The following is a 72,089-nucleotide window of genomic DNA, read 5'->3' on the forward strand; positions in this document are numbered from 1 at the left end:
GAGGCCCTTGTGATCGGTCTAAATAATGCAAATGGGTACCGTCCAAGTAATGTCTCCATCTTAATTCCAAAGACCATGGCTTCCACCCCAGGTTGTGAGTCGTGCAATTCTTCTTGTTAATCCCACACGTAAGCCAACACCTTCTCGTGTTGCATTGGCGTGTAACTGGGACTCTGATTCGAACTATCATGGTATACCCCCGAATCACCCGCACCTAGGGACGATGCTTCAGCGCATTGCAGAGTTGGGATTTGAAAGCTGAAAATACGTCCTCCTGTCCTGTCTTTCACGAACACAACACCCGACTGTGGTAAAGAGATTTAAGCTGCATGACTTCCGAAAATCCTGCGATTATCTGCGATAGCATCAAGCGAGACCAAGAAATTGTTGTATCCTCGAACGGATCTTAGCGAGATCCACAAGTATTTCCACTTCGTTGATTACATGACCCCAAACAGGTTACCTCTCGAATTCAGAAGTTACATTTATTAAGACTTCGCGCGGTGCGGCTCCTCCCTCAGGAGCTCTCAAATAAGATACAAAGCTGTCCATGATGCTCTTTTCTCCTGGAAAGGATTCAAAACGTCACCCAATAGCGTGGTCGGTTCACATGGTCTATAAAGCCGCTGGTGTGATAATTACCCCAATGGTCATGGAATACAAAGTCGCAACGGCCGTATTGCATTCGATATGCCATTTCGGGAACACTCTCCTCTTGGTCTTCCGTCAATACATGGTTGAGGCAAACAGTTCTTGATGTCACCTTGCTGAGTTCTGGATAATCAGTACACATACGAAAAGGCTTTATCTTCCCGAATATAGCTGGGGCTCCCAAAGCGAACAAAATCTCCGTTCAACAAAATTCTTGTCTAACAGTTCCTGTAGATTGTCCTTGCAACCCTCCTGGTGCAAGACGATATGTAGCCCGAGTAATTAGGGTTGCCCCTGCCGTGAGATCAAACTTAGATTCTGCCTAACAGTGGTGGGAGTAAATCTGAAAGCTCCCCGGGTAGTACGCTGAGTGGAATCACGAACAATTGGTGGATACTCGATCCTTTTTCCTTAGCCCAAACATTAGTAACGGTTGCCAACATAGCGGGGTAGTCCCTCCGTAGACTCTCCTGGCTTTCATTGCTGAAATGATACTAACCTTTACACCACACTAATGTTTTAGTACAGACGACGATTCGCCACTAGGGAGAGATACGCGAAATTTTCTTCTCACGGGATAAATATGCGTGATATCTGAATAACTAATCCACACTGACTACGACATCGAAACTATCAGGAATGGTAGAAGGAAGGTCGATGTCGAACACTTGTCCCACAAGGGCGAGTTTGCATTCCAGCGAACATATGAGATTTCAGTTGGCTGGCCATCAGTCGGATCCGCAACAGGTTGGTTCCAAAAATCATCAGGGTTTAACAGAACAGGGACGATGCGTTTAATTACCAAGAATGTGCAGGCCACCATGTTGCTATAATCCTGGCGTCGCCCACGCCAATCCTAAATGCCCATCACGAGTACCACATCCAGCGTTGTTGCTTCTGCTACTAGGACTCCCAAAGCTGTCGTTATTCCCCGGGTTGTTGGCGCCTTGCCTTAACATCGGCCATTCTTTGTTGAAGCCACCATCACCATACTGAAAGTCGTGATTTGCGAGTACCTTGATGTCATCGTGATTGTTTCTTCTAATGTCGATGCTCGAAATAGAATCCTGAGGCCTTTCGCCGACAGGGTCCCCCTTTTCACATTCCGTGCCACGTCCTAAGGCGTTACTCATTGTGCTGGCAGTTACACATTCTACACCATGACCGACTGTCATCGTTTATGCCCCGATCGATTCGTGAGAGTTGGCTCTCATAAGTCGTTGCCTAGGGTTTAAGGATTCGATTAGAGTCAAGTCGCTGTTGCTCGATGCCGGTAACTAGGGTCGTTCAAATGCTGAAGTCGGTAAGGTACTACGTTTACCCTCTTGTCCATCGTTCTTGCAAGTTGACTGAGTAATGGACGGTATGTCGTGAGAGTGCTGCAGAAGTGATCGCACTTCGGGATCTAAGGCGTTAACATGCTAAGTTCCAACAAACAAAGATAAGTGAGAAAAGTATAGTCTAATCATTTGACGCTGAGCCATCCAACTCAGGGACGTTCGTACTAGCACCTAACATTCTACACAATTCGCTAGGCGTTCGGATGCGTGATCAGGTGATACTCATTAGTATCGAGATCCGTAAGGATTCAGAAAGGAGTGAAAAGATCATATTCAGGTAGGAGACAATCACTACTATGACTCCTATAGACTGCTGAGTTCTAACATAACATCAATTAACAGAGCGGAACCCCTTCTTCACTTGCTAAGCCTCACTGGGACTCGCATGCACCCCACATTATTATTATGTGTGCACCCACAATAATATTGTGATTTGCATGCTCATCTCAGTTCCTCCTAACTCATGTCGAATGTTTCCCCCAAACTCAAATAGCAAACAAGGAGCATTACATAACATAAGTCACGAATGTTTAGGGAAATACCACCCTATCAGTCATATAACATGTGCAAGGGATACGTAAGTTCATACTATCGTGTTTAACGTGCACCAGCATGCAATACCATATGTAAGTGTCCACTAGTTACGTAGTACAATGAGTATACGAGAGACGAACCTTGCAATCTGGAGCTGAGTGTCATGGTCATATTCTTTGTTGTCAAAACTGTTCGGTTATAGTCTGGTTTTATAAAAACGTTTTAAAACCAAGTTCTCTATAACCAGTGGCTCTGATACCAAACTGTCACACCCCCAAAATACCACATGCGGGAACCCCGCGGGATGTGTAACGCATCAGAGTTCGAGCCACCAATCACATTGAACCACGTATAGTATTTAAACAAAACATGTCATTAATTACCAATAGTAAATGTCAATCATAAGATTATTTCAAAGAGTTGTGTAGCGGAAGCATATAATAAATCGTTTAACAACTGTTTCATAATAAATGTTCAAAAGCAATGTATCAACTATATGTTAATCCAAGAACCTTGATCCATGACCACCCCAGCACTCCCAGATAGCAAGTCCATGTCACGAATTCTAACGACCTGCAAGCATGCAGACAAGTGTGTCAGACGACGCTGGTAAGTTCAAAGTTTTGTTAACGTATTTAGTTACCAGATGTATGTTTAAGACAGTTCAACGTTTTGTTTTGATGTTGTTATTACTCGATTACCGTATGTGGCGACTAGATGTGAATGCCCAACCCCAATGCCTCCATTTAGGCATTGGTCATGAGGTCAAGGTATCAAACAACCTTGAATAGATGTAAGGGGTCTTATATGTACACGATGAGAATGCCCAACCCCAATGCCTCCAACTAGGCATTGGTCATGATGTCAAGGTAATTAGTTCACGCCCGTCCTTTCGGCCCGGTGTGAGGGTGCCAAACCTAATAGCGCTATCAACTAAATACCTCGTTGCTTCTTCAGCAACACGGTAGATGTATGGGGTCTTACATGATTTATACTGTGTTCAATAACCAACATCCCAAATAAACAGTTTACCCAGTATTCCCTTTAGAAACGTTTACCAGATGTCCCAAACCACCGGGACGCATGCTTAGAAAAGTGCAGTGAACTCACCTTAGAGTGCTCGGTAGGATTAGTTACGTATGATCCAACTCAATCAACCAATCCTAATGCGATTATCATACGACAATCAGTCTTCGTACGCATAGAAATCACATACGACACAGATAAAGTACAAGTAGCACACATATTGTAAAAGTCATAACGGTTAACATGTCACACCTCATTCCCATAAACAAGGTCCATTCAAAAGACACAACCCACATTCATATGTGCGGCCCCAATCTAAATCTATGTATAAACCCTTCGCTAATGTAACACAAATGATCAAAATATGTAAAGCCCGTTTAGCCTGTAAAGCCCAATAAACATGTATACCCATACGATTAGCATGCAAGCCCAATTAAAGAGTGTAATACATCTGCAATTTCATGAAGTTATTTCCTTCAATTACTACCCCTTAAACTATACAGTTTATATATTACCCTATGTCATCACCCTTATCATATAAACAATTATATCAACATTTAACTAACACCAGTTATATTATCACGTGTTATCTATCACGGAATACATGACTTACTTGTTCGTATGACCCGCTTACAACTTCTAAACGTCAAAACCCTAAGCCGTAGTCGCATACTTTGTTAATCATCCATGAATCTTATTCACAATATACATCATGCTTTAACAAATATACAATAACATGACAATCTGCATCCTCATCAATCTACCACATATTTATCTCATTAAATCATGTTTTAACATACAATGCATAATTCAGGTTAACTAGCCTAACGGCTCCTTGACATCGAGTAATCAGTTTATATCACGGAGTTATTAACCTAGCGGCATTATGCAATCCACTCAAAAATTGTCACATGCAGCACATGGCCACTAGATATAATGAGCCGACCACATTAAATATCGGTTCATTCTAATTGGGCCGATTTAATGATTTGACAATGTGTAATCAATAATCTGATATGTATTACTGAAGTGCTCACATGGGCTGATGTCAGTTTTATCAAGATTGCATTCATATATACAAAACATAACATCAATACATTAAATCAAATCCTATTATTCATGCGTTTAAAACTATTGGTTATTATCTTGCTATTCACAATCAAACCATGCAACCAAACAACTAACCAAACTCGAACTATAAACATTATAACATGGTACTAACCGTGTTTGGGGTAAACCCGAGGTGCCAAGATCAACAGACTTCGAGTGACAAGACAAAACCCCAAGGGTGATGAGAAAACCAGCCGTGCGTATGAGGGTAAAGAGGATTTAGAGTTTGTTTTAGTTTGCGAAATTATGAGGATTCCAACCCTAGATAAGAATGTATACGCATAAGGGGGGTGTATCGGGCTCCCTAATGGGCTCTCAATGGGCTTCCAACCAAAGTATAAACAACAAGGGTGTTTGGGCTTGTGTACTCGGGCTTGTGCTTGTGCGCTCGGCCCTGAGATAACATGTGTAACGATAATACCCGACCCAAACGTGAACATGTGTATGCTGACCGTACTTGTGATGTAAGCGGCCCAAGCATATTCGGCCCAGATACAAGGAATACGAGTCTTATATTTAACAAGTTTCACATATCACGTATAAACACTCATAAACGTCCAATATAAATTAATACATTAACTAGTCACATAAAGTTCGTATAGATTACATCTGAGTACGACAAAAGGCTCTAAAATGCGAGTTGTCACAGGAAAGACATGCACGTTTTTCAAGACATACAAAGTTTTCGACAAACAAAGACTGTATATTTTTAGACAAAGTTTTGCAAGAACATACAAAGTTTTGAACAAACGCAAAACTCGTATTTCTAAATCATATCACGAATGGATTTCGAGGAACTCAAATGATTTACGAAAGGTTTATACTAAACATACCGGTTTTTACAAAACAAATGCGTATTTTCGAAATGTGAATGATTTTTCGTAACTTGGGAGTCAGTCAGGGTGGCTGGGTAGGTTCAGCCAGGGTGGCTGGGGAGGTTCAGCCAGGGTGGCTGGGAAGGCTCAGTCAGGGTGGCTGGGGAGGTTCAGCCAGGGTGGCTGGGGTGGAATATATGTTACAGTAATTACGAGTACTTTATACATGGTATGGTTAGCGTAAGGAGGTTTAATACTTAGATCATGTGAGTGGGTAGGCGGAAACTTGAGGCCATTAATCCTCATGGTAGGACCGAGGGACAGGAGCGGTAGATCTATCTGGGTGTAGCGAGCCCAGCCCCATGCCAAACAGAACGGACCTCGGGGTGACTTTGTGCCCGACGCATAAATCCGCTAGGTTTGAGTCTTCCTACTTGCACTTCACACATATCAATGGCCTTGCAAACCATTGGTGATCTCTTTTTCCTTATTTGCTACATACCAGGGATTTTATACTTACGGAAACTTCTTGTTCATACAAATTAACTACCATGTTTTATACAAATACAAGGCTTTACAAATACATGGTTTTATGAACATAACGTGTTACAAACACAACATTTCCATATAACTTGGCAAGAAAATGATTTTTAAATTCATTTTCTCAATACTATTTCAAAAACCGGTTATTCAAAGATTTATTTCAAATCTTTCACAATACCAAAGATTTATTTCAAACCTTTCAGAACTCAAAAGATTTATCTCAAATCTTTTACGAACAAACTATGAACTCGCTCAACTTTATGTTGACTTTTTCGCATGTTTCTTTCTCAGGTTGCATTTCTGAGACAAGGCACGATTGGAATAGGAGAACCATTGAAGAATCGAGTACTTAGTGGGCGTTCAATTTCTAGAAAGACTTAAATTATTTTGCTTCCGCTGTGCAATGAAGATACCAGTCCCGTCACGCCAATGCTCTGATAATTTCGGGGTGTGACAGTTAAGATCCATATTAACCTTCAACAACTCTTTGTTTATTGATCCTACATTTTCCCAAACCCCCGATGCCGCTCTCCTAGAGGGAACAAGATTATTCCTCCCTGTGTCACCATGTATAGCCGTAACTACCTTTGCCCATAGCTAGTCACTAGCTGTACGAGAATTATCATATGGCTGTTACTTATAATTTGAAGTGTGTTTACATAAGGTGGAGATAATTTATGTTAAAAGGGTATAATCGTAAAATTGTAACTTTCTTTTCTTTTACTCCAAACTCGGGAACACATAAAATGTTTAATTTCCTTTCCTTTCGTTTCGTTTCCTTTTCTTTTCATTAAACTCGGGAACACGAAATATAATCACATCTTTTCCTTTCCTTTCCCTCATAATTCCCCTTCCTTCACGCTTTCTTGATTTCACCCCTTCATTCTCATTGAATCCTCTACAATCCTTCGATTCATCCCAGTGAATCCTCTACAAGCTCCGCCTCAAACACTCCGAACACTTTGGGCATGTTTGGCTTAGCTTATTTTCAACTTTTGAAAAGTTCTTTTGGCCAAAATAAGTCGGGAATTCCTGACTTTTGGCAAATCCCTCTCACATAAGAAGAAAAGCCAAACACTTTCAAAAGGACTTTTGCCCTTCAAAAGTCCTTTTACCCTCAAAATAAGGAACCCCAAACACCCTCTTTATAAGTTTATGGTTGCCATTAGCGTCTTATTTGTAAGGCCCCAAAAATTTCCACAAATAACCTATCGATTCAGGGTGAGCGGAGTGGGAAATTTTGGTCATTCTGTTAGTTTTCCTATTTCGTTGAATATGGGAAACTCTAGACTAAAAGTCCAACTCAGAATAAAATATTTTGGAAATATATAATATGTGTGTTTTTTGTCCTTATTGCATTAGAAATGGTAGATTGGTAGCTAGTACGTTCGCAAAGAAATTTCACAAAACAAATCTATAAATATATTTGCGGATAAAATCGATATATATCTGCGATGATTACAAGTTGGTGATAGTTCTTTTAAGGGGTAATAGCCAAAATGGCCTTGACCCGGTCAACTTTTCCAATATAGCCAATCCACACGTCTTGTAGAGACGTCTCCACACACTCGTAACGTCTTAAGCATTCACCAATTAAATGGCTCCACGTTTCCGACAACCTAGTGACATCTCTTAAAACGTCTTAGCCGAGACGTCTGAAGGTGGCTTGAGACGTTACCCACGGGTTCAGCCGACCTCAAGCCTCTCAGCTGAGATGTTTCGAAGATGGCGCGAGACGTTAGCTTGGCTCCAAAAGCTTTTCACGTTCATTCATCGGAACCTGCAACTAGCTTTCACATTCATTTTCCGACACTTTCTGACACAACTGTAATTCCTTCATCTTCTCCGACGAGTCCTCCGGCCACCATCACCTTCGTCGTCCAACCCCTCCACCACCTCCGTTAACCTGCAACTCCTCTCCGACGACACCTCTTCTTCTACGGCGACTAACATCACCACCACATTGTTTCTTCATCAGGTTAGTGCCGGTTTTTGTGGTGGGTGGTGGTTATGGTGGGCGGAGAGTGACGATTGTTGGTAGGTGATGGTGGTGGTTGGTTGGTATGTGACCGTGCCGTGGTGGTTTACGGTGGTGGTGGAGGGTTGAGGTGCTCGGTGAAGGGTGGTGGTGCTTGGTGAGGGTGGTGGTGGTGGTGGTGCTCGGTGAAGGTGGTGGTGGTGCTCGGTGAAGAAGAAAGAGGAATAGTTGGGGAGAGAGCTTCATAAAGAGGTGGTTGCAAATTAAAGCATTGGGAATTTGCTTTTCTGGTTACTTTTTGTCGGATCACGTGCATCCAAATTAGTATACCTCTTGTGCACCCATGTGATGTGAGTGAGGCAATAGTTCCAAAACCCCCCTCCACTATGTAGGTTGTCCAAACATACCCCCATACATACAAATGTTACTAGTAACCATGAAACGTGTCGTGGTGACATGAGATCCCCATTTGGATCTAAAGGTAGTGAGTGAGTGATCTGACAAAAGCAGATGTGTTCAGTGCCAGGGCCCCACACTCACAGAGACCAAAGTTGTTCATGATGAAACGTCTTAAGACGTTACGGGTGTGTGGAGACGTCTCCACAAGACGTCTGGATTGGCTATATTGGAAAAGTTGACCGGGTCAAGGCCATTTTGGCTATTTTCCCTTCTTTTAGTATGGTAACAGTAGAATTGAATTCCTCATATAAAAAAAAACTAAAATAATGTTACACATGGGCGTGGTTTTTTAGCGTTTGTGCTACATCAAGCTGTACACACCACCCCGGGAACGGTGTTGTCCTTGACGTCTATGTTTGGGCTTGGGGTTTTCCACCGGTGTGGGTGACATTTGGGTTCTGAAGTAAATATTGGTGGATGGATTTTGAGTGTGTTTTAATTGGTTGATGTCTATATATGTGTATATATATATATATATATATATAAGGTTGAGTTCATTTCAGAACTCTAAATAACTACAGAACTTTCAGAACTCCTAATAAACAATCATTTTATATATATGTTTTTGTATTTAGGATCTTTTTATCATCTATTATATGTATTTCTTTTATTACATACATGTTAAAGTAGTTTACATATGTTTAATTGCCAAAATTATATATATGTGTCATAACTAATTACATATATGTAAAAAAAAGTAGTTTACATATGTGTAACTATAAAATTACATATAAAAAAATGATAAAATTACTCTTAACATGTATGTAATCGTAAAAACACACATAATAAATGATAAAATTATCCTAAACATAAAAATCTATAAATAAAAAGATTGTTTATTAGGAGTTCTGCAAGTTCTGTAAATATTTATGGTTCTGAAATGATCCTGGCCCTTATATATATATATATATATATATATATATAGGGAGCCGCTAAAATAAAAACCACCCCCAGTTGTAAAAACTATAAGAACCACTCTCCACCAATCAGACCATGCCACATATACACTATTATTTTGGTAATTTAGTATATATGTCAAATCTAATTCTTTCTCTCATAAAGAAAAAGTCAGATATATATTTAAGTTGTTTCTCTTTCTTTATATCACAATCTCTAGATCTCTCTCCTGGTATCTCTCTTTTCCTAAAAATACCCAAACCAAAATCCCCCTTCAAACACTCCCACCATCCACAGATCGAAGGTTCAAGTGCTCAAACACACACACATACAAAGCATCGGCATCCCCTTCCTTCTCTCCCTTCTTCGCCGCCCACAACCACCCTTCTCCGCCGCCCACAACCACCCTTTTACGATGAAGGTAGGTTCAGCCATTGATGAAGGTACTCATCTAACTCATAAAAATGTCTTGTGTGTTTCTGTTAATTATGGATCGATCACGCGAATCCTGAAGTGAAGTGGGAGCATCGTGTTATTAGCTTGGATGTCTGAGGTTGAAGTTTGAAATATGCTTGTGAGATGAAGATTACCTTGAAATTGTGTACGAAATCAGTTGATACTCTAAGTTTGGTTTATAGTTGTGCTTTTTTTCTTTCTAATTCTGTGATCGACAGAAGTCAGTTTGGGGACTAGGGTTTTAAATCATATTATAATGAGTGTTAATTATACACCAAAATGATAGGTGTTGTCTGTTAGTAGGTTTGGTGGAGTGGTGGTGGTTTTGGTGGGTGTGGTGGTGTGGCAGTGGGTTTGGTGGTGTGGTGGTGTGGCAGTGGGTTTGGTGGTGTGGCGGTGGGTTTGATCTCTGTTTTGATTTGGTATGTTGGGTATCTTGATTTGTGTTCTTTTGAATCTGTGGGTTTTGATATGTTCGATTGGGTGGCGATGATGAAAAAAAACGTAGATTTAGATGACGATGGCGTGGCAAGGACGGCGGAGGGTAGGTTTTTTCAACCTGCAACCCCACTTTTGCAGCCTTTTGATTATCAGATAATTAATTTGAGCCAAACCCCGCTTTTTTTCTTCGAGATACACTTTGTTTTGATATTGTTGGTTTTTTTTTTTTTTTTTTTTCCCCCTAGTAGATGATGATAACAATATATCTGAGACACTTCTAGAGTTTGCGATTTAAGGATGCGTTCGTTTTTGCGTAAAAAAGTTTTTGTAAAAAAAAAATTTAAACGGTAAACTTTTTAACGTTAAACATAAAAACGTAAAACGTAAAAAGTTTTATGTAAAACGTAAAACGTAAAAAGTTTTAGGTAAAACGTAAAACGTAAAACTTTTAACGTAAAACGTAAAAACGTAATAAGTTTTACGTAAAACGTAAAACGTAAAAATTTTAACGTAAAACTTAAAACGTAAAAAGTTTTACGTAAAACATAAAACGTAAAAAGTTTAACAGTAAAACTTAAAACGTAAAAAGTTTAAAAAGTTTAACGTAAAAAGTGTAAAAAACGGTGTGTTAAAAAACGTGCAAAAAACGGCGCATTAAAAAAACGACGCTTGAAAAAACGGCTCGTTAAAAAAACGAAGCTTGAAAAAGCCCGGCGTAAAAACGACACGTTAATAAACGACGCTTAAAAAAGCTCGGCGTGCAAAAAAATTTGTCTTGTTAAAAAAAATTTAAATTTAAAAATGATTTTAATAAAAAAAATTATTTTTAAAAAATAAAAAGTAATATAATAAAACAAAAAAGTAATAAAAAATAATAAAGACAAAAAGACAAAAAAAGTAATTTTACTAAACTAGCTTTTTGGATTAAAATATTGTTGGGATTGAACCCTATCAGAGGAACAGATAATGTAAAGCCAAAACCTGATCACAATCATGGATTCACAATAAGCAGAAGTTTACTCTAAACTCTCCCCTTGACAGTGGTTATCTAACAGCTGATGGATCTTAAGTGCTGCTCAACTACAACTGATAAACTAAACTCTGATGATTATCCAACGACTGCTGAAGACAAACACTGATGCTCTATCTACTGCTGTTTCCTAAGTACTGCTGAAGACTCAAGCACTGCTCTCTCAAAGACTGATCACCTTTGAAGAATGCACTGAAGATTCAACATCTGTGCTCAGGCTACAACAGTGGAACGTGAAGCAGTAGTTTTCCTTAGCTTTACATTTTATTACTTATCAGATGTTACATGTCAGTAGTTTGTATAGAATAGTGTTTATAGTTTGTTAGGTCGTTAGATGTCACTATCATGGTGACGTCAGCTGAAGTTCATCAGTAGTTTGGTTTGCCTATAAATATGACAGTATTCTGTACTGTTATATTTGATTGTTTTGAGTGAGTTCTTCTCCTCAATTCATCCTTTTATCTTGTGCAACCAACTCTGGTGTATCAGGCTGAGGGGGAGTTTAGATTGTAAGCTTCCATTGTAATCTTTTGCTTTTATGTAAATCTTTCGACTCAATGAAAAGAAATTGTTTATCAATCTATACTTTCCTTTGATTGTGTTTACAAAGTTTGCTACTGATTTCCGCTGCACTTATATCATTTCATATATTCTGATTAATTGTTTTATGCAAACAAACACTCTCATGACGGCCCCAGATCCTAACAATTGGTATCAGAGCTTGGACAGTCAAATTCGATCTAACAATCAATTTGACATAACAGTTCAGCTCAAAAGTTATTGATACTAAAGGATTGGTTGTATTCAGTTGAAAAACAGAGTAACGAGTGAATCATGTTCAAAATGGTTATTCAAAAACTCTGTAAATCAACCAAGATGTCATATGACACACAAATCTCACACAACAAGTGTTTTCATGCATATGTCACTCATAGTTTTCAGATCTGTAAAATATCTGATAAATTATGGGATCGTTTGATGCTTTCAAAATTGATCTCAACTGTTGTTTCGATATTTGTGATGTTTTCAATAAACACTAAAGTATGTACCTCAGTTCAGCAGAACTTGTGTTCATTTAAAACACTAGTATACTGCAGACACAGAAAAGAGGGAAATAAAACTTTAGTCAAAATCTCTCATGTGCTCAAAGGCATGTTGAGTACCTTCAAAAAGACCAAATCAACTTTGTCCAAAACACATTGAGAAAATCAGGTATCAAAACAGTCCTAATCATAGGTAATGTGAGATCTGTAATAAAACATGATCGAATATGGTCAGATCTCTCAAAACATTGCTTCAAGTGATTATGGACAAAGTATGTTCAAAATATAATCTCCTAGTGAGTATTTTTGAACATATGAATAAAAAGGGTAAAAAGGGAAAAAGAAAAAAGAACAAATCTCAAAGTGTAGCTATCTCAAAAACTTTTGAAATCAAAAGCAAAAGAGTATAAGCATAAAACACTCTTGAGGATCTAGTCAGGTCATCAGTGGTCATTTTGCAACTGTGTGCATTCATCAATACAGGAATTGTTCTGGTAACAATAGCATCTTCAGTAATGGTGCTTAAAAGGAATTTACAATCAATTGACAAGAAAATGACCCAAACAATGGTCAAAATAACTTGAGAATAATATGATCATGAATTTACTGGAAAATTGTCGGATCCTTTTGATTATTTTCAAAACTTCCTTTGATTTTTGTTAAGGTGTTTTCCTCTAAAATAAAAACCAGACGTTTTTAAAAAAAAAAATACATTATGATCTTTTACTCATTTTTTATAGTAAAAGTTCATCTCTGGTACTGGATCTAATTACCTTATTTTTGTGTGTAATTACTATCCCTAAAACTGATCAAAAGGAAATGACACACATATCAAGGTCATGTTAAGCTCAAGTTTGGTTTTCACAGATCAAAAATTAATTGCAAATTGACTTAGACTACTGAGATACTCATGTTCTAGTTCTAGTAATTAGACACAAAATGAGCAGCTCTAGTAGAAATGTTTTCATTATCTGGGATGCTAAACCATTGTCTAAAATAATAGACATTTGGCAAATCCTTGAACAAAATTCCATGTAGATAACTGCTGACAATTTAATCTTGATAATTTACATCTAAAATGTATTTTGTTAAGAATAGCATCTCAAATGCTCAACAGATGTTAGATAAGATACTGTGCCTTCACAAAGCAAAATCAAGTTCTACATCTGAACAAGCAGATGCTAACATTGTTTGTCAAAAGTTGAAATACTGCTGCACTATCAGTTGTTGAGCCAATTTTATCTTCTACCACTGTTGTTTCTAAAGTGCTGTTGTGCCTTAACATCTGCTCACTAAAGTCTGTCCACTGCTAAAGTGTCAACCTCTGTTCTCCAAAACACTGATGTTTAAAATCTTTGTTCCATCCACTGTTACATCCACTGTTTCATTTTATTATCGTTGTAACTACTGATACTTGATCCATCAGTAGTTGTCAAAACAACTGTCTTCCATTATTTACCATTCCATCAGATGTTTGACACGTGGTCAGTTTTTAGCCTTCAGATCAAAATAACCGCTGCCACATCAGCAATCACTTTTTCCCTAAATAAAACTCTGATTAAATCCAAACAGGGTTTTACTGTCGAATTGAATTCCAAAAGTTCTCTTCTCATAGCAGTTTCCCTCTCATAACTCCAAAAACTTCTTCGATCTTCTTCATCCAAAATGACGAAACCAAAATCGAAATCAAAATCAAAACCATCATCTTCCTCCACAACAGCAGATGCCACTCAAATGGCCGCTGAAACACCGGAGATTCGTTACAAAGCTCCACACAACTATGTAGGTATTCTCACAAAACCTACCGATAATCACACTTTCGACTCCATCCTTGACATCCTTTCTGCATCAAAGTACAAAACTTTGATAACAGCAGACGCTCCTATCTACCTTGATACCCAGAGAGAGTTCTGGAAAAATGCCACCCTTGAAAAACAAGGAGATATCATCGCCGCCATCAACTCCTCGATACAGGGTAAGAAGGTAAACATCTCACCAAAATCCATCTCTGAAACCTTTAAACTCGATGATTTAAATGGAAAAACCTCATTTACAAAAGACGAATTGGTAAAGGATTTCATGAACAGGGGCTATGCAGAACAACCAAATAGGGATACCCTACAAAAGGTTACTTCCCTTCTGCACCCAGATTTTTATTCCACACACTGCTCATGTGTGTTTCTAATAAAACGTCTTTTAATTAGATACCAACAAAAATCCAATGCCTGGGGTATGCAATTTTAAACGATAAAAACTATAACTACTCCCAGGAAATATTTGATGATTTGGTAAAGAACGTTGATAATAAAGCATTTCTGCTCTTTCCAAGATTTCTAAGCTATTATTTTGAACAAAAATTTGTTGAGAAAAATGCAGACTTGCCCAAACAAGGTGTCTCATTCAAAATAAACTGTTTGACAATTGAAACATTTTCAAGAATGATGGCACCAATAAAATTAAAAACAAAGGAGGCTGAGCAGGTTTTAGAAACTGCTACTGATCCTCAAGCAACCACTTCTGAGCCCACTGCTCCAGGTGATCAAAGTAGCACACCCACTGCTTTGAAACCAACACCTGCCACCAAAAAGACCAAAAGAAAAACTTCCAGAAAACCCACCAAACCCACACCAAAGGCAACTCTGGAAGATGAGATCCCAGAGTCAATGCCAGTGACAACACAAAAGTCACAAGAAACCACTGCTGCTACTTCCTCACAGCAGATGGAAGAAAGATCTCAACCACAGCCTAAAACTCCTCCTGCATCCTCACAAAAGGATCAGGTTGTAAGCACAGGGACACCGAATTATGAAGCTCTGTATCCACTCGGATCCATCTTCCACAATCCTGATCCCAAGGACATGTCTCTTTCAACACCCATACCCTCACCAATCATATTGCCACAATCAATAATACCCCTGTTGCATGCAGTTGATATGGCACAGACACAAACCAGTTCCTCTCTGTCACCTATTACTGAGAGCATACCTCCACAAGTGACTGGTTCTGATGCTCATGCCTCTGCTAACCCAGCAACAGCTGAGGAGGTTACACCCCCTGAGTTACAAGTAACTCTCGGTGGTAGTTCAAGTGGAGCAGTAACTACAACTGATGGATCAACAGATCTTCAGTTGGACAGTTGTTACATTACTAAGACTCCCTTGAAGGCAATTTCTTCCATGGTAACATCGGTAACCACCAGTAAGTTATCTTTAACTGCTGGTAACATCAAAGGATTATCGAGTGCTGAAGAAAGAAGTCCCCAGTACCAAGAAAAAGGGGCATCAATGGATGACTTTTGGGCCACAGCTCCTAAGTCACACATTGATACAACCACTGCTGGTGGGGATTCAGATGATCCTGTTAATTCAGGTGATGATTCAAAATACAATGAATTGACGGCCAGAGTTGAAAATCTGGAATCTTCTGTTGCCGAGATAAAAGATATGGTGCAGCAGCTGTTAGATGCTCAAAAAGCCCAATCAACTGTTCCTCCTGCTCAAGCACCTGCTCCACAAGCATTTGCTGCAAATGAGCTTTGGAATATCTTCCAGCCCATGCTTGAACAACAGCAACAAATGGCTGCTAAAAAGCATGCTAATCAAGTACAAATGCTGACCAACATGGTAGAATCTCGGTTCAAAGACACTCAAGCAGATATCAAAGCTATAAAGGCTAGCATACAACAGAATGCTCAAAGTGAAAAGGTCCATCTACCATCTTATTCATGGATACACCCCTGGCAGATAATGCCAAAAAGGGGGAGAAATTCAAGCTGAAAAAGAAAGGTATAAAAGATGGGTTGTACATTGAACCAGAGAAACCAAAAACTTCAAAACCTTCAACTCAAACAGCTGATACAACAGCAGTTACAAAAACTGCTGTCAGTAGCCAACAGCTGCCATCTCATCAACACACACTACCACCACTACTGTTCCACCACCACCACCTGTGTCCACAGCACAAATACCCCCATCAAAACCAAAAACCACCAAACCATCATCATCTAAAATCATACCACCATTGCCTCCTGCCATAAAGCAGAAGACAGCAGATGTTACAACATCTGCTGTAATGACAACAGTGATTGAAACACCAGTTGTTTCAACCACTGTTAGTCAATCACAATCACAAACCACTGCCATCAAATCTCAAACCACTGATCCACCCAAAACATCATCAGCCTCTCCTACATTAAAAAGGAGAAGGGTTCTCATTCCTGATGATGATTCACCACCACCATCACCACCATCCCCTGCTCAAAAGCAGAAGACATCTGCTGACATATCAGCAGTTGTAATGACAACAATGGATGAAACATCAGTTGTTTCAACCACTGTTGGTCAAAAATCCACCACTAATCTCATCACTCCAACACCACAACCTACAAAGCTTCTCAAAAGAAAAAGAGAAACAGCACAGGCTACTGATGAAAAGTATGATCCTGTTGCGGCTAAGTATCCATTGGAATTAGAAGCTGTGAAAAATGAGATGAAGCAGTTTTACACCATAGATGATCCTACAAAAAGGAAATTTCATTCTCTCATAGGTTTCATAATTCCAGAAAACATGAATGAATATCTTGAAACAAAAGCAAGACAAGCAAGGATAAGAGCCAAAGTTGAATGCAAGGATCAAGGCGATGAAGCCATTCTGGAAAGAAGGGAATTTCTGCCAAACAAGGTCAAACAAATAGCAGAATATGCAAGTGAATTGAACAAAGAGGTGTCAAGCTTATTTCCTGAAGCAGAACAACGAAATTAATTAAGAAAGGAATATCTTGCATACATAATGAAAGAAAAGTTCTATTCTGCTGAAGAAACAAAGTTCAAAGACTGGCCATTCATTGCATTGAAGCTTGAAGCTGACAGAATTGAAAAGATTACACTTGATCCACGGAAGAAAAAGACAGCTCCAAATTGGAATAAATACAACAAATTCATAGCTGATCTTATTTCCGAGCATAAAAGGAAGAAGCAGGAGTTGGTGGATGGAAAGGTGGGTACTGCGGAGGCCATAGCAAAATGGTCAAAGCAGCAAATTGATGAAGCTTATGAAAGGCTTGAGAAGCAGAGGTTGAAAGCCTCTAACCCTCCCAAAAAGTCTGACTACAAAAAGCTGCAGGAGCAAGTCAAAATTTTTGAAACACAGATCAGCACAGCAGAAGATTTTGTCACAAAATTGAGAAAAGAAAAAAAAGAAATGCTATCTGCTGGAGTAGAAAAGAACAAAGAAGTTGAACAGATAGAAGAAGCTATGAAGAAAATAGCTTCGGATAAAGAAAGATTGGCAAAACTACAAGCACTTGCCAAAAAGGTCAAAGTAGTAAGCCAAAAGTCATCAGCAGGTGTCACAAACAGTGAGCTGATTGACAAAGAAGTTGAAGCAGACATAGCTGCAGCCAATAAGATTATTGAACAAGCATTCATACGAGTGTCTGAAGCTCATGATACTGCTCTGCACTTCTTTTCCAGGCCAACCATTTCAAGTTCATCAGTAAATAAACCTCTCCCAAGAAACCCATTTGGTTTTAAAATACTAAAGTGGCTCTCTGATCAAAAGACCCATGTATTGACTCTGATCAGAACCAATGGAGAAATGAGACATATATCAAGGAATCAAGCACTAGGCCTAAGTGTTGAAGATCTACAAGATCTCCTTGAGCTCTCACTGTGCAGGGATGAGGATGATACAAGTTCCAAAGAATTTGAAAAAGAATTTAAAAGAAAAGCAAAGGAACTTCTGATGAAGAATAAAGATCCTGAATAAAGACAGGTTTTGGCATTATCTGTTCCAGGGGGAGATTGTTGGGATTGAACCCTATCAGAGGAACAGATAATGTAAAGCCAAAACCTGATCACAATCATGGATTCACAATAAGCAGAAGTTTACTCTAAACTCTCCCCTTGACAGTGGTTATCTAACAACTGATGGATCTTAAGTGCTGCTCAACTACAACAACTGATAAACCAAACTCTGATGATTATCTAACGACTGCTGAAGACAAACACTGATGCTCTATCTACTGCTGTTTCCTAAGTATTGCTGAAGACTCAAGCACTGCTCTCTCAAAGACTGATCACCTTTGAAGAATGCACTGAAGATTCAACATCTGTGCTCAGGCTACAACAGTGGAACGTGAAGCAGTAGTTTTCCTTAGCTTTACATTTTATTACTTATCAGATGCTACATGTCAGTAGTTTGTATAGAACAGTGTTTATAGTTTGTTAGGTCGTTAGATGTCACTATCATGGTGACGTCAGCTAAAGTTCATCAGTAGTTTGGTTTGCCTATAAATATGACAGTATTCTGTACTGTTATATTTGATTGTTTTGAGTGAGTTCTCCTCAATTCATCCTTTTATCTTGTGCAACCAACTCTGTTGTATCAGGCTGAGGGGGAGTTTAGATTGTAAGCTTCCATTGTAATCTTTTGCTTTTATGTAAATCTTTCGACTCAATGAAAAGCAATTGTTTATCAATCTATACTTTCCTTTGATTGTGTTTACAAAGTTTGCTACTCATTTCCGCTGCACTTATATCATTTCATATGTTCTGATTAATCGTTTTATGCAAACAAACACTATCATGACGGCCCCAGATCCTAACAAATATTAAAGACAAAATAAGACAAAATGTATTTAATATTCATTTTAGTTACTTTTAATCTCATCCATCCATCTTGTTGATCTAATGGTTAGGAACTGGTTCTCGCGGTTCTTACAACTGGAGGTGGTTTTCATTTTAGCGGTCACATATATATATATATATATATATATATATATATATATATATATATATATATATATATATATATATATATATATATATATATAAATGGGTAGAGGATCCTGTAAAAAGTGCTCAAAGTGTGAGAAGTGTATTATAGCACTATATATAATACTATATAACACCATATAAAAACCGTATAACAATATGTAACACCATATAATATCATATAACACTATGTAACACTATATATATATATATATCATTATATAACAAATATAACACTATAGTTTGTCTGATAGCATGTCTATGATAGATGTATAGTGTTATATTTGTTATATAATGTTATATAGTGTTATATAGTGTTATATGGTATTATATGGTGTTACATATTGTTATACGGTGTTTATATGGTGTTATATAGTATTATATATAGTGTTATAATACACTTCTCACACTTTAGGCCCTTTTTACAGTATCCTTATATATATAGGGGATGGATCATGAGAAAACTAATTTAAATGAGAAAACCAAAAAACTAACTAAAAAAGCCCAAAAAACATACCAATTTTTTTTAATTTCTATAAAAAAATCGCAGGTTTTTATACCTGGAAAAAAATTTCAATAAAAAAAATAATTTTTTTTGTTGTATTGCACATGTGCACTATTACGGATATAGTGCACATGTGTAGTACATATGTAGTACACATATAATTACATATATTGCACATGTGCAATACAACAAAAAAAAAAATTTTTGAAATTTTTTTATGTATAAAAAGTAGCGATTTTTTGTTAAAAAATTGTAAAAAAAAAAATTGGTATGTTTTTTTAGCTTTTTTTTAGTTTTTTTAGTTAGTTTTCTAGTTTTATCACTTATATGTAGTTTTCTCATGATCCTCTCCATATATATATCTATATATATTGGGGAGGGTTATCTTGAGAACATGTTTTTTTGTGAGAACTGTAAGAACCATTTTAATCCATTGATCAATTTCAATCAAGGGCTAAAATTAAAGTGGGGAATAAATTTAAAGTGGGTAATTAAAACAAATTAACATAACTAAAAGGGGCATCATTGTAAAAACCCATGTATCATGCTTTGAAAACCTGATCACACAAAACTACGCACCCAGAAACCTTGTCCCTTTCCCCCACTAAATCAAATCTCCAATTCCAATACTAAATCAGAAGAATCGAAGGCTATGATAAAGAAAACGGAAGAATGAACACTAAACGAAGCTTGTTGAGGAAGAAGCAAGAAGAAACAACAATGGTACACAATGATTTACATGTTCATAATTTTCTACCCTCGAATAACAATTAAATTTTTGTTCGTGCGGCCTAAGGCGATTAGAATCATCAGGGATATCTATTAATGAAATCGACACCAGAAGGTTTCGAGTGCACTTAACGAGGCTAGTCTGTAAATACAAGAACAAGGTATTGGCCGATTTAACCATATGTACTGAAGTCCAGAACTAGATAAGAAAAGTAGCATAATTAATTGTTATGTTGTATGAATTATAATATTTTATAGAAGAATTGTAATTATTTCAACATGTTCGTCTATGAAAACTTGATAGAATGCATTATCAACTTCTAATGGAGAAGATAAAGTATGAAAAAACATTAAAGAAAGCTTTTTCTCTGTTTCTAGGAAATATGCTGATATTTTTTTGGTGGAGCTGTACAATACTATATATATAAATCTTGATTATGAAATTGTGATGAGCAAACACGAGGACCATAAAAAAGTCTCATGTTGATGATAAAGTGGATGAATCATATCCCAACTTTAGCATTAATCTTTGTAAAAATTTCAAAATGCCATGATATCATGGTTTATACATTTGTAAACCAAGGGCAGGCCAACAACCATCCAAATTGGGAGGGGGGGTGGGTTGTTGAAAATTAGACATCGCCCCCGTGATATCATGATTAGACTAGAGTAGTGAACGATAAAAAGGTAAAAATGAGGTAAATGGACTCTTATTTCCGACAGTCGGCGTAATTTTTTTCATGAGTGCGAGCAGAGTATAAATGGAATTTTAGGTGAAGAAGATGACAGTAAATACTAGTAGATGATGTAGGTATATTTGTACATTACTTATCTAAATAAAAGAAAGTCTATAGAGCAAATCAATGTCAAATGTCTTTTTTTTCTTGTCAATTTATTAATGTACTAATAGTAGTCTACACATATGTAAATCAAAACATTAAAAAAATAAGCATAGATATCAAGGTAATTTACACATGTGTAAATTGTAATAGTTAAAAAAATAAGCATAGTTATCAATGTTTACGCATGTGTAAATCTTGATATTAAAAATATATTAAGCACATATATAGATGTTTACACATGTATAAATCAAAATATTAAAAAAATAAGCATAGATATCAAGGTTTACACATGTGTAAATCATAATAGTTAAAAAATAAGCATAGTTATCAATGTTTACACATGTGTAAATCTTGATATTAAAAATATATTAAGCACATATATAGATGTTTATACATATGTAAATCAAAACATTAAAAAAATAAGCATAGATATCAAGGTTTACACATGTGTAAACCCTAATATTTAAGAATAATAAGCATAGATATAGAGGTTTACATATGTGTAAATCATATTAGTTATATATATCAAGGTTTACATATGTGTAAATCATAATAGTAACAAAGATTCTTATTAAAGAGCAATTAGTAGCATATGATATAGTGGATAATTTAGGTGTATGTAAGTCAACAAGTAATCCAAACTCTTATTATTATGTTATTAACACATGTGTAATTTAGCAAGCTATTACAAATGTGTAACTTGAATCTTAAATTACGAATGTGTAACTTGAACATGGCAGTTATGACAGAAAAAAAAAATTAGAATGATTATCTGAATACAATTGAAAAGCTATGGCATTTTATTAAAAAGAATACATGGATAGAAAGGAACCTGGTGATTGTGTACATAACATCTAAAACAGATTGATAAAACAGATTGATAGAGAAAATAAAAAAAGTATCTTAAACATAACACTATTTGATTTGGCTTGTGAGCATTACCACCTACACTAGTTGCTAATTGATATGAATTAGAAGAAAACAAGAAATAACCCTGCACCTATAGCAAAATTTTAATCCAAACCTTGATGGGTTAGATGTGAAATAGCTCCCCTGCATCTGTAGCAAAATTTGAATCCAAACGTCTTTGGCGACCTTCGTCACCTTATCGATTCCTTGAGCTATAGTTTATCTTGGACCTGGAAATCATCTTTGTCGGTTCTTTTTCTCATTAAAAGTGTCGTGTTTCAAATCAAGCCAGAAACGAACGACATCGAGTGTGAAATCAGCACGTACGTTGGGTCTTCAGCTTCTTATTTGACTCAACCACCATTACATTGTGGCCTTCTTTCACGATCACCTCACAGTGATCATCATGGTGAGCTGGAATCGGAGACGTATACCACACTGTTGTTGCTAACAAGAGTAAAAAAGAAAAGCTTGTTTCTAGAAACTACATTTACAATTACCAATTTACCCTTATAATTTAAATGAAAGGGAAAGGAATTGATTGGCTGAGAATTGTTCTCATTGTTCTCACAAAAGATAGGTGTTCTCATTTAAACCCTCCCCTATATATATATATATATATATATATATATATTAAAAAAACGCCACTCCCACACCGTCCGTTTTAGCACCATACCACATTCTGACGTGTGGTCCCCGTGTCGCATGATGCCCCATCTTCAAGCCCCTCCACACCGTGTGTCTTAAAGTTTAGTGTGTACACACATTAGAAGGGTGTCCGTACTCGTACGAATACACTATACAACCGGAAACACAGACACTCACTACAGGAAAACGGAGCATTAGCGGCGACTTTTGTCATCGCTAAAAGTCTCACATGTCGCCGCTAAAGGCTTTAGCGACGACAAGTCGCCGCTAAAAGGTCGCCGCTTATGGTCCGTCGCTAAAAGACATTGATCGCCGCTAAAGATGTCGCCACTAAAGGTTGTTAATTTTCATACCAACAAGTATGAAAAGTAAAGCAATAAATAATGAGCTCTCATGTGCAGTACTATTTCTTAGAGGATGAATACCTCGAAGGTCTGCATCCACGTATTCATTATTGGATGGTTCAGTTGCTGTACGTTCAGTAATCAACCTCATAGTTCTGCTGCTTATAATTCTAACAAAAAAAATAAAGTAACCTTAGTAATAAACTGTATTAACTAACATGATACCAATCCTTAAACCAATAAAACCCTTAAAAAAGCTTAAGATTACCTTGCTATGAGCATCTCATTCTTGACATCAACGCTCATAAAAAGAAAACCCGAGGCTATGCCTCTTATCACCCACAAGAACTTTTGCTCCATGTATTAAACAATATTTCACACACTGAAAAAATAATAAAAAAAATGGATGGGCCAAGTTTACCTAATGGAGGGTAGTTTTGGTATTTGCATGTTTGGTAAGTGCATTCAAGGCAGATGTATTAGGATACGCCTTGTGTTGGAAATATTGAAGGTAAACATACAAGTTGGTATGTTTCCTCCATCCCACATTGGTGGAGGGAGTGAACTTTGAGTGGTTTATAAGGGATTACTTCTTATGGGCCTCCAAAGTGTTAAATGGGTTGAGAAGTGGATGAAGCCCACACGCGCGCCGAGCCGAGCCGCGAGCTCGCGAATGGGCGCGTTTGAGGTGCACTTTGCACTTAGCTAAGGTCCGGTTCAGGTGGGTCAGATCTGTGGACCGAATGAGATAAGGAGATAGAGGTGAATTCGAAACAGTGGGGCAACCGAATTGGTTCTAAATGGTTATCTCAATCCCCGTTTTTCTCATTCTCTGGTATGATCACAACCTATAAATAAAAGCCTCCTGCTACCCATTCATACACTTGCAATTTCGCAGCCTCTTCCCACCTGTGTGCTCCAGTTTCCTCTCCAGCTTCTGCGTTTTCTGGTTTCCATTGCTGTTGGAATACCAGATTAGTTCTGCATTAAATCCTGGGAGTTTACGCTACAGCTCACATCAATACGAGCGCGTAAAATCCTTTAAGGACAGGAGTCATCCGTGCAGTTCAAGGATTTTCGTTCAAGGATCTTCGTTCTCAATCGCCAGGTTGGTCTTAATTTTGCGTGTGCTTTAGATTCGTCCGATAACAGGACAGTCGCCTTCTACCTTTCTTTAATCAGTTTGCTGAAGTTGAAACAAACCGGTTTGGCTGATAACTCGGTAATTTATAAAGTTAATATTAATTTACTGTTTGATTGAAATATTTTCAACACCTTGGACTATACAAGTTACCAATAAAGCAAAAGAAAAGGCATAACAAACACTTTTAATACAACGTTCTGACATCATATATGCGATATAATAATTGAAAAGTGAACTTACACTCCCTTTCAGTGCCACTTCCAGATCAGCATCATCGAAGACCATGCAAGGTGCATTACCACCAAGTTCTAGAGATACCTAAAGAAATCAACATTTACAAAAGATTAAGAATTGCAACGACGTTTGTAAGAAGTGCTAATACAATTACCTTTTTAACAGTCTCGGCTGCACCAGCCATCAATTTCTTTCCAACAGCTGTCAAACCGGTAAATGTTATCTTTCTTACTTGTGGACTCTCAAGTAAGGAATTACCTATCTTAGGAGCATCTCCCATTACCACATTCAAGAATTTCCTATCTTAGGAGCATCTCCCTAACCGGTATCAAAACAAAAAAGTTACCCCATACCATTAGCAAACCATTCAAAAGCTAACAAATAAAGACCCATGTGTTAAATGAAAAACTCTACATAAGCAATTTCGTAGGTCCCTTAGTTCAACTTAAGGCTAAATTGTGCAGACAGAACCCCAAATTCAAGAGTTAAACCAAAACCATGTTCCTGAGATATGCAAAATCATGGAAAAATTACACTACATATACTCTAGCAGATCGATAACTAACATATAATATGAAAAAAAATAAACACATTTTACATATATCACAAATCATTAAAAACCCTAAATCTGAACATATGAAATAATGTAAATAAATTAGAAAGATTTGGCATACCACAGGTCAAGTGATGTCGAACCCACGGGTCAGCAACAACAAATTTCGCAGGAAATTATTCAGTACAAGTCACGCCGGAAAATTCTCCACCACAAAAACGCAAAGTCACACCGGAAGATTCTCTAATCTAGGTGGTTTCTCGGAGAAAAACGTTAACCCTATCCACACGCACACAAAAACACGCAGATTAGAGAAGAAATAAGTCAAATTTTGCAAGAAACCAAAGAGAAGAAATCCCGTAACTAGGTGGTTTCTCCGGTGGTGAGAAGTTGTATTGACGGTGGTGCTCCGGTGGTGACGATGGAAGGATTAATTAAGCTTTACACGACACAATTTATTATGTGCTCCGGTGGTTGGGAGGGTTACAGGTGGTCGGCTGAATGTGGGTTTTCAGGTTGTGGGTTGAGGAAGGAGTGCTAGGGATTGTTGCAACTTCTGTTGGTGTGAAGTTAGGGTTTGAAATGGTAAGTGAATTTTGGGGGAGAAAGAGATAAATCTGAGTTTGGGAGGGAGAAAGAATGGCAGATGGGGGAGAAGTAGTGCCCAATTATTTAAGGTCTTTAGCTGCGATATTTTCTGGTCGCCACTAATAAGGTCGCCCTACTTGCTAACATTTTTTGTAGTTAATCACGTAACATATTACTTTTTAGTTAAAAAATAAACTATAACAATATCAAACTCAAACTAAAAAGAATAAAATGCTCTTCTTATAGTATAATTAGAAAATATCAACGTATGAAAAATTTATGACCGTTTAAAAATCATGAAGATAGTTGGTTTAAAAGTCTAACAATATGTTTTAAAGAAGTGTTGTAAAAGTTGTATTTCTTAAAATCTTATAATTACCTTTATATTAAAACTAGGTTATGTACCCGTGAGCTTCACGGGTTATGGGTTGTGTTAAAAAAAATTATATATACAAAAGAATTTTTTTATATGATTTCTTATAAGTGGATAACCATTCATGTTTGGCAAACATTACCAACAAAAAAAAAAGTACCATAACATAAACACATAGGATTAAATTAAATGGGGGCTTGTGAGATTGAATAACCTGCACACATTGACTATGTGGGTCATCCGAACTGAAGCAACTAATTCAACCCATAGAAGAAAAAAATACACACATTACACCTACCAATGTACCCAAACAGTGATGAAACTATCATATATACGCCATTTATTTATACGCACACCAAGACTTGCACCAGGAAACCCACCCCATTACTTATCCTTATCCGAACACACACCCACCAAGTAGACATTCCCTTATATTTCTAATTTTTCACACAAGCCCTGGTATCCACAGATACCTAACTGTATGTGCTTCAAACAGAGAACAAACGTGAAAGTTCACAGGCCGAACAAATATATTTGGTATAGAGTTATAGACCCAACAAATATATTTTTCCAAATTCCTTTATCAACACCAATGAAAAGTATATACTCCAAATTAGTTATCAACCGGACCAGTTAAAAAAAATAACCAAATAAAGTAATCACCGGTTAAAGTTAAAAGGTCAAATTAACCGGTTATTGAAAGTAACCGGTTTGTGCACCTCTAGCTGTAAGCCTGCAAATTATGCACAGCGGCCAGCACAGCGAGAAAGGCAGACTCCATAACCGGAGCTCCTAACCTCCATTACGGAGAAGATAAAACATACGTTCATACGATCGTACATCAACGTCTTCAAAATCACTTCCAAATTCATGGATTTCAGTAGACAAGTAACGATCGATTGCGACACATTAAGATTCATTAATCTAGCATTATATCGATCTATTGTTTCTGGTAATTGACACCGTTTGTATAATGTGTAGTTCAAAAATATAACTTTTTGTCATTAAAGTAGTTAAGGATATAAGAGGAACACTAAAAATGGTATAAATAAAGTCTAAACAAATACCGGGACAAATTTTAAACCCGAATTCTAAGTTCTCCCTGCCTATATATCCTGGAAACTTGATTATAGAAACAAATATTCCACATCATTGTATCCGAACCCCTCTAAACATATCTACACCTTATCTTTTGTATAATCAACACGAACCTGACGGTGCGTGTGCATGACCATGTGTTCATGAACCTAAACCAGTGGCGGAACCAGAACAATTTAGTTAGGGGGTCATCATAAGCTTATATTCTATACTGGTTCAAATTAGGGGGTCCATCTCTAAGTTTGTTCTTCAAAAACTCAAAATTTATAAATAAAAATTCAAAAAGTTCCGGTGACCGGAAGGTCAATGGACCCTCTTGACCCCCCTCTGGTTCCGCCCCTGACCTAAACCAAGTTCTTTTGTACTCCCACATTGTTTTTTTCTTGCTTGGTTGTTCATAATCATTCTTCTTGTTCATCTTTGGTTGCGCTTTTGTTTTCTGTGGTACACGTGGCGGTTTTTTCCTGCCAAGTAGAATCGGCCCGTTGTTAGAAATCCGTATAAGCAAACATTCATTAGTTTATATGGTACAAAAACTAAAACAAAAGCTGCAATAAAATGAACTTCACCACATGCAGCATTTTGCAAAATTTAGTTGGTTTCAGACAAGGAAACGCCATGAATGGAGGTTACTTTTGAGTCTATATTTCTACAATGTGTGCAAGAACTATCTTTTTTTTAAACCACAACATTCCTATGGTAGTTCCACAAGAATGCATGTTAAGTTTAATTAAAAATAACATAAGATGCTGGTTCCACTCGTTTGTCAAATAACTAAATAACCTTTAATTAGACACATACCATGCTTGTCCAAATAAGGTATAACACTACAACTCTGTCGTAAACACTTCGAAAAGGGACGTTGAAAACCCCGTAAATAAGGTATTGCAATTTTATGAGCATGGTGGCAATTTCAAACCCATTTACTTGTTAATGAGTTGATTTGGGCAATGTGTCGAAAAAGAAATGGGTCGAACAAATCATATAAAAAATTAGCTCAAAAACAAATAGGTCGAACAGGTCATTAATCGCACAAAGTCTATTTTTCATGACATAAACCACATAAACCATGTTATCTAAAAAACTTACATTATTATTGCAGTGATGCTACTTTTTAATAGGCGCACTACTTATTTATTAAACTTTTTGAATAATGCAACTTTTGCAACTATATTTTGCACATTGATTATATATAAAAAAAAACTTTTGAATAAAAACTGTTCTGTTTCAACCAGAACCTACGTGTTCCAACCTGTACAAAAAAATACCCGTTATCCAACCCACTCATTTTTGCCACTTCTCAAGAATCGGAAATTTAAGACAATGTTAAAAAGTTTCAAAAGCTACCTTTTCAAGATTTTCATCAAGATGCTGTTGATCTCTTCTGCTATTATACAAAACCGAATCTTCGCCATTTTCCATTTTAGAAATCGAAGTTCTATCAACTTGACTGGAATATGAAGATGAAGGACTTCCATTAGCAGAACTCATAGAATCGGCTTTAAGTTCATGGTCAACTTCATTTGTCAATGAAGCCTCTTTAGCTTTTTCTGCCTCTTGTTCTTTTAATTGTTTAAATCTGCAAGTCATCATCAAAATAATATAAGAAAAACACGAGACATATGAACCATAATAATGTTCCAGCTGATATTTTGACCCTGACCCAGTTAATAACGAACCAGTCGATTCAAAATATGTTTTATCTCTGAAAAGTCAAAATGGTAAATAAAAATTAACATAAAAGAAAAACACGAGACATTTGAACCATAATAATGTTACAGCTGATATTTTTGACCCAGTTAATACTGGGACGAACGTGTTATGTGTTGATACATAAAACCTCCTAAATCATTTTATTCAAGAAATTATTTTAGTATTGAGATTAAAAAAAAAAAAAAAAGCCAGACACCAATTAGGGTTTCGATTGGTAAAAAAAAAGAAGCTATACGCTAGAAAACTAAAGTAATTTTATCCCAGCTCTTTGATATCTGATTCCTGCTCTATCAAAAAACGAAACTTTTCAACGTATTGTCACTCACAACCGTCCAGTCACATTCATCAAATAAGCTAGAAAACTAATATCCCGCGATAAAATCGCCGAAAAAATTCAATCACTCAGCTCAAATAACTAAAACGCAGCAGTTTAGAAGTATCAATAATAATTTTACATTTATCACAAATCTCTTACACGGATACAACTTCATTAACACAAAATAACAACATAAATACATTATTGGACGCAAAATAATGTCATTTAACTGCATGTAGAGTACGGATTTGAACAAAGTGAGTGCAGCTGGTATCTATCATATGGACCACTACCTCTTCACCCTCATCGTACGATAATTAAGTGAAATTAAAGTAGAGAAAAAAACCACATGCTAAAACAGAGAAATTAAAGTAGAGCAAAATAACCACATGCTACAACAGAGATCGAATCAACATCAATTTCAAAGGAACTTCAAACCCAAATTCTATGTCAGGTTAACAAAAATCAAAGAAAAAAAACTAACAAACAAAACCTTACCAATAACGTCTAGTAGATCTAGGATAGCAGATTTCAAGTAAACCCTTAAATTAGAGTTCAAGCGGTTGTCTTTGCAGCTCTGTTACTGTCGTCGGATGGCGGTGATTCGCCTGAATCCCCTTCAACTCTCGTCTCTCTCTCTCTCAATGGGTTTTGGAATTTGTTTTGTGGATCTGGTTTGGGAAACACTGAATTTGAATTTTGAAGAAGAAAGGGAAAGATGGGTATGAGCTGGGGTTTTGACGTTTTGTGTGTACAGGGTGAAAGAGATGTTATAGAGAGAGTTGGGGACTGTGCTTTAATTAAACCTAAAAAATAAAAAATCTCACAAAATTACATAAGATTATACCAACGTGGAGGGGCTAGAATTTTAACAAATGGGATTGTTAAAGTTTGCTTTATTATAGATAGAGATTAAAATTACCTATATACCTATATATTAAAAATAGAACTTAGTGAATAGTAACATCACTTACCTATATATTAAAAATACAACTTAATAAATTAAATAGAAACAACACCTAGGGATGGGTAAATGGTATCGGATACCAGAAACTTAACGAATAGTAACATCACTTACCTATATATTAAAAATCTATATATTAAAAATAGAACTTAATGAATAGTAACATCACTTACCTATATATTAAAAATAGAACTTAATAAATTAAATAGAAACAACACATAGGGATGAGTAAATGGTATCAGATACCAGAAACTTAATGAATAGTAACATCACTTACCAATATATTAAAAATAGAACTTAATAAATAGTAACATCACTTACCTATATATTAAAAATAGAACTTAATAAATAGAAACAACACATCGAGATGAGTAAACGGTATCGGATACCAGTATCGAACAGGTAAACTTAATGAATAGTAACATCACTTACCTATATATTAAATTAGATGAAAAGACGAGAGATGATGTAATGGTAGTTATAATTAATTATGTAAAATTACCTTTTTATTCTTCTTATGTATAGTATAACATAATACGTGGTGTATATATATAAACACACACTAGATTACAAACCTGTATATTATACGGTTTGAATAAAGTACTATTAAATAGGTTACAAATGATATTTGATGTTTGCAAAAAAAAAAAAAAAAAAAAAAATTATTTGAATCTTCTTTGACATCTCTAGATAACAGTTGTAACAAATGAAATGAAATCAAGACTCATTTGGATGTTTAGAAATGATTTTGGTTAACTTTTTAAAAAATGTAATTTTGAGTGAAACAAGAAAAGTGGGAATAATCTTTCACTATGCTTATGAAGTTTTCATTTCAAAAAAAAAATCTTTCACTATGCTCACAAAATTGTGACACATGTGAATTACTTAGTTATTATGTATAGAAGACTTATAAGGATTGTTAAGTTTTAATCAGCAATAACTTTTAATAATTTTTTTATTGGGTACTGAATAATTAAAATAAAATCATACCATATTATGTGACTATATTTTAAAATTCATGTAAACTCGGTTTGTATTATTTAAATCCAATTAAAAATTTGTGTCTATTAGTTGGTTGAAAAATTATATCTTTCATATTTGAACTAAAATAAACTTCCATAAGCAAATAATTTATATAACATAAAGTTTCTGAAACCTTTAATCGAAATAAACACTAGGAATTTATAAAAAACAGTTTACACTAATAAAACATTTATTATAACTTTTTTGTCACAAAAAAAATTTCCGAAACTAAAAACCCACGTAATTTGGCAACTATCAATCAACGACACCGGAAGACACCTTAACTAGTGGTATGCCGGATCTCAACGAAGATAACGCACTCAACAAGAAAAGAAACTGGCTCAGTCATCAAGTAGAAACTCCTTTGTTGTTGATCAATGAAGCAAGACATGCTTCACAGGTTGCAGGAACTACAAACGGAACAAGGACAGAAAGCTATAGCGTTGTTGGATGAACAACGAGAGGCGGTGAGGTAAAGACAATTTGACAATGACTCGTTCACGTTTACCAAACCGTACGACCAAGTCCAATGGTGAAGCTTGACAATGAAGACGGGAAGGGGGGGGGGTCGAAAACGTATATACCCAAAACTATCTATAGAACCGAGGGGTCGAAAACGTATGTACCCAAAAATTTCTATACGAAAACTACATATATATAACACTACTGAGCGAAAAGTTCGGGGGTCGGGCGCCCCCGGCCCCTCTTAAGCTGCGCCCCTAACCAAGTTTGCGGTAAAATGTTGCAAGTAATTCTACAATGAAAACATGAATTAGCCAGGAAATACGGTTGGGATGTTAATGGGAAATCAAGGAAGATTGATCGTAGTTGTTTAATTTTTTATTTAGTTTATCATATGTTTTATGTTTTTAGTTGGATTTTATGCATCTTATATTCTATTTTGATGAAAGTGTAGTTCAATGTTTAACTTATTATTATTTAAAATGTTTTATTTATTTCAAATCAGTCTAATGGAGGTAAATGAGCTTCAGGCTTGTTATAGGCTATTGGACATGGTACTGTTTGGAACTAACAAAGACTCGTGGGTGTGGCAAGCTAATACGAATGGATGTTCTTAATCAAATCGTTGCGACATTTTTTTTTTTTTTTGAAAAGTAACTTTCATTAAACCAACGACGCCGATCCAAACCGGGCCGACCCAACAAGGAACTACATTACATATTTACAAATGAACACTACTCCCTCCCCCCCCCCTCCCCCAATCTAACCTTTTATGTTTCGATCTATTTACAAACCAAAGAAAACTCAAAGCTTTAACCTCACTAACAATATTTTCTATCTTAACCAACGAATTGGAAAACTTAGCGTTATTCCTAGCTCTCCACAAGCTCCAGCATCCGATCCTAATTATTCCATGAACCGCATCCTTCTTTCTCAAAAACACGTGGAGGTCGTTATGAATTCCTAAAAGATCTTTAGGCGAGAAGGCAAAAATATTAGGAATCTTGCACCATAAACTAATTCCGTTCCACACTATAGACGCCACACGACAAGCTGTAAAGATGTGATCAGATGTCTCTTCATCTGACAGGCACAAAGGACATTAAGAGTCGACAATCTGAACATTCCTTCTAAGAAGAGCTTCGGCCGTTGGAATTCTATCCAATTCCATTCTCCAAGCATGAATATTAACTTTTGCAGGGACCCATTTACACCATTCCAAATTAAATTCATCATTACTGTTATGGGTGAAATTCTGAGCCTATATCCTGGAAAATATCTTGATATATATCTTGTTTATTGTATCTGTTTACATCCGGGATGCTGACTCAGGATATTGGTAACATCCTGAATGGTATCCTCAGGATCACTAACGGATTAAATGCAGGTACGTGAGTTAGAAGCTAGCAACGTTCATGAAGACCTTTTCTACTGAAGACTCGGTCCAAGTCGTTCACAAGAAGCCGTTGAAGCCGCATTACTCGGTCTACAACGTTCACATTGGAATATTCGGAGCATCCCATGTTTATAGGAATTTTAGTTTGTAATTCGTTACTATAAATAGTGGGTATATCAGATCAACTAGGACATCACAATCACACTCTCTACACTCTCAACACTTGCTCTCTCGCAACTTTCACAAAATTCATTGTAACACTTAGCGATCTGATCTATATCCTGCACTGTATCCTGAAGTTTAAAGCAATAAGAAGAACTAGGCAGCTGCGATTGTCAGCTCCCGAGGTTTTATGCCGGCGATCTAGATTGATCAAGGGCTTTCCTCGTACATCTCGTGTCATTTACTTTACTTTATTGCTCATTGTTTGATCGTAGATACAGCTCAATATCCTGAGCCGTATCCTGAACACTGTTTTTCCAACAAACTTAACAAGCATATTTCAACATACTTTTTAGCACACTACCTCACTCAACTAATTTGATCACTTAATTGCTTCGGTAATTTTTGACCAAAACAATTTGGCGCCCACCGTGGGGCAAGTGGTGCTCTCTTTACTAAAAATCTTTGTGAAATCGTTAATCGGTTTTCTGTTTTCAAAACTTTTTGCCACATTGTTTACAATGGCCTCAAGATCAAACATGAGCTCTTCTACTGTGTCTGCTACAACTTCTGCAACAGTTGGTTCGGTGCTTCCACCGCCTCCTCCAAGGATGCCAGCCTCTACACAATCTCAAGATGTTATCCCTACTCGGAGTGTCCAGGGATCTGCTCCTGTTTTAGCTTCTAACGATGAAATTCTAACCCTGTTTGGAAGTGTGCAGGAACAAATGAGGCAGCAACAGGAAACAAACCAAATGCTTTTAAGGGAAATACAACTCCTGAAGTCTGGCTCGAGCAGATCTGCTGAGGATAATGTCACTCCATTACATCCCAGAGTGTTGAACTTTAGTTCAGCTGTGTATGCTGAGGATAACAGGGGGAATATCGTGCCCAGCCTTCCTCAGAATCATACTCCTGAAATACCCTCCTCGGTTAGGATATCGACTGTGAGGAGCTCAGGATATGCTTCAGGATATGGGCAAAATCCTCTAACGGGTAACATATCGAATAATAATAATGCTATTACCGCTAACAGTGTTGGATCTTTGCAGGATACAACTGTAGCGTCAGAATTATCCAGGGAACTTCAGAAATTAAAGGATATGATATCTAGTGTACCTGGGGTGGTGCAGCCAATTCCTGAAGTGTCCCAGGATAGTCACAGGGTATCTCGGTTCGTGCATCCTATATGTGATGCTGAAATCCCAAAAAGATTTCAGACTCCGAACATGAAACTCTACGACGGAACCACGGATCCTGAAGAGCATATTGCCCAGTATAGGGAAAGGATGGAGATCAACCCTATCCCTCCAGATCTCAAGGAAGCCTGCTTGTGCAAGGGTTTTGGTTCAACCTTGACAGGATCGGCTTTGAAATGGCTCCTAAATGTTCCTCCACATTCGATTACATCTTTTGCTCACTTAGTAAATTTATTTAATAGTCAATTTTCTTGTAGTAGAAGCTTTGAAAAATTAACAAGTGATCTCTACAGGATAACACAAGGGCCTCAGGAATCCCTTAGGGATTATGTGAACAAGTTTAGCCGGGAATCACTAGACATTCCTCATCTTGATGTTGCAACGGCTGTGCAAGCTTTCAAGATGGGGCTGCAAAAGGATTCTCAATTCTATCAAGACCTTGTAATGAACCCATGCAGGAACCTGGATGAAGCCCGGAACAGGGCTCTAAGATATATTCGGTTAGAGGATGACAGAAAAATGCAAGAAAAGATGAATGCATCCTCGACATATGAATCGACTAACAGAAAATCAGAATCCTCATATAGACCATATCGCTCTAAGCCATATGGCAGAAATGATAACAAGAGAGTGAATGCTGTTGAAGACGAGGATCCTGAAGAATATCCTGAATTATCTGAATATTGTTTTTCTGTTAATATACCTGAACTAATGTATGCTATGCAGGGTTTGGGAGATAAAGCCAGGTGGCCTCGGAAGAATCAACAAAAAGCAGATTGGAAAGACAAGTCAAAATGGTGTGCTTTCCATGAAGATTTTGGACATATGACTGAGGACTGCATCGCTCTGAGGAAAGAAATCAGCTACCTTCTAAGCAAGGGATATTTGAAAGATCTCTTAGGGAAGAAGAAGAATAAGGGTCAGGATACTGAGAAGGATCCTAAGCGAGCGGCATCACCTCCCGCCGATGCCAAGATAATCAACTTCATTTCAGGAGGATCCGACATTTGCGGAACTTCGTATTCGGCGGCTAAGAGACATGCAAAGGAAGCTAAGGCCGAGAGGGGAGACAAACCTATCAGGATGACTACGCTCACAACTGACAAAGTGATCACTTTTGATGCAGATGATAGGGATACTGTCCAGGATCCTCACCATGATGCTCTGGTAATAACATTATATGTGGCTAACCATTTTGTACGCAGGATATTGGTTGATAATGGCAGCTCCGTCAACATAATACAACTGGAGACTCTGAAGAGGATGAATGTGTCTCCGATGGATATCACTTCGAAGTCTACTGTGCTCGTTGGTTTCAGTGGAGAAGCTAGGAACACAGTGGGAGAGATAAGGCTGCCAGTATATGTTGAAGGAGTCAACAAGATGCAACGTTTTTGTGTGATGGATTCTCTATCATGCTATAACATCATCCTAGGAAGACCTTGGATCCACGATATGAAGGCCGTTCCATCAACGTATCACCAATGCATCAAGATCCCTACCACTTGGGGGGTTGTCAAGATCGACAGTGATCAGCAGGAGGCGAAAGAATGCTACTCATCCTCGATGAAATCCTCAACCAAACCTAGTGCAGCATAGCAATTAAAGACGCGGGCCCAGGATATCGTGGAGGATCCGGAGCAGGATGTGAAGAAAATTATCCTGGACCAGGATAATCCCGATATTTCGGTGCTCGTGGGAACCAATATCCCTCAGGATATTGAAGAACAATTAATCAACTTTTTTGAAATGCAGGATGTCAACGTTTGCATGGAAGCATGAAGATATGACAGGTATATCTAAAGACATTATTACTCACAAGCTTGGAATTGACAGGTCATTCAAGCCTATACAACAAAAGAGAAGAAAATTCGCCCCTGAGCGGAATGCAATTATCCAAGAGGAAGTTGAGAGATTATTGAAGTCCAGGATGATCAGAGAAGTTAAGTTCCCGAGGTGGCTAGCAAACGTGGTTGTGGTACAGAAGAAAAATGGGAAATGGAGAGTTTGCGTAGACTACACAGACTTGAACAAAGCTTGTCCTAAAGACCCATTTCCTCTCCCCCACATTGATGCAATGGTAGATGCCACTGCCGGGCATGAAATGCTGACCTTCATGGACGCATCCTCAGGATTTCAACAGATCCAAATGGAGCCTTCTGACCAGGAGGATACTGCCTTTATGACACCAACAGGTATTTATTGTTATACAGCTATGCCTTTTGGTTTGAAAAATGCAGGTGCAACATACCAAAGATTGGTAAACATGATGTTCAAAGACAAACTGGGGGACACCATGGAGGTGTACATTGACGATATGGTGGTAAAATCAAAGAAAGCTCAGGATCACCTCCAGGATATTAAGGAAGCATTTGATATCCTGGACAAGTATAACATGAAGCTGAACCCTGCTAAGTGCCATTTTGGAGTGGGGGCAGGAAAATTTCTAGGATATATGGTAACCAAAAGAGGAATAGAAGCAAGCCCAGAGCAGATCAAAGCTATCCTGGATATAAAATCACCCTCAAATATGAAGGACGTACAAAGATTGACAGGCCGAGTAGCAGCTTTAAACAGGTTTATCTCAAGATCCTCAGAAAAATGCAAAGACTTTTATGATATCCTGAAGAAGAACAAGAAATTTGAATGGGGTGAGAAGCATGAAGCCGCCCTGCAGGATTTGAAGCAGTATCTCTCAACCGCACCTCTATTGATGAAGCCTGAGGATGGTGAACCATTATCCTTGTATCTGGCAGTATCAGGGAATGCAGTAAGTGCAGTACTCGTAAAGGATCACGAAGGTCAGCAGTATCCTGTTTATTATGTTAGCAAAAGTTTGTTAAATGCTGAAACTAGATATTCTCACCTAGAAAAACTAATACTGGCTCTAGTAATGGCATCAACAAAGCTTAGACATTATTTTGAAACACATAGGATTCATGTTAAAACTAATTATCCTGTTAAAAATGTGCTTAGGAAACCAGAAATGTCAGGTAGAATGGCTAAGTGGTCAGTAAAATTAAGTGCCTATGATTTAGTATATGAACCTAGAAATGCCATAAAGTCTCAGGCTTTAGCTGACTTTGTGGCTGATTTTAGTAGTGACATTCAGGATGAGGTAGACCTAGAAGTTCAACAGTTTGGAGAATCCTCAGGATCCTGGACATTATATACCGATGGTGCATCTAATGTAAGAGGAGTAGGATTAGGAATACTACTAAAATCGCCACAGGGGGACATAATACCCCAGGCTGTTAGATGTGAATTCCCTGCTAGTAATAATGAGGCAGAATATGAAGCTTTAATTGCATGATTAGAATTGGCTAAGAGTATGAATATCAAGAATTTGCAAGTATATGTTGATTCTTTGTTAATTACTAATCATTTTAATGGATCCTATGCAATCAAGGGTGAGAAACTAATGGAATACCTCGGTATTCTTAAAAAATTAGCAGGATATTTCGATGTTTTTACGCTTGAACAGGTACCAAGAGAGGATAACGCTGAAGCAGATGCATTGGCAAATTTGGGATCATCAATCAGGATACCGGAAGGAATCCCAATACCGATATTACATATCTTGTATCCTGCAACGGATCCTCAGCATAAGGAAGTAGCAAGTATTCAAGATCCTGAAGTGGTGTATCCTGAAGAGGATCCTAAATCCTGGACAACTCCAATTATGAGATATCTCAAGGAAGGACATATCCCCGAAAATGAAAATCCTAAGGCATTTAGGATGAAGGTATCACGATTCACTATTATAAATAATATTTTATACAAGAAATCTCTTGCAGGACCATACTTGAGATGCTTGAAGGATCCTGAAGCCAGAGAAGTACTTCAGGATATACATGAAGGGGATTGTGGTAACCATACCGGGGGCAGGTCATTATTTTCAAAAGTGTTGAGGACAGGATACTATTGGCCAACAATGAAAAAAGATGCTGCAGAATATGCTCGAAGATGTGATGCATGTCAGAGGCATAGTAACATATTGCATCAACCAGCTGAACCACTATATCCTGTAGCATCCCCTTGGCCGTTCATGAAATGGGGGATGGATATAGTGGGGAAGTTACCGAAAGCTCCGGGAGGAAAAGTCTTTATGCTGGCAATGACGGATTATTTCTCTAAGTGGGTTGAAGCTGAAGCATTTGTGCAAGTTAGAGACCAAGAAGTAGTTTCCTTCATAAAGAGGAATATCCTGACCAGGTTTGGAGTACCAGCTGAAATAATTTGTGATAATGGGTCCCAGTTTATAAGCAAAAGGACTACTGACTTTTGCAAGAGTTGGGGAATCAAGATGATAACGTCTACTCCGGTGCATCCTCAAGCGAATGGGCAAGCTGAGTCTTCAAACAAGATAATAATGAACAACTTAAAGAAGAGACTTGGAGCCAAAAAAGGAAGATGGGCAGAGGAATTACCCTTTGTGTTATGGGCTGACAGGACAACGGTAAAAAATGCAACCGGCCAAACCCCATTCTCCTTAGTATTCGGAGCAGAAGCAGTAATTCCAACGGAAATGGTGATACCTACCGCAAGATCTATCCTACAGAATCCTGAACAGAATCCTGAAGCCTTATGTCAAGATTTGGATACCATAGACGAAAGAAGAGACGCAGCAAGGCTAAGGATGGCAGCATATCAACAAAGAATATCCAGAGCATATAACAAGAATATAAGGACTAGGAGATTTCAAGTGGGTGATTGGGTGCTAAGGAAGGCTTTTCAGAGTACTACTAATCCTGCCGATGGCAAGTTAGCTCCAAAATGGGAAGGACCATACGAAGTTGAATCAGAAGCAGGGAAAGGAGCATATAGACTCAAGAATATGGAAGGGGATATGCTACCAAGGTCTTGGAATGCTGTACACTTAAAGCTCTATTTCAAGTAAGAATAGAATTTAATTTCTATCTCAGAATGGTATGTATCCTATCTCTTTTAAATATATATGTTTATTATCTTGAACCCAATATTGACTTAGGCATCGGAGGGGTGTTAGCCAAGCTAACACCCACCTTAGTTTACAATTGTTTTGCAGCATATGCTCCAGGATATAGCTCCAGGATGTGTACTCAGGATAACTCAGAAGATTAGAGGATTGGCCCCCTCTCTCACGTTTAAGGGATACTGATCCCTTCACAGGTTTAAAGGTATTCACCTTTCTCTCGAATTGGGTTTAAACACCCCGCCTGGAGCGCAAGTTGTTCAGGGATAGTTCAAGGTGGCGGGACCAGTCCATGTAAAAGTGGCTGACAATTTCGTTACTGTTGGCTATATCCTGAATTCTAAAGGTATATGAGGATTGATCACCCTCTCTCACGAAAGGGTATTTTCATACTCTCTAAGGTTTAAAGGTTTTCACCTTTCTAAGTCTTGGAGTTTATACACTCCCGCCTGTAGCGCATGAAACTCAGGGTTTATCCCCAGTATACTAAGGGTTCATTTCAGGATATCAAGAGTTTTGCCCTGAGGTATGTGGAATTCATTCGAGTCAAGAATATGAATACATTTGTGTTTCTATGTTGAGTACAGGGGACATACGTCATACTATTCCGAAGATGGATTCGAGTTTATAAGTGTGCACTGGGGACAAGCCTATAATGAGGAATTGAAATTGATTCACTAAGAATCTCTGGTATGATCTTTCCTTTTTACTTAGACAATTAATAGGTCGTATTTTGATATCTTTATCAGCATATCTTTCAGGATATCTAACAGGATATATCTGTAATATGTTCCCAAAAATGTTTGAACAAAACAATTTTCACAAGAGAAATTTATAACAATAATAATAAAGTCTAAGGAAGAGTTATATTATTAACATACCAAAAGATGTGCTCTTAGTTTCACCTAATAACAAGGCCCATCCACTAAGAGCACTAATAGTTCATTACCATATTTACCCAACAGTTGAAGGCTTCATCTCAAACCGTGACCCATCCACCTCCAACTGTTGTATTGTTCAAAATAAACCATACTAACTGATGACCAAGGGCTTCGTCCTGAAAGTCAGGATCCCTCCACCTTTGGCCATCATATTGTCTACGTGCAGGAAATTAAAATTGTTTAACAGACAAGAAAAGTAAATTGTTCAAGACATCAACCATTAAACCTAAAAAAGTGGGCTCCGGCCTAGGCATCAATATCCATCATCGCCCACTCAGCTGCCCTCACACAGCGGCATCCTCTCCTGCTTTCCCCGGCTTCTCAGCACCGGCATCCTCTCCAGCATCCTGTCCAGCATCCTCACCAGCATCCGCTCCAGCATCCTTCTTGTCTCCAGTCTGATCCGCCACCCCTGCTGACTTGGAAGATTCACCGGCTTCAGATGGGAGTGGCACAGCCTTGCCTCCGAGCTCCTTCAGCTTGGCTACCCAGGATTCAATTGGCCAGGATGGGCAAACAAGACCTGTCTCCTTGGCCTCATAGGCCATCTTGATGCGTGCTTGTAACACGGAGACAATGGCGGAAGTCTTGATTCCTTCCCGGAAATTGATCATGGCCTGATCGTGATCCATTTGCATGGTGGCCAATTTGAGCTCAGCATCCTGGGTGACCTTTTTCAGCTTATCCTCATAGTGCCGGCTCTTCGCTTCAGCAATGGCACCTTGGTCAGCAACGGTGCTTTCGAGCTGTTTGATCCTGGCTTCATGGAGGGCGACAGTACCACATGCATTGTTGTACAAGTGGAGCAAATGCTGGAGGCCCTGTGCATCAATAACAGGTACAAGTTAGAATATGTATCTCTATAATGACTAAGATATCCTATCAGGATATCCAGTTAGGATATCCAGGCAGGATATATGTGCAGGATATACGTGCAGAATATGTGTCAGGATATTACCTTGTTGAGGAAGGATGTCATTGGCTCTAAGGAATCGGTGAAGCTGAGCTCGTCATAGGAGAACCCTTCTGAGCTTGGAGCGCTGACTTCAAGGCCTTTCCTCTTTTTCGCCGTGGAAGCACGAGTCCTTGGGTTGGCCTTGGGAGCTGGGAGTGGCTTGGAGCTAGTAGCAGCAGGAGCCTCCTTCTTGACTATGGAGGGAGTTGGATAGCTGTCAAGTTCGTCAAGGTCTAGATAGACTGGGACTTTGCTGGAATCTGCACACAGGGAGTAAAATTCTAAACCTTTCCTAAAGATATCAAATAAAAAACATGTGTCTACAGGATATCTTGTAGGATCCTTACCAGACATGGTTGCGCTTGAAAGAGGGCTTGGAGTTACTGGAGATGGGTTGAAACTTCTCTCTGCTTCTGGAAGGAGCCTGATGGCGTCTATTCTTTTCTGAGAATCTGCAAGAGGAGGTGCTAGCTTCCTAAAATCAGCTGTACAGGAAAACGACAAAGTCAGTTCAGGATATAAAGCAGGATAACAGGCAGGATCATCTTTAAACCCTAAATCCTACCCTTCTTCAACCAATGCACCGGATAATCCGCTCCACCAGGGATTGAATCTCTTTTTACGAAAAAGAATTTGGATTTCCATTCCTCTTCATTCCTGGTGGCTCGGAGGATTAGTGGGTCACTGGAAGTAGAATAAAACAAGAATCGACAAGAACCGTGGCACCTAAGTCGGTATGCTAAAGGGAGATCATGAACAGAAAGGTCAGGGATATGGTTGTTCTTGATTTGATCAAGAACGGACAAGACTCGCCAAAGCATTGGCATTGTTTGACTGAAGCAAATTTTTGTGACATCAAAAAACTCGGTGATAAATTCAGAAAAAGGAAATTGCAGCCCTAGAGTAAAGGGGAAAGCATTGAAACACAGCCACTCGTCGGAAACCATATCCGATCGGATTTCCCGATCAAATGGCCGGAACACCGTCCCTTTTGGGAAGATGCCGGAGGATTTGAGGGCCGACAAGTGGGCACTATCGAAGGAGCATATTTCCTTCTCCGGATCTTGGAGAATATTCTGGTGAATGAATGTGGGGGCGGAATCGCAAGAGCTGGATCTCTTCGGAGATAGTTAAATGAAGATAAGGATGAAAAAGATATAGGGTGTGATGAGTAATTATAGGCCGGGTGGTTGAAAGCTATCACATCAATGGTCTTATCTCTTCATTGCCTCGTTCTTCGGGAAAAAAATATAACCGTTAGTGACCAGGATATTTAACGGTAATATTTTTTTGGGACAATTGTTATGGGTGAAATTCTGAGCCTATATCCTGGAAAATATCTTGATATATATCTTGTTTATTGTATCTGTTTACATCCGGGATGTTGACTCAGGATATTGGTAACATCCTGAATGGTATCCTCAGGATCACTAACGGATTAAATGCAGGTACGTGGGTTAGAAGCTAGCAACGTTCATGAAGACCTTTTCTACTGAAGACTCGGTCCAAGTCGTTCACAAGAAGCCGTTGAAGCCGCATTACTCGGTCTACAACGTTCACATTGGAATATTCGGAGCATCCCATGTTTATAGGAATTTTAGTTTGTAATTCGTTACTATAAATAGTGGGTATATCAGATCAACTAGGACATCACAATCACACTCTCTACACTCTCAACACTTGCTCTCTCGCAACTTTCACAAAATTCATTGTAACACTTAGCGATCTGATCTATATCCTTCACTGTATCCTGAAGTTTAAAGCAATAAGAAGAACTAGGCAGCTGCGATTGTCAGCTCCCGAGGTTTTATGCCGGCGATCTAGATTGATCAAGGGGCTTTCCTCGTACATCTCGTGTCATTTACTTTACTTTATTGCTCATTGTTTGATCGTAGATACAGCTCAATATCCTGAGCCGTATCCTGAACACTGTTTTTCCAACAAACTTAACAAGCATATTTTCAACATACTTTTTAGCACACTACCTCACTCAACTAATTTGATCACTTAATTGCTTCGGTAATTTTTGACCAAAACAATTACCATCGACATCCGAGTGCAACAGCTGCTTTACATCTTTAACTGTAAAGAAGCCATCCGAACTCGAAGTCCACTTCCAATTGTCAGAAGCAGCCGAGACCTGTGTGCCATTCAACAGAGAACAAAGCTGAGAAAATTCGGACTGCAACCCCACGGACAACGGATCTGAACTCCATTTCTAAACCAACTCCACCCCGGGACCGTTATTTATAACTCTCTCTGCAACCGAGCACCTTTTATCCACTTCCAATCTGAACAATTAAGGAAACCGTTGCTTAAAGGGTTCGTTATCAATCCAATGATCTAACCTAAAAGCAATATCATCACCGTTGCCGGCGATGCCTTTTAAATAATTCCTTAATGGAAGCCCACCGACTTTAGTATTAATGAAATTCTTGGCAATATTACTCCACACACCATTGAGGGATTTTTTGAAAGGGATACACTCCCATCCAATCCTGGTAGAGTGAAGAGCTTCAATGACCTTCTTCCAAAGATTACCTTTCTTCGTTTTGAACCACCACCCCATTTAGTTAAAAGGGAAATGTTAATCTCATGTAATTTATTTAAACCAAGGCCTCCGTTTTTCTTGTGACACGCAACTCTCTCCCAAGCCACCCAATGCATTTTTCTTTCTTCCGAGGATCCTCCCCAAAGAAACTTTTTAATCATGGCTTCCAAATCCGTTATAACTTTTTTAGGAGCTTTATAAAGAGAGAAATAATAAGTGGGGAGACTCTCCAAAACTAATTTTATCAACACAACCCTTCCTCCAATTGACAAAAGGCAAGACTTCCACTTGGCGAGACGAGCTCGAAAAATATCGATCGCCGGTTGCCAGTTAGAAATCCGATTCATATTAGCACCAACTTTTAATCCAAGATACTTGAAAGGAGGAGAATCCGGTTTACAACCCACCTCATTAGCCACATCCTCGATGTCGGCCGAACTCACCCCTATACCATAAAGATTCGATTTATCAAGATTTATTTTGAGGCCCGAGCACAAATGAAATCATCGGAGAATTCTAACTATATTCACAACTTCTAATTTGGACCATTCCCCCATAACTATGGCGTCGTCCGCGTATAAAAGATGAGAGATGACTGGCCCGTTATTAGGAGTAACAACACCTTTAATAAGACCCGCCTCCTTAGCACTATTAACCATACACGAAAATGCTTCCATCATAACCAAGAAGAGGAACGAGGAGAGCGGATCCCCTAGTCTCATGCCTTTTTCACATTTAAAAGTGAAGGTTGGGGCCTCGTTAACCAAGACCAAAGAATTCGCCGATTTGAGAATACCCATAATCCATTTACACCACCTGCTCGAAAAAACCCATTTGATGCAAAATATTAACCACGAAATTCCAATTCACATTGTCGTATGCCTTTTCAAAGTCGATTTTAAGAATGAAGGCCTTGTTTTTCCTTTTTTTAGCCATGAGATGAGCTCGTTGACTATAAGTGGGCCATCCAAAATATATCTACCTTTTAAAAAAGCCGATTGAGAATCCAAAATAACTCCGTCCAATACCATCCTCATTCTATTAGCAACCACTTTGGAAATGACCTTACTTATAACTCCCACTAAGTTGATAGGCCTAAAATTGTTAAGAGAAACCGGATCGTTAACTTTGGGAACAAGAGTAATGAAAGAAGTCGCGCTACCCAAATTGATCTCTCCATGTTCATGGAACCACTCAAAAATTCGGAGAAAATCATCTTTGAATAATTCCCAAAAGGACTTTATAAACCTAAGGTTCATCCCATCCGGGCCCGTTGCCCTATCGTCCCCACATTCAAAAACCGCATCCTTGATTTCTTGTTCACCAAAAATCTCCTCCAACATAGTGTCACACCCCGATTTCCACGTATATCACCGGTGGGCCCGGTGGGGGATTACCGTGACGTAGTTGGCAACAATATAGTCAAACCACACAAATATATAAATGCACAGCGGAAGCTTAAAGATAAATATTTACTTCAACCTCTGGTTGTAATATCAAATGTATTACAGAAGTCGAATATATCCACAGCGGATCAAAATAATAAAGTATCGTTCATTCAGATTCGGCATCGAGTTTGCGAGACTATTCGTGATGCTTAGGAAGCTAATACCAGCCAATTTCGTATAGTACCTGCACTTAATCTTTTGGGGAAAAATACGTCAGTTTACACTGGTAAATACGTTCAACTGACACATTTGAAAATGTTTATTAAAATTGATTTGAATGCACAAGGCACAAACTCTTTTATAACTTGGGAAAATTATTAAAATCTTGTGAACGTATTACATGTTCTTTTATGCGTTCAGTAGCCCGGATCGTGCCGGGTTAAAGATTAATAGACACACCACATTGCGTAAAATCGTAGTATAGAAACCAACGGCTACGTCTTTTAATTAAATGTCGACAGTATATACCGGGTGTACGCCTACACCGGGATGTCGATGGTCGTGGCCATTTCGTAAAATGATGCCAAGGATATCCGGGACAACGGTCATTAACCCCCCAAAGGCTTTTAAGAAACAAAACTGTTTAAATGAGCCGATCATAATATTTAATTAACCACCTAAGCGATGGAAGATATGATGCTCAATCAAGCGGTATTATTATACCGTATCCCAAGCCCGTATAGGGGAAATAAGTTAAAAGTATTTACCTTTGCAAGTATTATTCCTTAATTTGATTAAATCACCGATACCTTTTACTAGGCTCCTAATCTGGAACGAAGGTTTTAATTAACCTCTTAGAATCCTAACGGGTCTTTATATTGGCCGTAGCCTAGACCGGTTGGTTCCGGAATATAAATATGGTTTAATCGCGTGAAAAGGCGAAAACCGAGAATGGAATGTGATTCTGCCCCAAACAAGTTCAGAGACTTGTTTTATATGGGTTAATGGTTCACACTCTGGATTTTGGGGTCCAAATAATATAATTTGACCCGTATCGGCTAATTTGTGAAAACTAGTTTCATAAGCCGAACCGTGCGCGCAATAGGCGAAGCGGTTAACCATGAGAGCCTTACGCTTATTTCCTAAGTCAATATGCCTTAAAGAGGTTGTGGTATCAGTAGGATACCTTCCGTGATGCCCGTAACGAGTTTAAGTTAATATCATGCCCCGTAGGGGTCTTTTGGTCATTTTAAAGACTTTTAAAGGGCTTTTCGAGTTCTACAGGAAATCTGAGTTTCCCGAACAGTTTATAAAGTCTAAAATACTTTATTTATTATTTAAAATCAGTGGCAACTGGAATCGGGTCAAAAGACCTTGTAGAACTCTCGTTTTGGCCGAAAAGGGCATATTCAGTATTCACCGAACCGTAGCCATAACCGCAGGTTATGAGCAAGGTAAAAATTATGAAAAATCTTTAAAATTCCAAAAATATTATTTTATAACAGTGGGTAAAAGTTTTGGTGACGAAATCTTGGTTTAGATGGGCGTTATGCTAATTGCGCCGTTTATTACAAAAGTTTACTTTAATCGCGCTATTTAGCATAACTCTCATTCTAGACCTCGGATTGACGTGAAACTTTAAGGACATGCTTATAATTTAGTAAGCAAGGTTATGGTCCATTCACGTGTCCGAAATACTCGTTTTATTTTTAAAAGGCCGTTACGGTCAACTTTTAGGCGATTAACGGAAATGCGTAAAAGACTCGGACAAATCATGAACCGATCACAGAGGTCTATACCATCATGTAACCTGGTCCTAAGAGAGTCCTAAGGCATATCTATACCTCACTAAAACGGGTCAGAACTGAAGTCAAAGCAAAAGTCAAACTTTTGCGACATTCGGCTCCGAACCGGTTCAATATAGCAAATGGTCGATTCAAATGAGCGCAAACAAGTTTATATACTTAATATCATGTTTTACGAGTGTCCAAACAGGTTTCATAGCATATACATTACAGATTATGCATAAATCGCAAAAATAGCTTTCTGTTGACTTTTTAACCGTTCGTTTGACTCGACATTTGAGCTAGTTAGAGTGGTGATCAGAGGGAACCCTTTTAGAGTTTTATTACCCACATTAATACCAACTCATAACTAGCTTTGATTCGTCATAAGACTGATCCGTCTTGGATTTATTTCAAAGTCAAACCGTATTTACGACGGTTTGGTTTCTAGTGATTTACTAAGCATAATTTGAACTACAAAGGATCTAAGCAACTTACAGAAGTTAAGACTTGTTTAGAGAGCAGTGAAGAAGACTTGAGAGCTCTTGAAATGACCAGATGAGTGAGTTTGAGTTGTGATGAACTTATGAACACAAACTTGCTATTTATAGCCAAAGACATGGTCCAAGATCATCACACAAGGGTCTACAAGTGCTTATGGATGATGGGCAGGTGTCCCTAAGTGTTATGGGTCGAGTAGGGGGCAACCATACCTCTGAAAAACCCATAAATTCATGTCTTGGCGCTTAAATCAGCCAACAGCCAACAATCTGTCGCTGGGCGCTGCTTACGGACCGTATGGCTTCGGCCTTGCGGTCCGTAAGCCATAGGCGGATCTCAGCAATCATTCCCCCTCCTTACGGTCCGTAAGGCATACCCTTTACGGTCCGTAAGGGGTTAAAATTAAATCTTTTTCAAATCTTTTTGTAATGATTAAAAATCTTGGTAATTAATTACCTGGCCTTTCGGGTTTGAAGGGGTAACTTTGCGATAAGGCCCTTGATTAATTACGATTAGGGACCTCGCGTTATTTACCCGTGTCGTTAAGCCCCTGGTTAATTTATTTATATTCCAGAAGGCCTTAATTTATATTATTGACACTTTTAACCCTTCTCCTACGAATTCGATCGTAACTTACTCGTTTCATAACGAAACTTCGCGAAATTTATATATTACATTCTAGTGAGTGTATAATACCGTTACAAAGCCTTGGGAACGTTAAAGGGCCACTCAGAGGTATAATTAAACAAGTTGACACAGTTAATCCCTGTAGCTTGTAATCTCTCACTTTCTTTCGCGTTTCGCTTTCGTTCGATCTATGATTTATTCGTTTGAAGGTACAAGCATTATTTAGGGTTACTATACAGTATATTTGCCCTTGATTGACATTTATAACCCTTGAATTTATATACTTTCAAGGTTTGTCAATATTAGTCCTTTATTTAATATCAATGCCACGTGTAATCAAATGACACGTGTTAACGCATTATTGGACACAAAAATTCGAGGTGTTACATCCTCACCCCCTTAAAATAAATCTCGACCCGAGATTTACTCAAATAAATAGGGGTATTTTTCTTTCATTGTGTCTTCGACTTCCCACGTATATTCGGGACCTCTACGAGCATCCCATTTGACTTTTACAATCGGTACGTGCTTTCTTCGAAGCTTCTTCACCTGTCGATCTTCAATCGACAAAGGTTTTTCTACAAACTTTAAGCTCTCATCTATATGCACATCTATGTGTGGAATCACCAATGATTCATCGGCGAAGCACTTTTTGAGATTGCAGATGTGGAACACGTTGTGAATTCCATTGAGCTCTTCAGGCAAGTTCAACTTATAGGCAACTGACCCGACCCGTTCAATGACCTCAAAAGGTCCTATGTATCTTGGACTCAGTTTGCCTTTCTTGCCGAAACGCATCACCCCCTTCCAGGGTGATACTTTAAGCAACACCTTTTCACCCACTTCGAAGTGAAAATCCTTACGCTTTGGATCAGCGTAGCTCTTCTGCCTATCGCGGGCAGCCTTGAGACGTTCCCGGATCTGGACAATCTTGTCCGTCGTCTGGAAAACTATCTCTGGTCCCGATAATTGGACCTCTCCTACTTCCGCCCAACAAACAGGCGATCTACATTTCCTACCGTATAATGCCTCGAAAGGCGCAGCCTTTATGCTGGTGTGGTAGCTATTATTGTAGGAGAATTCGATCAGGGGTAGATTCTTATCCCAGTTACCGCCTAAATCGATTGCACATGCACGAAGCATGTCTTCTAGCGTTTGGATAGTACGCTCACTTTGACCGTCCGTCTGTGGATGGTAAGCCGTACTGAAATTTAAACGCGTGCCCAAAGATTGCTGGAAACTCTTCCAGAAGTGAGACGTGTACCTGGTATCCCTATCGGAGATAATAGTCACAGGTATGCCGTGTAAGGCTACGATCTTATCAACATAAAGTTGGGCTAACATGTCGGAGCTATACGTCTCCTTGATGGGTAGAAAATGAGCTGATTTAGTCAGCCTATCGACTATGACCCATATTGTATCGTTTCCTTTCCTGGTTTTGGGTAACTTGGTTATGAAGTCCATAGTTACGCATTCCCACTTCCACTCGGGAAGTTCAGGCTGTTGTAGCAAGCCAGACGGCTTTTGGTGCTCGGCTTTGACTTGAGCACAAGTCAAGCACTTTGCTACGTGGGCGGCCACAGACTTTTTCAAGCCTATCCACCAATAATTCGCCTTTAAATCTTGATACATCTTGTCTGCACCAGGATGGACCGAATATTTGGAACTATGGGCTTCCTGGAGGATAACATCTCGTAGTCCTCCATAAATCGGAACCCATATTCGTCCGTTTAATCTAAGGATTCCATCCTTGCTAAGAGTCAACTGCTCCTCAGTTACTCCTAACTTTTCATTAGGATAATTAGCTTCCAACACAGCCTCCCGCTGCGCAGCTAATATCCTTTCAATTAAATTGTTCTTGACCTCAATGCTCTTGGCATTGATTCTAATAGGTTTTACCCTTTCTTTCCTGCTCAAGGCATCAGCGACTACATTCGCTTTGCCGGGATGGTACCTGATCTCACAATCATAGTCATTCAAGGTCTCCATCCAACGACGCTGCCTCATGTTCAACTCTTTCTGATTGAACAGGTGCTGGAGGCTTTTGTGATCAGAATAAACCACAAATTTAATACCATAAAGGTAATGCCTCCACAATTTCAGTGCAAATACAACGGCACCCAACTCCAAATCATGGGTGGTGTAATTCTTTTCGTGCACCTTTAATTGCCTTGAAGCATAGGCAATCACCTTGCCCTTCTGCATAAGCACACACCCCATGCCTGTGTGTGATGCATTGCAGTAAACTACGAATTCATCTGTACCTTCAGGTAGTGTCAACACAGGTGCATTGCTTAGCTTCTGCTTCAGAACTTCGAAGGACTCTTGCTGCTTTGGGCCCCAAATAAATTTTTCTTTCTTCTTGGTTAGGGAGGTTAAGGGCGCAGCAATCCTCGAAAAATTTTCAATAAACCTCCTGTAGTATCCTGCTAACCCCAAGAAACTACGAATTTCGGTAGGCGTCTTTGGCTCTTGCCAGTTCATGACTGCCTCTACCTTAGCGGGATCCACTTGGATACCACGCTCACTCACAACGTGACCTAAAAACTGAACCTCTCGTAGCCAGAATTCACATTTCGAGAATTTGGCGTAGAGTTTCTCACGCTGTAGTAATTCGAGAATGCAACGGAGGTGCTTCTCGTGGTCAGCTTGGCTTTTGGAATATATAAGAATATCGTCGATGAAGACGATGACAAATTTGTCCAAATACGGCTTGCAGACGCGATTCATGAGATCCATGAACGCAGCCGGTGCATTTGTGAGCCCAAAAGGCATCACTAGGAACTCCTAATGACCATAGCGAGTCCTAAATACGGTCTTATGTACATCTTCATCTCTGACCCTTAGCTGATGATAGCCCGACCTCAAGTCGATCTTTGAGAAGTAGCTCGCTCCTTGCAGCTGATCGAACAGATCGTCGATCCTTGGCAAAGGATATCTATTCTTTATGGTAACTTTGTTCAGCTCACGGTAATCGATGCACAAACGCATCGATCCGTCCTTCTTCTTTACAAATAGGACATGTGCTCCCCAGGGAGATGAACTAGGTCTGATAAAACCTTTTGCCAACAATTCATCCAACTGGGTTCTCAGTTCCTTCATTTCAGTCGGAGCTAGCCTGTAAGGTGCTCTAGCTATAGGAGCTGCTCCTGGTATGATATCTATTCTGAATTCCACTTGTCTATCTGGTGGTAAACCAGGTAGTTCTTCGGGAAAAACCTCCGGATATTCAGAAATGACAGGAAGATCCTCTATCTTCGGTTTAGGCTCTTCATATATCACCTGAGCCATGTAAATTACACAGCCTCTGTTCAAACACCTAGAAGCTTTGAGCATAGATACGTCCTCGGGCAATCCGTACTGCGTATCTCCTCGAATAGTAAGCGATTCACCACTCGGAGTCTTTAATACTATGTGCCTCTTGCCGCAAATGATTTGGGCCTGATTACGGGATAACCAGTCCATGCCTAGAACAATGTCGAAACCCGCTAGTTTGAAAGGAAGTAGAGATAGAGGAAAAGAATGGTTCTTAATGGACATTTCACATCCCTCTAGCACAGTGGAGACGGTTTCTATCGTGCCGTCTGCTAACTCTACCTCGTATTTCATATCTAGGGTTTTGATCGGCATGTTCAATAGTTTACAAAACTTTTGGTCTACAAAGGACTTATCAGCGCCAGAATCGAAAAGTACTCTTGCAAATATATTATTTACGAGAAAAGTACCTGTAAGCACATTGTCGTTCTGTATTGCCTCCTTTGCATCCATGCGGAAGACTCTAGCATTTGTCTTCTTGGTCTCCTCCGGTTTCCTGGCATTCTTAGGGCAGTTGCTCTTGATATGCCCCTTTTCATTGCAACCGTAGCAGGTTGCGTCCTTGATTTTCTTATAATCCACCGTCTTATGATCCTTGGACTTGCATCGCCCACAGGAGGAAGTCTTTGGCTGCGACTGTGAATTCGACGCAAACCTACATTTCCCAGAGTGGGGTTTCTTGCAGATTTTGCAATTGGGTCTTTCACCAGCCTGCCCATCCTTCTTCGTCTCAGCCCCTCTCTTGCCGTCACCGTTTCCACGGTGCTTCTTTCCGGACCTTCGTGAGGTATCATCCTCACGTTTCCTCTTCTCAGCCTCCTTGCTCCTTAGCGTCCTCAGACGGACAGCATCTAAAGTTAGAGACAAGGAGAGGTCGGTAACTGACCCGAAGGTCGTCGGCCGAGAGGCCTTCACACTCGCCTTTATCGCAGGCTCCAAGCCTCCAATAAAACGGGCGATTCTTCTAGACTCTGGTGTCACAAGGTACGGAACCAGGCGAGACATCGTATTGAAGCTCGTCAAATAAGCCTGGCAGTCCAGGTTCGTCATCACCAGTGACACAAAGTCAGCCTCGATCTTCTCAACCTCATGCTGAGGGCAGTAGTTTTCCTTAATGAGAGCAATAAATTCCTCCCATGTCATCTTGTACAAAGCAGACTTACCCGATGCTTGTACCAACGCTCTCCACCATGCCAGGGCCTCGCCCTTAAATGACTGGGACACAAACTTCACCACATCCTTCTCTGCGCACCCACTGATGTCCACAATAGTGTCCATCTCATCTAGCCAGGTGATACAATCAGCAGCACCTTTCTCCCCCGTAAATTCCCGGGGCTTACAAGATACAAAGTACTTGTAGGTGCAACCCTTGGCACCAGATGCATCAGTGTACTCTCGTTCACGACGAATACTATTTTCAGCTGACGAGTGGTTGTCGTCATCTTTCTTGGGTTGAGAGGGTGGTTTGGAGTGTGTCTTTGGTTTGGAGGGTGGTTTTGTTACAGATCTGCTATGAGACTCAGTGTATTGACGATCAAGAGCTGCCTGGACAGCGTTGTCAATTAGAGCCTTTAGCTGTGCGCCTGTCAGATGCACTGGCGCATTATCGTAGTCATCTTCATTAGTATGGCTATTCCCTCCATTGGGATCCGCCATTGTAACTTGAATCTGTTACAGAAGATAACAAAATTTTATTCAGGAGATTATTATATAATTGTCTTTTATGACAATTTGTCAACCATGGTAACAGAGACCATATTTGGTTATCTTATTACTCACTTAGTTTTAGGATTTGAATACATCCTATTTTAGCTATAACAATAATATTGGCGGCATAAAGCCTAATTACGAGGATGTTTTATAATATTAGCCGAGATTTCAGAGAATCAAAGGCATAGAGGTTTGAACCGTAGTTCTCTTACCCCTTTCTGGCAGGGAGTCATAGACCACCACTGTCTTTTGTCTTTATAAGGCAATTATGACGGCCCATAGGCACTACACCTCTAATGGATGTTTTAATATGGTTGGCCCGTAGGCACTACATCACTTAATGGATGATTTAATAAGATTTGGCCCGTAGGCACTACATCACTAATGGATGTTTTAATAAGATTGGCCCGTAGGCACTACATCACTAATGGATGTTTTAATAAGATTGGCCCGTAGGCACTACATCACTAATGGATGTTTTAATAAGATTGATCACCTTCATTGGTGATTTAACCCACGATTTATAAATCATTTAGTTGGGTTTCGAAATCCTTTAAGGATTATTGTATAAGAATGACGCGCATGATTTTAGCGAATCACATCTGCCATGAATGTCAACATGCTTGCAGAGGTTAACAGGGAATCTGAATCTTTTAATTAAGTCCTACCATCTTGGCCGGATCTTAAAAGACACCAAGCTAGGTTTCACTCTTAAGATTCTTTATTTAGGCAGATTAATTTAAAAGGAATGGTTTTGATTTATTTTATACATATTAAAACAAAACTCATAACATACATTCCATAATCTCAAATACAATCACATATTGCCCTAAACGGGTCTTTTAAATAGTACATACCTCCATAGAGGTTTTAAAATGAGTGACAAGTCCACGCAGGGACTAATATAAGATAGGTGCCCATGCAAGGACTAAAAGATAAGTCCACGTAGGGACCGAAATATGATAAGTGTCCACGCAGGGATTTATTTCAAAGTAGAAATTACATTAAGTACAACTATTAAGGGCTAGTGGTCACGTTTCTTCTTTTTGCCCTTTAGTAGGTTCGCCAAGCCTTTGAGAAATCCTCGGTGGCTCTTTTTCTCTTCCTCAAACTCTCTCTCCACACGATCTAGTCGATGGAGTATCTCTTCCTGTTCAGGAGGAGAGAAACGTGGTTGTGGCGCTTGTTGCGGAACTGGAGGTCTAGGAGGTATTGGATACCCATGAGCTGAGTAGTCCGGTGCTCCCATGTTCCCATGAGCTCCGTCAGGGTAGCGTGCATTATATCTAGCCGACACCACATATGGGTCGCGCTCATAATTGTAGTTGTAATGTGCTTGTGACGGTTCGAACGGGTTGTAAGCCGTTGGACCCGTGTAAGCAGGTATGGGTTGGTCGTACCCAAATGGTGGCGAATTTGGTGCAACTGGTGCGGAGTTCGCCTCCTGTATAGGACTTGAAGGTCCTTCTTCTTGTAGTGGCGGATAGTGGCTACTACTAGAGTGTCGAGGGGTGCTGAAGTGGATACCCCCTCCTCTCCGTGTGGACATACGAGCATTTGTCCTCCTACGCCTTGGCGGATCAGGCATTACTGGTTGCGCCGGTGGCGGAGGTGGTGGCGTAACTGCCACAAAGCGTGAATCCTCAGAGGGACCTGTGGATGTCGCGGTTGTTGTGATGTCTGTTGAGGTGGTGTGTAGTACCACTCATGTCGGTCGAACAACGCTTGGAAACTATCTGGTCCCTGATAGGGTGTGCCATGGAAGGACGACCCATCAGAGACTTCTATCGGATGCGTGGGCGTACCACGAGCAGGTTCTGTTGGATCAGTATCTTCATCCATATGGTCTTCGGAGAAGTGATCTTGTGGCCCTAATGGAACAAAGCCTGAAGGTTCCTGTATGTAGTCAGCTGGATTAAACTGACCTATGAAGTATGGAGTAGGGTCGTCATAATTCCGGTGCGATACCGAACGTTGTAGAGTATGAAGGAAGGTTGCGGGTTGTTGGGATCATTCTCTGAATTTGGCCCAAAGGAGTGCCGGTAGGATGGCGTCGAGCTGTGCGAGGTGGAATGCCTCGCAGGTTCGTAAAGGTCTCTTCGTCGTTGTGGTTCTTCGCTCCTTGTCATTGAAGGAGGTCTTGTACCTGACGGTCCAGCTTCGTGGTCGTGATGTGTCACGATATCTCCTCTGCCTCTTCTTCCCCTTCCTCTTCCTCGGAATATTACGGGCGGCATTTTTCCTGCTTTATAAAACTTTAAATACCAATAATAAAAGAAAAGACAAAATTGGAATAACAATTCGAATTTGTCCTAAGTTCTTGTCTAGACTCAAGTATGTGCAATTGTGTCATTGAGATTAAACACATTAGGATAGTGTTTAATTCACTCAATGTTGGCTCTGATACCAACCTGTCACACCCCGATTTTCACGTATATCACCGGTGGGCCCGGTGGGGGATTACCGTGACGTAGTTGGCAACAATATAGTCAAACCACACAAATATATAAATGCACAGCGGAAGCTTAAAGATAAATATTTACTTCAACCTCTGGTTGTAATATCAAATGTATTACAGAAGTCGAATATATCCACAGCGGATCAAAATAATAAAGTATCGTTCATTCAGATTCGGCATCGAGTTTGCGAGACTATTCGTGATGCTTAGGAAGCTAATACCAGCCAATTTCGTATAGTACCTGCACTTAATCTTTTGGGGAAAAATACGTCAGTTTACACTGGTAAATACGTTCAACTGACACATTTGAAAATGTTTATTAAAATTGATTTGAATGCACAAGGCACAAACTCTTTTATAACTTGGGAAAATTATTAAAATCTTGTGAACGTATTACATGTTCTTTTATGCGTTCAGCAGCCCGGATCGTGCCGGGTTAAAGATTAATAGACACACCACATTGCGTAAAACCGTAGTATAGAAACCAACGGCTACGTCTTTTAATTAAATGTCGACAGTATATACCGGGTGTACACCTACACCGGGATGTCGATGGTCGTGGCCATTTCGTAAAATGATGCCAAGGATATCCGGGACAACGGTCATTAACCCCCCAAAGGCTTTTAAGAAACAAAACTGTTTAAATGAGCCGATCATAATATTTAATTAACCACCTAAGCGATGGAAGATATGATGCTCAATCAAGCGGTATTATTATACCGTATCCCAAGCCCGTATAGGGGAAATAAGTTAAAAGTATTTACCTTTGCAAGTATTATTCCTTAATTTGATTAAATCATCGATAGCTTTTACTGGGCTCCTAATCTGGAACGAAGGTTTTAATTAACCTCTTAGAATCCTAACGGGTCTTTATATTGGCCGTAGCCTAGACCGGTTGGTTCCGGAATATAAATATGGTTTAATCGCGTGAAAAGGCGAAAACCGAGAATGGAATGTGATTCTGCCCCAAACAAGTTCAGAGACTTGTTTTATATGGGTTCATGGTTCACACTCTGGATTTTGGGGTCCAAATAATATAATTTGACCCGTATCGGCTAATTTGTGAAAACTAGTTTCATAAGCCGAACCGTGCGCGCAATAGGCGAAGCGGTTAACCATGAGAGCCTTACGCTTATTTCCTAAGTCAATATGCCTTAAAGAGGTTGTGGTATCAGTAGGATACCTTCCGTGATGCCCGTAACGAGTTTAAGTTAATATCATGCCCCGTAGGGGTCTTTTGGTCATTTAAAGACTTTTAAAGGGCTTTTCGAGTTCTACAGGAAATCTGAGTTTCCCGAACAGTTTATAAAGTCTAAAATACTTTATTTATTATTTAAAATCAGTGGCAAATGGTCGATTCAAACGAGCGCAAACAAGTTTATATACTTAATATCATGTTTTACGAGTGTCCAAACAGGTTTCATAGCATATACATTACAGATTATGCATAAATCGCAAAAATAGCTTTCTGTTGACTTTTTAACCGTTCGTTTGACTCGACATTTGAGCTAGTTAGAGTGGTGATTAGAGGGAACCCTTTTAGAGGTTTATTACCCACATTAATACCAACTCATAACTACCTTTGATTCGTCATAAGACTGATCCGTCTTGGATTTATTTCAAAGTCAAACCGTATTTACGACGGTTTGGTTTCTAGTGATTTACTAAGCATAATTTGTACTACAAAGGATCTAAGCAACTTACAGAAGTTAAGACTTGTTTAGAGAGCAGTGAAGAAGACTTGAGAGCTCTTGAAATGACCAGATGAGTGAGTTTGAGTTGTGATGAACTTATGAACACAAACTTGCTATTTATAGCCAAAGACATGGTCCAAGATCATCACACAAGGGTCTACAAGTGCTTATGGATGATGGGCAGGTGTCCCTAAGTGTTATGGGTCGAGTAGGGGGCAACCATACCTCTGAAAAACCCATAAATTCATGTCTTGGCGCTTAAATCAGCCAACAGCCAACAATCTGTCGCTGGGCGCTGCTTACGGACCGTATGGCTTCGGCCTTGCGGTCCGTAAGCCATAGGCGGATCTCAGCAATCATTCCCCCTCCTTACGGTCCGTAAGGCATACCCTTTACGGTCCGTAAGGGGTTAAAATTAAATCTTTTTCAAATCTTTTTGTAATGATTAAAAATCTTGGTAATTAATTACCTGGCCTTTCGGGTTTGAAGGGGTAACTTTGCGATAAGGCCCTTGATTAATTACGATTAGGGACCTCGCGTTATTTACCCGTGTCGTTAAGCCCCTGGTTAATTTATTTATATTCCAGAAGGCCTTAATTTATATTATTGACGCTTTTAACCCTTCTCATACGAATTCGATCGTAACTTACTCGTTTCATAACGAAACTTCGCGAAATTTATATATTACATTCTAGTGAGTGTATAATACCGTTACAAAGCCTTGGGAACGTTAAAGGGCCACTCAGAGGTATAATTAAACATGTTGACACAGTTAATCCCTGTAGCTTGTAATCTCTCACTTTCTTTCACGTTTCGCTTTCGTTCGATCTATGATTTATTCGTTTGAAGGTACAAGCATTATTTAGGGTTACTATACAGTATATTTGCCCTTGATTGACATTTATAACCCTCGAATTTATATACTTTCAAGGTTTGTCAATATTAGTCCTTTATTTAATATCAATGCCACGTGTAATCAAATGACACGTGTTAACGCATTATTGGACACAAAAATTCGAGGTGTTACACATAGAGGCTTCGGTCTCTGAAATCTTGTTAATGTTACTACACATAAGATTAGGCCTTGACGGAAGAGGTTCCTTTAAATCTATCACGAAAAAATGAAAGAACCTGTTTTTTTAATTTTGTAGGTTTCGAGCACCATTCTCCATCAATAGAGAGACCATGAATCGTATTAGCGGCTTTCCTATTATTGATCATAGCATGGAAAAATTTGGAATTCTCGTCACCATCCACGACCCACTTTAAACGAGCACGTTGTTTGAGATCCAAACTTTTTCTGTTTTCCACCTCTTTAATCGTTTTCCTGTTTTCAGCCAGAATCCATTCTTCCTCTTCCGAAAGATCTCTTAATTTCGTATCTTTTTCCAACCGCTCCATTTCACTTAACACCAAATCGTTGTAACATCTGATGGCAAGTAATGTTGCTTCTTATGACGGCTTCATTGTTCCAAGGAATAAGTGGCTCCCTAAGAAAGTCAACATTTTTGGTTAGCATCTTGCGCGAAATCGACTTCCCACACATGTGGCCCTAAATAGGAAAGGAATCAACATAAATGACTTGGCGTGTCCGTTATGTGGTGAGGCCGATGAATCAGTGGAACACCTCGTGACCTCATGCTTCGTTGCGGCAGATGTTTGGCAAGGGGTATCTATATGGTGTAACACCCCACAAATATATGCCTTCTCATTGGAAGATCCTTTCATTATATACCTGGATGTTTACGGGTAGCAAGTCAAAAGAAGTATGATCCAAACGATAATCCTTTTGGTGTGTTGTTAGTTTGGCGAGAGAGGAACGAGGTCATCTTCAAATCCAAACGATTGGAGGTTGGTGATATTTTGGTTGAATTGAAAACACTCGGTGGTTTCTTATGGGTGAAAAACAAATCAAAGATTGCACAATTAGAGTGGGAGTAATGGTGTAAATTCGAATTATGTTGCTAGATGTATATGTGGTTTGGCCATTTGGTCTGTTGGTTTTGTATGTGTATTTGGTTTTAGTAAAATTCATCCGTTAAAAAGGGTAGCGGATAAAGGAAGTGGTGTGACACTATAGGATTGAAGGGAGTACTTTATGGTAGTGCCTCTCCCCTTAAATAATAGGCAATAAGGGTAGGAGTTGGCTACAAAGCCTACTTTTTCTACAAAGTGTAGGAAGTAATCTTGGCCATTGGATGAGTTTGTTTAATGGTTGAAATCATCTTGATGGCATTTTGGTAATATATGTGAGTTTAAAATAGGTTGACTTAATTGATTGGGGGTAAATGTGTCATTTAACTAGTTTTAAATATAGAAATAACAATCAATCATGTAACCTCCCCTTATTACTCGTGATTTTTCCTTTCTCTACCCTCTCTCATCTGATACACCAGATCTAACCAAATCAAGTGCAAATTATGGAGTTTTGTTTAGGGGTTTTTATGTAGGAACAAGAAAGTAGAAACAATAAAACCACAAAAACACGACTGAGAGCCAAACATCAGGATCAAAACGGAAAATCGAAGATCAAGGTATTTTTTTTTTCGTATTTCAACTATAGAGTTTACGTAATTATTGTTTTTTTAGCAAATATAGTTGATTTCGGATGTATGGTGTGTCTTATGAGTTGTATTTTAATACAAAAGTGATGTTTTTTTATCATCTTATGGATCTAGGGTTTAATGTGTTGTAGCTTGCTTCTGGTTAAATCATGCATTTTAAGTATTCAGTGGGTTGTATTGAAGACGAAGACCCTAGGTTGTGCTGAAGACGAAGACATTGATTGGTGTGGTTGTTATTATTATTATTTTTTTCTTCTTCAGGGTGTTGTGTTCAAAGTAGTGTGTTTTATAGTTGTAAGGGCAAACTAAGTATGTGTTTTAATATAATGGATCTAAATTACTTATTTGAAATGGATACAAACTAGGTTTAAAGAAGTTTGCCGCGTTGCGGCGAATTTCTTTTGTTATTTAGTATGTGTTTACATGTGTTTTGAAATCACTACGAACGTGTTGCGAACAGAACTGCTTACAAGAATAAAAAGAAAATGTAGAAAAAACACAAAAAGAAAACCGAAAGAAAATCAACCAAAAAAGTTGTATGGTAACGATGTTGTTCGTATGAAACCCGTGGTCAGAGATGAGGAAATTGTTCTAGATACCGGTACCAAATTTGCCGAACCGAAAGATTTTAAGTACCAATTCGGTACCGACTTTTGGCGTTCATGGTTCCGGTTCACTACCGTTTTTTACTTTCATATACCGGTACCGTAACCGGTATTTTCGGTATCAGTACCGATTCTGTATCGGTTGGCGCCGAGCTCATCTATACCCCTGAAACTAAAAAAGAAAAAATTAAAAGTTGAAGAAAATCAACAAAGAAAGTTGTACGATACCGTTGTTCGTACGGTAACCGTGATCAGGGATGAGCAAATGGTACCGGGTAGCCGCACTGAATTTCCCGAACCAAAAGATTTCAAATATCAATTCGGCACCAACTTTTGGCGTTTTCTGTATTAGTGCCAGTTTTTACCTTCATGTACTGATACCGAACAGGACCGTACCGGTATTTTTGATACCAGTACTGGTTCGATACCGGTTGACACCAAGCTTATCCCAACCCCTGATATTAAAAATGACTAAAGTTAAAAAGTAAAGAAAATAACTATTATTATAATATTAAAATAATAAAAGTATTAAAAAAACTATATATTATTATAATATTAAAATCACTATTCATTTCAATTCGTTTATTAATATATAGTAATAATATGTTTGATACTAGATGTACTATGAACGTGTTCAAAGGTGACCAGTTATGATGTGTTTTACGTCTGGTGTGTTATATACACTATAACACATAGTGAAGAACCCAATACTTATAAAACACAATTTCAAGAAAAAAATCATGTCATTCGTGAATCATAAACTGGTGTAACACATCGTGATGAAACCAATAACTGATAAAACACAACATCATGAATTACAAGGACATGTCCTTCATAAATAGTGTTTTATCTATTATAACAAATTGTGAATAAACTGTGACTAACAAAATACAACGTGAAGAAAATTATTCATAAATGATCAACAATAAAACACAACGTGAAGAAATTGTTCATGAATCGATCTTCGTAATTTAAAGTAACTGTCGATTTTGAATTGATATGAGATATCTTGTTTCCTTAAAAATCTCTTTTTTGTTTATGATATAAATCTTCCATAAATAAGATCATTAATCAATTACTGATGTGCACAAAATGCAACATATAACTTACATCAATTGTGGCTTAAAACTAACCCTTTTTTAGTACTAATGTTGGAAAAAGTGTCTTTTGTCTTCCTTTTGTATTTTCAGGATTAAATGAGCTCAAAATAACAAAAGAAGCAAAAAGACAGCAAAATCTAACATAAATACAAGAAAAGGAACAAAAGTGATATGCCCAACCCCCCGACAACATCTTCCCAAGCAAAACAAAGAAAACAGAAGACTGAACACGCCCCGTGCCATGCCCAAGAAGCAGCAGAAAAGACAAACCTATAGAAGCTTCTACTGCCCACCACGGGGCCGTGCCCAGCGGACACATGGGCGTGGTCAACTTGCTGCAGGCGCATTTATTGTAATTGCGAATTACAATTAATGAAGAGAGAGAGTGTCAGATGGACACGGGGCTGTGCCCGAGCTTGTGTTCAGCCTATAAATAGGAGTGTTTGGAGCACTTGCAACCCATCCCTTGGCACACCACCTCTCTCACACTTCACCCACCACCATCACAACACCATCATCCACCACCATCATCCATTGTCCATCATAGAGTGTGTGAGTCGTCTCGGGATCCAAGATTGATCGTAACAGTTCTTAACAATCAAAGGCCATGTTTGCCTAAGTCTCTTACATCATTTGGTGAAGACAAGTGTTTAGTGTAATACTTTTTATTTTTAATCTTTTGCACTTTTTAATTGGTTTTGTATTAATGACTTTAATTACTAGTTTCTTATGTTGAAGGTGATTCTTCCTTATCGTTTGTCCGTGGTGTCTTGGCATTATTTTACTATCTATATAAAATAAAAGATTTTCACCTTTCATATCTCCACGGTCTATTTGGAGGTATGTTGGCTACCTGGTCGGGGGTTAAGGGAACGGTTTGGTAAGAGTCTTGCCATTGTTCAGTGTATAGATCCTGCAAAGGACCTGGATCAAATTTAGTAGGACCTCCTTCAATACCTAAAGGTATTGGATGGCGGGGTTCCAAACTCTTTGATCCCCTCATAAGTTAAACTACTATTAAAACTTTAACCCAGCTACTTAGGACTGTATCCCTGCTGACTCAGACTACTTAGCTGAGGGTAACGTCGCCTAAAAAGAGGGGCCTACCACATTATGCATTAATAACTTAATTAATTATCTTTCAATAATCCGACCCTTTAGAATTGTATCCTTGCTGACTCAAACTATTGGGTTGAGGGTAACGTCACCTTCAAAAGAGGGGCCTACTACAATAACTAAGATAATCTCTTAAACAAGTGCAAAAGTGCGAAAATAATCAAAGGTTACACTACACACGAGTCGGATCCAAGTGATTCATCTTGTCTATATGTTTTTGTTTTTATTTTATTTTTCAGCATTTTAGTTAGTTTAATTTTCTTAGTTTAAAACCTTTTTCTAACATTTTGATTTGATTAGACGTTGAGGATAAACCGATACTAAAAGCTCTTGTGTCCTTGGACGACCTCGATATCTTACCAACACTATACTACGTCCACGATGGGTGCACTTGCCCATATGTGTGTTTAGTGTTAGTAAATATCGTGTTTTATAAATTTAAAACTTGGCTAAAAAAGTGTAAAAAGGGCTTAAAATATATACCTAAAACATATTACACCTAACGCACATCAAGTTTTTGGCGCCGCTGCCCGGGACACAAGGATTTTAAGAAAGCTTAAATTCGACGACCTAATCTGTTTTTCAAAACCTTTTTAAACTGCACGCACATTTTTTTGCATTTTAGTTTAGTTTGCATTTACAGTAGCCTGAACACGGGGCCGTGCTGCATATTTTTCATTAAACACCCAGATACAGAGTCTAAACACGGGGCCGTGCTCACTGAACACGCCCCCGTGCTCAACGAGACCAATAATTTTTATTAAAACGCCCAGATACAGACCCTGAACACGGGGCCGTGTCCACTGAACACGGGGCCGTGTCCAGCCTCTGTTTCCGTCTTTATTTTCTGTTTTCTGGTCCCGAGACTCGGTTGTGGTCGGTTGAGTGATCCCTATGGATCAATACTCAGGAGGCTATAACTACACCTATGAGGAGGATGATTACATGAGAGACTATTGCACTAATTGTGGAAACCCGCACTCGGTACAATATTGTAACTTATTTCAGCCATCCAATTCATACAACTATTATGAGGAGCCCAGGTACGAGCCATCGACTTCATACACATCTTATAAAGACCAAAGTATGAACCTTCTCCCTCATACTCATATTTTGATGAACCAAGGTATGAACCCTCATACTCATACTTTGAGGAGTCAAGATATGAGCCACCACCTTCATATACTTATTATGAGGAACCATGGCGTGAACAGCTCACCTCGTATGAGTACTATGAAGAACAAAATTATGACCCTTATCCATCATATACTTACAATGAAGAACAATGGTATGAACCATCTACTTCACATGAGTATTATGAAGAACCAAGGATCGAACAACCGGATTCAAGCTTTGAGGATCCCGATCCTTTCTCTATCACCGAAGTGACAGATAGGATATTAGAACACATTAAAACTATCGAACGTTGCATAAAAGAATCTCGCGCAAGGGAAGAGGAGTCCCGCGCAAAAGAAGAGTTAAATAAAGAAACGATAGTTGAAGAGTTAAAAATGGAAGAACAAATAAGTTAAAAACCGACACATGATCTAAACAACAAAAAAGGTGAGGCCGATAACGTTAAAATTCAAGAAGAGTCTAATTTTGAAGAAATTAATCTCTTGTCACCTTCTTTCGAAAACCATTGTTTAGTACCAACTCATGCTAAGTTTTTAAAAGAGTTAAACACTAACACTAAAATTGAAGAAATGGTAAGTGTTAAGTTAACTAATGATCAAACTTCGCTAATAAAAGAAGACCCTTTTGAAATAAACATTACACCGGTTCCATGTTTTTTTCAATATTCATTTATTAGTAACGTCACCATTGATATAGATCTTTGTGTTAACATAATGCCTAATTACATTTTCGAAAAATTAAGTATTAGTGATTTTGCTCCACTTCAAATACCCATTTTTCTATCCAATCGGAAAATAATAAAATCAATCGGTGTAGTTGAGGACGTCTTGGTTCAAACAAATCAAATGGTTATTCCACCCGACTTTGTCATCCTCGATGACGCTCCTCTAGTGTTGGGAAGACCTTTTGTAAAAACTCATGAAGCTTTGAAAAACCGGAAATTTAATAATCTACCTCTTCAATTAGGGGCATTCAAAAGGAGCATAGATCTTGAGCGTTCAATGAAATATCCTTTTGGCAATAATGAGCCCCTAATTGAAGACGAAGATGAGCCACCCGATATAAGTGAAAGGATTGACCACTTTGTTGAAGAAGAGGTTGCCATAGAACAAACCTTTAAAGTTCTTGATCTAGATGAGCCCCAAAATAAGGAGTCTCCTAAAGACCCACCCGTTGAGCTCAAAGAACTCCCAAAAGGTTTGGAATATGCTTTTCTAGACAAAGATGGTAATTCACCTGTAATTATTTCGTCTAAATTAAATAGTGTAGAAAAAGAAAAATTAATTAGACTTTTGAAAAAACATAAAAATATGATCGCTTGGAAGCTCGTAGATATAAAAGGAATAAGCCCTTCCATGTGCACACACAAAATTCTGATGAACGATGACTACAAATCAGTAATACAACCACAAAGGAGAGTAAATCCAAATGTCCAAGAAGTGGTTAAAAATGAGGTCATCAAACTACTTGACGCCGGACTTATTTATCCTATCTCCGATAGTCCATGGGTGAGTCCCGTCCAAGTAGTCCCAAAGAAAGGAGGTATGACGGTAATAACTAATGAAAAGAATGAATTAATACCAACAAGAACCGTCACAGGATGGAGAGTATGCATAGACTATAGACGATTAAATGAAGCAACAAGGAAAGACCACTTTCCTTTGCCCTTCATTGATCAAATGTTAGAACGACTATCCGGTCATAAATTTTACTTTTTCTTGGATGGTTTTTCAGGTTACTTTCAAATTCCAATAGCACCTGAAGACCAAGAAAAGACAACTTTCACATGCCCCTACGGAACTTTTGCTTATCGACGCATGCCATTCGGTCTATGTAATACCCCTGCAACATTCCAACGTTGCATGGTGGCCATCTTCCATGATATGATAGAAAAGACAATGGAAGTCTTCATGGACGAGTTTTCTATCTTTGGAGATTCATACGACCAATGCCTCGATAACCTCGAACGAATGCTATCCCGATGTGAGGAAACTAACCTCGCCCTTAACTGGGAAAATGTCATTTCATGGTAACAGAGGGAATAGTACTCGGTGACAAGATCTCGAGCGAAGGAATGAAGTTGATCGAGCAAAAATAGACACAATTTCTCGATTACCTCCCCCCTCCTCCGTTAGAGCAATCAGAAGTTTCTTAGGGCATGCCGGATTTTATAGACGGTTTATCAAAGACTTTTCAAAAATTTCAAGACCTCTAACAAAATTACTTGAAAAAGATGTGCCTTTCATCTTTGACAAGGATTGCAATCAAGCATTTCTAACCCTGAAGGAAATGCTAGTCAATGCACCTATCATGATAGCGCCCGATTGGAATTTACCTTTCGAAATCATGTGTGATGCAAGTGACTTTGCCGTTGGAGCAGTCTTGGGACAAAGAAAAGAAAAGCATTTCCACCCAATTTATTATGCTAGTAAAACACTTAATGCTGCACAAGAAAATTACACAACCAATGAAAAAGAATTACTAGCTGTGGTATTTGCTTTTGATAAATTTCGTTCTTACCTTGTTCTTTCTAAAACTATAGTCTATACAGATCATGCAGCTATCCGATACCTCTTTAAGAAACAAGACGCAAAACCCCGTTTGATCAGGTGGATTCTACTCCTCCAAGAATTTGATATTGAAATCAAAGACAAAAGAGGAGCAGAAAACACAGCAGGAGATCATCTTTCACGCCTAGAAGACCCAGCTTTGGAGGCAACCAGGGACGAGCAAATCAACGAACAATTCCCAACAGAGTCCCTAGAAATGGTGGAATGTAGACAAGAACCATGGTATGCCGACTATGCTAACTACTTAGCTAGCGGTATAGTCACCAAGGGTTGGCCACATCACCAAAGAAAGAAGTTCTTTGCTGATGTAAAGCATTACTTTTGGGAAGACCCTTATCTTTTCAAAATGTGTGCCGACCAACTCATCCGAAGGTGCGTACATGGCAGCGAAGCACGAAGAATTCTCCGCCATTGTCATGAAGGTCCATATGGAGGACATCATGGTGCCGCTAGTACCGCACGAAAGGTATTTGATTCAGGATTTTATTGTCCGACCATTTACAAAGATGCGCAAAATCTTGTCAAGACATGTGATGCTTGCCAAAGATCAGGTAATATTTCTTCCAAAAATGAAATGCCACAAAATGGCATTCTCGTTTGTGAAATTTTTGATGTGTGGGGACTCGATTTCATGAGACCTTTCCCACCATCAAAAGGAAACAAATATATACTTGTGGCAGTCGATTACTTGTCTAAATGGGCCGATGCCGAAGCACTTCCAACAAAAGATGGAAGAGTAGTGGTAAGATTTCCGAAAAAATTATTCTCTCGTTTTGGAACACCTAAAGCATTAATAAGTGATAGAGGTACCCATTTTTGCAATCATCAACTCGAAAAAATCTTAACAAGATATGGGGTCTATCACCGGGTCTCAACAGCATATCACCCTCAAACAAACGGACAAGCCGAAGTGACTAATAGAGGTTTAAAACGAATACTTGAAAAAACCGTAGGTTTAAATAAAAAGGAATGGGACGGTAAATTAGATGATGCTTTATGGGCTTTTCGAACTGCTTATAAAACCACTATAGGCACAACCCCATATAAGCTCGTCTATGGAAAAAAGTTGTCATTTGACAGTAGAAATAGCTCACAAAGCCTACTGGGCAATAAAAAATGTGAACTTAGATTTAGAAATTGCAGGTAAAAATCTATTTTGTCAAATAAATGAATTAGACGAACTAAGGAATTATGCATACTCTAACTCAGAAATTTATAAGGAAAGAATGAAAAAATTACACGACAAATACATTAAACCTAATGAATTTCGAGTGGGAGATCTGGTTCTATTGTTTAATTCACGACTTCGATTATTTCCGGGTAAACTAAAATCTAGGTGGTCAAGACCTTTTTCCATCACCCATATTTTTCCTCACGGTGCAGTAGAAATTAAATCTCGGAATAGAAATCCATTCAAAGTCAATGGCCAACGGCTGAAACTCTATCGAGGATCCATTGAGGATGAAGAGGAAGAGATCTCGCTTCAAACAGTTGACGAGTAAAAGGCATCCACATCATACCTGGTATGTTACGAACAAGTGGGTAAACATCGAAATCGGTAAGTCTTCTAACCAAGTTTTTGGGAGAACTGGGCACTCACACGAGCACTAAAAAAAATTTCAAAACTTTGCTCGGCACGGGGCCGTGTCCGCTGGACACGGGGCCGTGTCCGCGCAACTGTCGGGATAAAACCCTCTTTTCTCAACAGTTACACCATTCCACACGCCCCGTTTCCCCGAAAAACGCGCTGGTCCAGGCGATTTTCCGCAGATTTTCGACGTCTCCTCTCATTCTAACAACATCAAGGTATGATTCTCTCATCATTAGCAGTTAGATTAGTTACTTGCATGTAGTTAAAACATCAAAAATTTGGGGAAAAATCTAGGGTTCTTGAAGTTCATCCGGATCAAACCTCAAATTTTTGCAATAATCTGTTAGCATTAGTTTAGATTAGTGTAATGGGAAGTAAATACACTTGTATTGTTGATTGATTTGCCCGATTTCTCACAAAAACCCCAAGCCCTTGTTTTTGAACCGAAAAAGATAAAATTGAAGGGGTAAACGGGTTGTTTTGGGAAAAACGGCACTTGGGGTTTCATTTTCGGGGGAAACCGCACCTACTTGGCAAAAAATTTTCAGATTTTCGGGACCGGGTCGAAAAATGAAATTTTTGAGTAACAGACGCCTGGACACGAGGTCGTGCCCGCTGAGCACGGGGCCGTGTCCAGCTCACTGTTTGCAGATTCTTCTGAAAATCTCATTGTTTCGTGCTAACTTTTGGTGTATTCTTTCAGATGTTGCAGAAATTCACAAGATTCAACGCAAATGAGCTCGATGCTAGGGTTAGATATGACATACTTCAAACAAGACCCGAAGAATACCCAAGGCAAGCATGTACGGACCTCTTAGCCATGGTGAACCAACTTGACCGGTTCAACAACCTCGTTACTGGACCACTAAAGGTTGCCCTAACCACTCGACTTCGATCGGTACACGAGTGCACTTTGGAGTTCTACAGTACCTTCACCTTCACTTCAAGGTGCGAGAGTTGGATGAAAATGAACGCCAAGCGGCATGGGCTCAGATTGGTGATGGGTTCTACAATCCGAGCAGCACTAAGAGTACTAAGCTGAGGGATTCGCTTTATCGCTACATTCATAGGCTCCTCACTTACTCTCTTAGTCAAAGACTTGACAGCAGCGACGTTGTTGGGTTAAGAGATTTGGTAGTCCTCCACTGCATTCACACCCGAAGACCCCTCGATGTTCCATTCCTCCTACTCCGGAACATGCATCTGAACCGGCTTGCTCATGCACCAACCCCTATCTTCTATGGGGGATGGGTGTACCGCCTCTTCAAGACCTTCACGCGCATACCTAGGTCTTTCGAAAGGAGCCCATGGTCAGGACGGGTTGATGTGCACATCTGTCGCGCCATGAACCTAATCTATGAGGCGGAAGACGGATCGGTAAGCTTTCAGAGGATGCAAGGCCATGCATGGAACCCGCAAGAGGCACTAGTCCTTCATGCTCCACCTCCCCAATACCAGTACTAACCCCACGGTGATCCAGGCCAGTCCTCCTCACAAGGGGGTGGTTTTCCTAACTTTCAGAGTTTACATGATCTTTTGCAGGAAAACCTTATGTGCACCAGGAACACCTACAACCTCGCCAACAACACATACCACCGGGTCGGAGCCATTGAAAGAAACATCGCCGATATCCAAGATGACATCGGAAGCATCCGGGAGTACATGGCGGGGCACGGGGAAGGAGGTGATGACAGTGATGAAGACATGGACTAGGTGGGTGGAGTAGGAGTAGGAGCGGCTGGTTGGTGATCCCACAGGTTAAATTCCCTTTCTATCGAACAATTTCCGGCCTGCGTGCCGAAGTGTTGAACAATTTACTTTTCCTAACTTATTTTTATTTTCTGCTTTTGTTTTTACCTTTAACTTGATGGTTTGGATGTTTGACTTGGTAATTTAGGACGTTTGGTATTGTTTGATGTGGTATTTACTGATAAAACAGGTACAAACGAGAAAGAAACTTGTTTTTCAGCCTTGCAGACTATCCACACGGGGTCGTGTCCGGCCGACACGCCCCCGTGCCCACCTTCCAGACCTGCTGTTTGTTTAATTTCTGCAGATTTTTGCCAGACACGGGGTCATGCCCAGCCAACACGCCCCCGTGTCCAACTGACACGGGGCCGTGTCCAGGATGCCAGTAACATAAAATTTTGCTTTTAACACCATTTTACACATTCAATCAACCTAAAAACTTATTTTTGGGACACATTGAGGACAATGTGTATTTTAAGTGTGGGGGGGGATGCTAAAACCTTGAATTTTGCAAGTCCTAATAACAAGCCTTACACAAAACTCTATTGGAACCGCTAATCACCCCAAATTTTTTTCAAAAATTTTCATTGTTTTTTACTTGTCTAAGTTTAAGTTGGAAATTCAAGTTCTAACAAGGTTATATTTTTACAAGTTTACAACCGATAGCGTCGTGATAAAAAGAACCAACATAAGAAAATTACGAAAAGGCATGACAAACTTAGTTAAAATTTGATTATATATACTTGATCACATAAAAACCCTTTCCCACAAAAGTGAGTTTTTGAGCCTTTAACGAGCATACAAATACATATCTTTACACTAAATGCTCATTTTTCGTTTCTTGTGTGAATAGCCGTTTGGTTCGTACGACTCTAGAACTTGCCACAACAATACATTCACGGTCCTTACCAACATAAACCCGAGTAAGTAAATGATGGAGGCATTAGGACTAACCCTTTTTCTTTCTACACCATTATTTTTCATTTTTTTACCACCTACCCAAAATCCCCCTAGTTAACCCCTTTGAGCCTAAACCTTTTCATTTCTTAACCCAAAGCCATCACCCTTTTTACCCACCTAAACCTTTTTATTTTTAACCCTTTATTTTAGTAACAACGTTCGGTTTTCTAATGACTCTTCCTTATCAAATATATATATATATATATATATATTGATGAAACCAAACAAACAAACAAGTTCATCAAAAATAACTTTGTTTGAAACAAATGGTTCATCAAAATAAAATAAAAATGTGAAAAAAAATAAAAAAAAATATAAAGTCTTTCAAAAAAAACCGACGTTTGTTACGCCTTTCGCCCTTTTACTAACCACTAACCCAACCACCCACCTTTAGCCCAAGCCTAACCCTTCACCCAAAAAAGTCCTCTTGATATTTACAAAGGTATAAAGTTAAAAAGGAGGAGGATTGATTGCTTGGCAAGCTTATGGTAGGAGTAAGTTCCATGCCGCTCTCGAGTGATTCACTAAAAATACACCTTCGGCCGAGTGTTGAGTGATTCCCCCGTGAGGTATGTGAACTTGTATATAAATGGAATTTTAAAAAGGAGTGTTATGCCCTAATAAATAATTTATCTTATGAAACGTTTTTAATAAATCATGACGAATAGGATTGTAAATAAATAAAAATAAAACCTAAATAATCTTGGAATTCCTGACACTCTATGACAAGCCCAAAAACCTTCTCTTCTACCCATTCCATTTGGGAGTGAATAAAGCCACATTATAAAGAGTTTTGCTTGAGGACAAGCAAAGATTCAAGTGTGGGGGTATTTGATGTGCACAAAATGCAATATATAAATTACATCAATTGTGGCTTAAAACTAACCCTTTTTTAGTACTAATGTTGGAAAAAGTGTGCTTTTGTCTTCCTTTTGTATTTTCAGGATTAAATGAGCTCAAAATAACAAAAGAAGCAAAAATACAGCAACTTCTAACATAAATACAAGAAAAGGAACAAAAGTGATATGCCCGACCCCCCGACAGCATCTTCCCAAGCAAAACAAAGAAAACAGAAGACTGAACACGCCCCGTGCTCAGCGAGCACGGGGCCGTGCCCAAGAAGCAGTAGAAAAGACAAACCTATAGATGCTTCTATTGCCCACCACGGGGCTGTGCCCAGTGGACACAGGGGCGTGGTCAACTTGCTGCAGGCGTATTTGTTGTAATTGCGAATTACAATTAATGAAGAGAGAGAGTGTCAGATGGACACAGGGCCGTGCCCGAGCTTCTGTTCAGCCTATAAATAGGAGTGTTTGGAGCTCTTGTAACCCATCCCTTGGCACACCACCTCTCTCACACTTCACCCACCACTCACCACCATCACAACACCATCATCCACCACCATCATCCATTGTCCATCATAGAGTGTGTGAGTCGTCTCGGGATCCAAGATTGATCGTAAGAGTTCTTGACAATCAAAGGCCATGTTTGCCTAAGTCTCTTACATCACTCGGTGAAGAC

General features: G+C 38.9%; 2 long non-coding RNA genes across 3 annotated transcripts; both read right to left on the bottom strand.

The window, feature by feature from the left end:
• Positions 1-2,877: 2,877 nt before the first annotated feature.
• On the bottom strand, positions 2,878-25,679 carry LOC110920397. 2 transcript variants are annotated; one of them, XR_002581681.2, is made up of 6 exons: positions 25,369-25,675; positions 25,126-25,283; positions 24,606-24,769; positions 24,458-24,535; positions 3,636-3,688; positions 2,878-3,098 (listed from the first exon to the last, which is right to left on the bottom strand). It is a non-coding gene; the product is annotated as an uncharacterized LOC110920397 (long non-coding RNA). The 2 variants fall into 2 exon arrangements; XR_002581680.2 differs by lacking the exons at positions 2,878-3,098; positions 3,636-3,688 and adding an exon at positions 21,781-23,243 and having other exon boundaries at positions 23,342-24,535; positions 25,369-25,679.
• A 1,360-nt stretch (positions 25,680-27,039) lies between these two features.
• LOC110905001 lies at positions 27,040-28,499 on the bottom strand. Its single transcript, XR_002572862.2, has 3 exons — positions 28,411-28,499; positions 27,408-27,527; positions 27,040-27,212 (listed from the first exon to the last, which is right to left on the bottom strand). It is a non-coding gene; the product is annotated as an uncharacterized LOC110905001 (long non-coding RNA).
• Between the last annotated feature and the right edge of the window lie 43,590 nt (positions 28,500-72,089).

Source organism: Helianthus annuus, chromosome 2 (assembly GCF_002127325.2).
Source record: "Helianthus annuus cultivar XRQ/B chromosome 2, HanXRQr2.0-SUNRISE, whole genome shotgun sequence".
Lineage (NCBI taxonomy): Eukaryota > Viridiplantae > Streptophyta > Magnoliopsida > Asterales > Asteraceae > Helianthus > Helianthus annuus.